Genomic DNA, 72,089 nt, shown 5'->3' on the forward strand with positions numbered 1-72,089 from the left:
ATTCCACCTAATAACATAACTTCTGAATATGTGAACATATGATTGACAGAATAAAGAAACGGATATTTAATCAAATATATGCTTGGAAATTTGAACTACCAGATTCAACAATTAAAACAGCAACTAAACAAGAAATCAGCAAAATATGCAGATCAGTGTAACATTACAAACCTAATGTACTTCTCATATGTTGGCAGAATACTGTACCAAAACGCTGTAGAATACAGATTCTATTAAAACATTTCCTAAAACACTTGACAGAAAAATTACAGACAGAGACGGGGAGACAGAGACAGAAAGGTTTTTAATCTTCTGATTCAAACCTCCAAATGGACATGATGACCAGAGCTGAGCTGGTCTGAAGCCAGGAGCCAGGAGCTTCTACTGTGACTCCCGCATTGGTGCAGGAGACCAAGGGTTTGGTCATGCTCCACTGCCTTCCTAGGTCATTAACAGGTAGACGGATCAGAAATAGAGAACCTTTGGCTGGGACCAATGGATGCCAGTGCCACAGGCGCAGGAACAGCCTGCTGTGCCTCTGCACCAGCTGCATAGAGTGCAGACTCTTGGCAAAGTCACGGTGTTCACTCACATAGGTAGATCAAATGCTGGCCAGGAGCCTGATGCTATGACTCAATAGCTAAACCCTCACCTTGTGAGCTCTGGGATCTCACATGGGTTCCGGTTTATGTCCAGGCCGTTCCCGTTCCCATCGAGCTCCTTGGTTGTGGCCTGGGAAAACAGGAGAAGATGGCCCAAAGCCTTGGGATCCTGTACCTGTGTGGGAGACCAGGAAGAAGCTCCTGGCTCCTGGCTTCAGATCGGCTCAGCTCTGGCCATCGAGCCAGCAGTTGAGGAGTGAACCAGCAGATGGAAGATCTTGCTCTCTCTCTCCTTCTCTCTGTAAATCTGCCTTCCCAATAAAAATAAATAAGTCTTTTTTAAAAATCCTTAAAAAGGCTTGTTGGCCTGAGAAACAATTCTCAATATATTCACAAGGACAGGCAACTTACGTATTAGCTTCTCTGAGTACACAGTGGAATTCTGTCAGAATCAAATGTGATGCTTCTTCCAGCTATTTAGAAATTTGGCATTGCATTTCATTAGCCCCGTGCATCGAAAAGTGGAACTTGCAAGGCATTTTGGACAGAATAACAAAGCAAAGTTTATTAAAATTTGTGGGAAGAAGTGATTCGAGGAAAATATTCTCCTCATCAAAGCCATATTCCTCCCTTAACCACTGCGCCATCGCGCCGGGCCCTCTAACAGAACTTCTAATGCCATGTTGCGTGAGGTGCCAGTACTATGTTTCAAGTGTGCCCTTTCACATCTTAAGGAAATGCTTCCAGCCCCCCGCCCCCCCCCCCCGGAGCATGATCTACATGGTGGGTTTGCCTTGTATGGCCTTAATTGTGTTGGGCCATGTCTTTTCCATATCTGATTAAATGAACCTTTTTAATCATGAAGAAATTTTGCATTTTGTCAAACGTGCTTCTGTTTCCATTAAAATGATCACATGGTGAATCTGATGCATCAGGTTTGTTGACACGTGATTACTGAAGCCATCCTTGTATCCCTAGGATACAAGTGGATTACAGTGACTAAGGATGAGTTATTACCTGTGCATTGAAAACATTGCTGAAACAAATGGACAAGGACACATCAGAAATTGGAATGGTAGTAAGGGATTAGAAAGATTGGTATTGGTAAGAGGCCACACTACCCAAAATGATGCCCAGACTGCGGTCCCTACGAAAATTCCAATGATACTCTTCACAGAAATAGAAAAGCAATCCTTAAAAGTGTGTGCTATGAAAGACTTGGCATGACCAGAGCAATCAGAGCAGAAAGAGCAAAGCTCGGTGACAGTCTGGGTAGGTACTGTTGGAGAGGACTGCCCCCACCCCCTCCTGGGCATCCACCTGCCTGGGATAGTGTAAGGACGGAGCTGGAAGGGTGCTCAGCAGAGTCTTGGGGTTGCAGAGGAGTACCAAGGTGTGTGGGGACGGAGCAGGGTAAGGCTGTGCAGGCAGGTGAGCAAGCCCTTGCCCACAGGGTTGGTGGGGCCTGAATTTGGCACAGCAATCCCTCTGAGCCTGTCTTCCTGGACCTGAAGCTCCATCCAGCCGAGGGTAGACATGGTCCCAGGAGTCAGACCCAGAGAAGTTCCTGAGTAGGTGGCAAAGGCACCACCCACAGATGCGTTGCAGACCCAGGAGGTCCTTGCCAAGCCGTGGGCATAGCCTCAGGCCTGCTACCTACCTGCCTCAGTAGATAGAGCCATAGGACTTGGAACTTGGAGTACCTGTTCCTCGGGCTGTCTTCCATGTTCCCAGGATGATGCTCCTTTGATGCATCGCCTACTGTTGGAGGCCCTCAACCTTGGCAGCTGATGGTGCCAGGATGAGCCAAGCCTGCACCCCTTGCACTGTGATTGCTCTGGGTCACCTGCTCCATGTCCTGGGACTCTAGCTGCATAGCTCTGAGCTGGACCCTATAGCCTTGGGCCATGGCCCCTGCTGCTCCAGACCTCCCACAGGACCTCACAGTCTGAGGAACTCTCCCCAAGCCTGAAACCCCAACATTGGCGTAGAGAGAGGAGACCTGCCACTTCTGAGTTAGTAAAGTGGTGAGAGGACACTGAATTCACATCACCTACCTAAGAGGGCCGCATTGTCCTGAGGCTGCCCAGCCACCCTGGCCTGGGCCCAGTCTTCCCCTGGATGCCCTTGATGCCACCACTGCCTTCCCCACCCCACCCCCAACAGTCCCCTTCTGTTGCAGGGGCCTGAGGGTTCCAAGATGCTGCACGGCTCCCACCGCTACCTTCCCTGAGTTCCCCAGCTGTCCCCTGCTCCTCTCTGCTTCATCAGCCCTTCAGAGCTCTGCTCCCTTCTGGTCCCTTGCTCTGCACAAAGGACTGCCCCCTTCCCCTCTTGGGCATCCTGGGCAACCCAGTGGTTCTCCGTGCACCAAGAGGATGCTCCCTCCCCCGTCTCTTCATGAATTATGGCACTTTCACATGCATGCAAGAGTCTCAAGGATGTGAAAGTTGGAATCTCATTGGCAGACCCCTTGACACCCACCAGGCTGGCTGCAGTAGCACGATGGACCATAGCCAGTGCTGGTGAGGCTAAAGAGAAATGAGAGCTCCCGATCCTGCCAGTTGAGGATGTGCAGGGCAATGTGCTGTGGCTGGTGTCACTCCATGCTGCTGCTGCTATGGCAGTGGCAGTGAGCATATGCACACACACGTACCTTTGTGTTCCTGTGTGCCCGAGTATGGCTCTCCAGGAGGTAGGGATGCAGAGACAGCCTGGCCATGGAGGAAGTGTGCATACCTCTCTTGTCCCCTCCTGTCCCCACCCCAGGGCTCCCTGTCCACCATCACAGGTCCCACTGCTCCAGCCTCACTGGAGCACAATAGGCAGTGAGAGGGTAGAGTGGCGGGGGGGCGGGGGGGCTGGGGGGCGGGGGGAGAGGGATCTGGAATTTTCCAGAAGGACAAGACTAGCAGCAGACAGGGCAACGGCTCACATCACATCAGATTGGCAACACAGCCCCTAGGGACCTGGGGACCAGGGTGTTGCTCTGCTGCTGGCGGCTGGACCAATGATGGCCAGCACTGGCCACTTGAGCCAATGTGCTGGCCCTAACCAGTGATGGTCAGGAAGTGCTCTCCATTGCAGGTCCCACAAGGGAGGGTACTAGCATGGGTTGGTGGAGCTGCAGAGGCTAAGGGCCTTGGGGAGAGAGGGAGGACCTGGAGGGAATGGGAATCAGGCACCATCAGTTCCTTCCTGGGAGTTGGCTCTAATATGACTCAGCCCAACATGTGTCTGGAGGAGATACCACATATCCCGTGGTTCTGCAGGCAGGATGAGTCTCAAGGACAGCTTGAGGGATGTTTTTTAATGTGTCACCCTGAAGAAACTTCCTAGGAAAAAGTAGAAATAAATAAGTGCAGGAACAATAGAGGCAAGAAAATCAATACTGGCTATTAAAGTTGGAGAGTGACTACAGAACAACAATAGCTGATGTGTTTTCTGTGTCCTCCAAACCAACAGAAGAGGGCACTCCTAATACATTTTATTAGAGAATCTGTCCCAGACTCTGCTTCCTTTCCCATTGGAGGAAAATCAATTTCCTGTGACATTGAGTTAACAGAAGAGATTCATAAATAAATCTCATGCAAATTTGCTAAAAGAAGGCAAGTTGAATCACATCCCTACAGACCATAAAAGCATTCTAGGAAGACATGTGCACCAACTATAGTCTTCTTTTTTAAAACAAGGTAGAATCACGGTCCCAACCTTGAGAGGATAAAATATATCTGAATCATAAGAATTTACAAATGAGGTTATATATTCATAAAAGATTTATAAAGAAAAGTTAAAAGTTTTAAAATATTTTCTAAAATTAAGTTTAAATTCAAAGGGCTAACATATATTTCCTTAAGAGAAATAGAAGGTAAAAGTAGGATTATTAAAACAATGGCATAGATTTGAAAGAATATGATAGATATAGAAGACAGACCAAAAGCAAATAAAAAAGAAATCTAAAGCAAAATTGTGTAATAAGACTCTTCAGTGATTTTTTAAAGCAAAGGTCAAGAACAAACAACTAAGATGAACAATCCAAGAACACTTGGAGAAAAGTTTAAAATTCAAAGCTCCCAATACAGGGCAAATACGGCAAAATAATAGGTTATTTCTCTGCCTTTCAGCACCAACATTCCTCATGGACACATTTCGTACCCCAGCTGCTCCTGTTCCTATCTAGCTCCCTGCTTGTGACCTTTAAAAGCAGTGGAGGACGGCCCAAAGCCTTGCGACCCTGCACCCAAGTGGGAGACCGGAAGTGGCTCCTGGCTCCTTGCTTAAGCCTGGCTGTTGCAGCCACGTCAGGAGTCAACTGGCGGATGGAAAACGTCTCTCTTTGTCTCTCCTCCACTTTCTGTAGTCTTCCTTTCAAATGAAAGTAGATAAATATATATATTTTTAAAAACCTGCAATGGGGACAGAGCATGGAGAAAAATGGCAACAGACGAAAACATTCCAGTGACCATTTCCTCACAGAGGCATCAGTATGAAAGTTGTTTCTGTAGGCTACCTTCACAGGAGCTACAGAAATCAGGAAAGAAACTACAGTCTCAGAGGAGGGGGTGGCTCAAGATGGCCAATAGTGGTAGTATGATGTGACCAGGGGTCCGGAAAGTTGGGGACAGGAGTTGACAGAAGTGAGGGCAAGAGGAAGAGAATCATGGGTAACACTTCAGGAAATCCCCGTGTGTTACCAGGACTGAGAAAGATGGCACACAGCAGTGAAATAGATGCGAAAGTCTGTGAACTACAACCTGAGAGGGTGAAGGAGGGTGCCCTGGGCTACGGAAACTAGAGCGAAATTTTGTGAGTGAAATTCAGGGAGAGAACCTCAGTCAGTCGTTAAAACACAGAAGTGCCCGCCTGTAGCAGGGGTAGAGGGGCAGGTGGATCTCGGGAACAAAACACAGCGAAGGGTGTCTGAACTGAGGGATATGTGGCAGACGTGGAGCTAGGTGGTCTGGCAAGAGGAGAGAGCACCATTGCGCAGAGAAACAAAGAGGCAAGGTGAACCTGGGAATTGGAATCCTCCTGTACTGGGCTGTGCCAATCTGAGGGCCATTAGAACTTCACGAAGGATAGACCTATTATCTACCATTAGTATCGATGGAACTGAGGTGCCCACAGGATCTCAGAATCATGAGAGTGAAGAAGAGGGAGGGGGAGCAAGTGCTCCCCGCATCAGAGTAAGCACCAGCAGGAGGGCAGAGGAGGGGGGGGATCAAAGTCAGCAATAATTTGGGTCACCCACAAGGTGGCAGCAGAGGTCAAGGGTTAGAAGTAAGCTCTGCCAGTGAGAATTCTCAAGTACCCCAGCAATGCAGCAGAGACAAATACCACAAGGCAACAAGACAACACATAGGTATGGGGTGAGGTCACACGAAAAGAAATGAGTCAGAGGAAGGAGCCAGTGCCACCCCAAAAAGTCACCAAAAGGCCTGGTTAATCACAGAGATGACACAAATGAAGAAATTGAGGAACTATCAGACAGAGAATTCAGAAAAATTATTATAAAACTTGTCAGAGACGATGAAAACGATAGGAGGAGCTTAAGGGGTTCAAAAATCACATCATCACAGAAAGTCAAAAATGAGATCCTTGACTTGCAGCACAAAGTTGAGAGCTTAACTAATAGAAGAACAGAGCAGAAGACAGAATCTCAAGATTGGAAGACACCCAGAACGAAAGCCTGCAGAACATCAAACAGCTGGAGAAAATCCTGAACAAAGTCAACAAGACCATACAGGAAATGAAAGACAACCTCAAAAATTGAATATCAGAACTATAGGCCTTCCCAAAGGAGTGGGAAGAGAGAGGTATGCAACAGGTGCTCAATGAAATTATACAGGAGAACTTCCAAAATACTGGGAACATAAATCCAACCCAAATCCAGGAAGTACAGAGAACCCTCAACAGATTCTACCGAAAGAGATCCTCACCCAGACATGTTGTGCTCAAGCTCCCCTCCAACAAATACAAGGAAAGAATTCTGAGACAAGTACGAGGAAAAGACAAGATTGCATTTCAAGGAAAATCAATCAGAATCACTGCTGACTTCTCAGAAGAAACCCTCCAAGTAAGGAAAGAATGGAGTAAAATCTTGCAAATCCTAAAACAAAACTGTCAACCAAGAATAATATACCCAGCGAAGATCTCATTTGGATTCAAAACTGAAATTAAATACTTTCATAGCAAAGAGAAACCAGAAAAATACACCAGCATGAAACCAGCTCTGGAAAATCTCCTTAGAAATGTGCTAAACCCAACAAGAAAGGATGCAAACCATAATCAAAGATGGCAAATGTGAAGATTTCCCCACTAAATTCCACACAAAAGACAATTAAACAGATACCAACATTTGCAAATGTACACATGCACACATACACACACGCATGGCAGGTCAAAATCACAACCTCTCAATATTAACTCAACACAAATGGCCTAAATTCATCAATCAAAAGACAGGGATTAACAGAATGGATCAAGAAACAGGACCCAATTATCTGTTGCCTACAAGAGTCACATCTAACCAAAAAAGATGCTAAGAAATTGAAAGTGAAGGAATGGAAAAAGACATTTCACGCCAATGGTCAAGAAAAAAAGGCTGGTGTTGCTGTCCTAATTTCAGATGATATAGATTTAAATGTGACAAATATCAAAAGGGACAGAGAAGGGCATTTTATATTATTGAAGGAAACCGTTCATCAGGAAGTGATTACCATTATAAACATCTATGTGCCAAACACAAGTGCACCCAGCTATGTGAAGCAACTGCTGACAGACTTAAGGGGAGACATAGAGGCAAATACAATCATCCTAGGAGACCTCACCACTCCATTAACACCAATAGACATATCAACAAGACAGAAACTCAAAAGAGAAACAATAGAACTCACACAGACAATAGAACAAATTGATTTAGTAGATATTTATAGAACCTTCCATCCTATGGACACACAGAATATGCATTTTTTCAGCAGTGTATGGCATCTTCTCCAGGATCGATCACATGATAGGGCACAAAGCAAATCTCACTAACTTCGAAACAATTGAAATCATACCATGCACCTTCTCAGACCACCAAGGAGTGAAATTGGAAATGTATAAATCACAATGACCCAGGAAATATGTAAACTCTTGGAGGTTGAACAATATGCTACTAAACCAACAATGGGTCAGAGAAGAAATTAAGGATGAGATAAAAAAGTGTATAGAAACCAATGAAAACTCAAATACAACATTCTGAAAATTGTGGGACACTGCCAAAGCAGTGTTACATGGTAAATTCATTGCAATTGGTGCTTATGGCAAGGCCCAAGAAAGGCACAAAATAAAGGAGTTAAGCACTCACCTCTGCAAATTGAAAAACAGCAGCAAATTAACCCCACAATCAATAAGAAACAAGAAATCATCAAAACAAGAAAGGAGATAAAGCAAATAAAAATTTAAGAAACTATACACAAAATCAACAAACCAAAAAGATGGTTTTTTCAAAAGATTAACGAAATAGAAACCCCACTGGCACAACTGACAAAGAAAAAAGCAAGAAATAGAGAATTAACAGCATCGAGGATAAAAAAGGCAACATAGCAACAGACACTGCAACCATTAAGAAAATAATTACAAAATCCTACAAACTGTACTCCCACAAATCAGATGACCACCAGGAAATGGAAATGTTCTTGGACTCCCACCACCTATCAAAAGTTACTCCAGAGGCAACAGAATACCTGAACAAACCTATAACCGAGGCAGAGGTTGATTCAGTGATTAAAGATTTCCCAATAAAGAAAAGCAAGCAAAGATGGTTTCACTACAGAATTCTACAAAACATTCCAAGCAGCGCTAACCCCAATCCTTCACAAACTTTCAGAACAATAGAAAAGGAAGCAACCCTTCCAAACTCATTCTATGAAGCCAACATCACCTTACTTCCAAAAACCAGCTAGAGAATTAACAGAGAAGGAAAACTACAGAGCGATCTCCCTGATGAACATTGATGCTAAGATCCTCAACAAAATCCTAGCCTATAGAATTCAAAAAAATCAGGCAGATCATTCATCTATATCAAGTAGGATTCATCCCGGGAATTCAGGGATGGTCAACATTCATAAATCCATAAATGTAATACACCACATCCAAAAACTGAAGAGCAAAAATCATGCAATAGTATCAATAGACACTTTTGAAAAAGCTTTACACAAAATCCAACATCACTTCATGCTAAAAACCCAAAACGAGGTAGGCATAGAAGGAACAATCCACAACATAAAGCAATATATGAAAAACCCAATGCCAGCATCATACTGAATGGAGAAAAATTGGAACCCATTCCACTGGGATCTGGAACAAGACAAGGATGTCTGTTATCACCAATACCATTCAACATAGTACTGGAAGTACTTGCAGAGGCTATAAGACAAGAAAAAGGAATCAAAGGAATTCAACTGGAAAATGAAGAAGTCAAGCTTTCACTATCTGCAGATGACATGATCCTATACATAGAAGAACCAAGAGACTCAATACAGAGACTGCTAGAACTTACATGAGAGTTTGATAGAGTGGCAGGGTACAAAATTAATGAACAAAAATCAACAGCCATAGTGTACAAAAACAACCCCAAGATGGAAAAAGATCTAACCAACATGGTACCATTCAAAATAACAGAGAAGAAAATAAAGTATCTAGGAATAAACCTACTTAAAATGTAGAAGAACTCTTTGAAGAAAACTACAGAAAACTCAAAAAAGAAACTGAACAAGACCTCAAAAAATGAAGAAACATATCATGTTTCAGGATAGGTAAAATCAATATCATCAAAATGTCCATACTACCAAAAGCAATATATACATTGAATGCAATCGCAATCAAATTGCCCAAAGCATTCCTCATAGAACTGGAAAAAATGATGCAAGGGTTCATCTGGAAACAAAAAAAAACCACGAATATCTAGAAGCATCCCGAGAATAGGAAATTAACACAGGGGATCACAATTCCACACCTCTAGACATACTATGTGGCAGTGGTTATTAAAACAGCCTGGTGCTGGCACAAAGATAGAGAGGAGGATCATTGGAGTAGAATAGAAGCAAAAAAAGGGAATCCACACAGATATAGCCAAATAATCTTCGAAAAAAAAAAAAAAGACAAGAATCCAAGGAAATTGAAAGGTCTCTTCAATAAATGCTATTGGGACAACTGGTTGATAGCCTGCAGAAACAAGACATTAGACCCACATCTTTCACCATACACTAAGATCAAATCTACATGGATAAAAGACCTAAACCTGCATCCAGAAACCTTCAAACTTTTGGAAGAAAAGGTTGGAAACACCCTTCAAGATTTAGGCATAGGCCCTGAATTTAAAAACAAACAAACAAATTAAAAAAAAAACCACCAAAAGCAATAGCAATCAAGACCAAAATAAACAAATGGGACTACATCAAACTAAGAAGCTTCTGTACAGCAAAGGAAACAATCAACAAAGTAAAAAAAGAAACCCACAGAATGGGAGAAGATCTTGGCAAACTACAAAGGTGATAGGGGGCTACTCTCCAAAATATACACAGCTCTCCAGAACAACCAAAACACCAAAACAAATGAACCACTCAAGAAATGGGCACTGGAAATGGGCAGACATTTTACAAAGGAACAAACTCAAATGGCAAACAAACATATGAAAAAATGCTCAAGCTCTCTGGCAATAAGGGAAATCCAAATCAAGACATCAATGAGGTACCACCTAACGCCAGTAAGAATGGCTCACATACAAAAAGAAAACAAAAACAAAAAACACCAACAACACTTGTTGGCGAGGATGTGGGGAAAGGGGAACCTTACGCCACTGCTGGTGGGACTGAAGGTTGGTACAGCCTCTATGGAAATCAGTATGGAGGACACTCAAACAACTCAAAATCTGCATACCATATGATCCAGCAATAGCACTTCTAGGAATATATCCAAAACACCTGTTACACCAGAAACCAACATGCACCCCCATGTTCATTGGAGCGCAATCAATAATTGCAAAAACTTGGAAGCAACCAAAATGCCCATCAACAGAAGACTGGATAAGAAAGCTATGGTTCATCTACTCCATGGAATACTACTCAGCTATTAAAAAAAACAAACAAAGAAACAAAAATGAAATGCATTTCTTCATGGCCAAATGGGCCCAACTGGAAACTATTATGCTAAGGGAAATGAGCCAATCCCAAAAGGTTAGATACCACATGTTTGCCTTAATTTAAGATGAAATGATGTCGTGTACAATGGGTATTCCCAGTGGTGCAAAGGTGTGATCCAATGTTCTATGCATTTGAAAATGTAATGAATGATGCCGAGACTGCCCTCTGCAGGAATTGTGGTAATTTCTTTTTGTTTGTATGTTTCTACTCAATATATTTTATTCTTCTACCAGAACATATGATAATATTAGATGATTTTCTCATTTTCTTTCATTGTCTCAGATTCCATGAAGCATTTTCTTTAATTTTACTTATTACTATTATTATAATTATTCTCTTCATCATCATTTTATGATACAGTTCCATAGCCCCTGGGATTTCCCTTACCCCCTCCCAAATTTCCTCTCTCCTCACTGGGTTCCCCTATATTATTACTATAGCATGGGCGCCGGTTCTAATCCTGGCAGCCCCACTTCCCTTACAGCTCCCTGCCTGTGGCCCGGGAAAGCAGTCAAGGACGGCCCAAAGCTTTGGGACCCTGCACCCGTGTGGGAGACCCGGAAGAGGCTCCTGGCTTTGGATCGGCATAGCATCGGCCATTGCGCTCACTTGGGGAGTGAATCATCGGACGGAAGACCTTCCTCTCTGTCTCTCCTCTCTGTATATCTGCCTTTCCAATAAAAATAAAATAAATCTTTAAAAAAAATTACTATAGCAAAATTCTTCATAAACAGTCATATGTCCATCATTGCGAGCATGGACAACAGCAGAGAGTCCAGCATCCTACTGTCAAGATATAGTAAACAGTTGCATTGGGAGACCATCTTTGGAAGTAGAGATGCATACTGAATTATATCCTCACAGCTGGATATGATAGTCTCCATTACACAGTTACTATGCATTCCCTTAAAGGAAAAGCCACAAAACAAAATCAACAGCAGGAAGAAAAATAGAAATTTGCAATGCCATGAAGTAAAATAACATGTAACTAGATATGATAGACTTCATTACACAGTTACTACACATCCCCTTAAATGAAAAGCCACAAAACAAAATAAACAACAGGAAGAAAAAAAAATTAACAACGCTGTGGAGTTAAATAACATGCTACTGAATGACTAATGTGTCGCAGAAGAAATGAAAAAGAAAATCAAGAACCTTCATGAAGAAAATGATGCTTCTGTATGATCTATGAGTCAGTGAAGAATTTAAACAGAAGAAAGTGATTTGAAGAGATGAAACTAACAAAAAATCAAAAACAATGACGGTTTTTGCTGATTTGGGGGTGGGGATGAGATATGTCTCCTGTAGTCAACTAATGGGTTTTGTTTTTAATCCAGTCTACTAATCTATAATGTTTGATTGATGAGTTTAAGCTGTTTATATTCAGGGTTAATACAAATAGGTGGTAATTTGGTCCTGTTATTTTGGCAGTGAGTTGTTCATTGATTTAGTCTTCTGTTGTTATTTCACTGGGATGTTCTTCACATTTGTCTTTGGTTTTCTTGGGTACTATATCCCTTTTCTCTGTCAAAAGAACATTTTTATTTTTTGTAGGGCAGGTTTGGAAGAGGCATATACTTTTAACTTTTCTTTACTATGGAAGAATTTTATTTCATTTTCAAAGACAAAGGAAAGCTTTGCTGGGTACATTATCCTGAGCTGACAATTTTTTGCTTTCACATTCTGGAATATGTCACTCCATTCTCTTCTGGCCTGTAGAGTTTCCTGCGAGAGATCTCCTGTGAATTTAATTGCCACTCCTCTATAAGTCAATTGATTTTTTTCACGTGCATATTTAAGGATCTTTTCCTTATATTCAACTGCAGAGAGCTTGATGACCATGTGTCGTGGTGAAGATTGCTTTTGGTCAACCCTGATGGGAGTTCTGTGTCCCTCCTGCATGTTGATTCCCAAAAGGCTTATATTTGGCCTTTTAATAATGTCTTTCAATTCTTGGAGACTTTTTTTTTAGCTTGACTCAGCTCTGCCTCCAGCTTTTTGCTTGTTTCCCTCTGATGACAGGAAATACCTTCCAATTCTGAGATTCTTTCTTCTGCCTCCTTCATTCTACTTTGGAGACTCTCCACTGTACTTTTCATTTGCTCCACTGTATTCTTCATTTCTAATATATCAGCTTTCATTTGATTCATTTCCTATATGACATATTCCTTGAATTCCTTGAATGCCTGCTTTACTTGCTTCTTGTTGATAAGAAGCTTTATAACCAGTGTTTTGAATTCTGTATCCCCCATTTCCTCGATGTCTTCCTCAGTGAACTCTGAGGTTGGCAAGGGCTTTTGCCCCTTTGCAGGGGAGTTTTCGGTAATGTTCATTGTGCCTTTGTCTCTTCTTTTGCTCTTGGTCATTGTACTTCTGGTTAGCAGAGTCTTCTCCTTGGGGCAGGTTTCTAAGCTGTGTCACCCACAGGTCTACAGTTTGATTTTACTTACTGTGGTTGGTCAGGGCTCTTTGTTTGCAGTCACTTGTGCCACTCTATCCAGTGAGTTCCAGGTCTGGGTTCTTCTGTTAGATTTCCACCATGGTTTCCGTAGCCCCAGCTCCTGGCTCACAAGTCTCCACCTCCTGTAATACTGTGCTAAGGCTGCACCGTTGTCTATACAACCTTTCTCCCACTTTCTGCTGAGTAGGACTCAGGATTAGGGAGATAGCAGGTATCCTATATAGCTAGGTTGCTGGTGGTGTTGATCTTGCAGGAACCTGTTGTCCATTAGGTCTGAGGGCCACATGTACCTCTTTTGACCAGTATGATGCCATAGTTGTTATTATTATCCTGTGGGACCAGTGCAATGCACTGAGCTTGGTGAAGTCTTGCCAGGCTCAGCACATGCAAAAGTCACTGTTGTTCCCTGCAGTCTTAAATTCTTTGCCACACTGAAAGAAATGTCACCTGGCATGCCACTTGTGCAGTTCTTGATCTGCTAGCCTTCAGGTTGAGGGCTACCCGGACCTGTCTTGGGTGGAATCTGTAGGATGCCATGTTCTTGCATTTTACTGAGCCAGAAATGAGTTCACTCCCAGCTCAGTGGATGCGTAGTACTATCCATAGCCTTCACCTCCTTAAACCAAATGGTGTCTGATTCAGCTGTAGTAGGCAGACTGGGTTGTGAAATCCACCCTGTTCCTGCACTGCCTCTCTGGAATCTGCTGCTCTTTCTCTGCTCCTGGCTAAAGCAAACAGAACAGCAAGACTAGCACTTCTTCGTCTGGATTCACTTCTGGAGCTCCCAGTGAAAGTCCCTTTTCACCTTGTTGCTGGTGGAGTTCCAGCTGCCTGTGTGATTCAGATCGCCACTTGCTGAATTTTGCTGGGGTGTCAGTCATTCAATACTACACTGTTGTGTCTGATGCTTTCCTGTGTCTGTCAGTCTCCAGGTACTGCTTTGCTGATGTTCTGTCTTCTATTTCTGGAATGTGCCCTCTCTTCTTCACACTTGCTATTGTTTCTCTATCTTTTGAAACGTGTCCTTTGCCTATTCTGCCATCTTGATTGTGGCAGTTTCTACTCCTACCGGCAATGAATGGCGTATCTACATCTCCTCAGACTCATTCACCAGTGCTGTATTATCTGACAACTAAAATTTTGCACACTGGATCCATAATATGTATATATGTTATTACACATATATAATAGATACAATATAGCAGTATATATATGTTATATAATTGTATGTGTTATTGCATATATTATATATAATGCTATACATATAAATGTAATTTCAAGTTGCTTTTCTGGAGAAATACCTGTGATAGCTAACTTTATAAAGAAAAGAAGTTAGCTCAGGGTTTGGAAAGTTTAAGGTCATAGTATATGTCTGATCGCTCTTATAAAGCCACAATGATTTTATCATGGGAATTCCAACCCAAAACTCAATCTAACCCTAATTACTCCCAAAGGCCTCAACTGTAAATGTCAGATAACTTTGGGCATTAAATTCCTGCGTGATTTTTGGGAGATGAGCACATTCAGATCATAGCACAGTCTAAAAGCTTTAAATAATTTTATGTAGAAGGCAGGGTAATAAAGAGAAGAAAATGCAGTGAAAATGAAAGAACAGAGATAAAGAGAGATTTCCTACCAGCTGGTTCATCCCCAAAATAACTGCAACTGCCAGGTCTTGACCAGGCCAAAGTCTGAAGCCAGGAGCCAGGAATTAACCAAGGTCTTTTCATGGATAGAGGGAACCAAAGTACTTGGGCTGTCTTTACAGCTTCCCAGGTGCATTATCAAGCAGCTCAGGGAGTTGAATAAGCCAAATGGTCAGGACCCAAATCAGCACTTTGTGCCACAAGTTCAGCTGTGGTGTGGCAGAACACCAGTTTCCTTTCCTTTCTGGTTAACTGTCTGTTCATACCCTTTATCTATTGTTCTTATTGATGATTTCTCTTTTACTTCTTAGGAGTTTGTTATGCAATATGATTTCATAGTTTCTCACCTGTCCTTTGAATTTGCTGATGTTTGATATTTTATCACTCAGAGATCTGGCTTGGTTTTTTATATTTCTGTCATAAAAGAGACTTTCTCAATCCCACTAAGCAACCTGGACTTGATCTTAAAGGCAATGGGGTGAAGGGAGGAGTAGGAAGCAGTAGGATGCTTTCAACAAGAGAAATGACACAAACTCATTTCACTTTGGCTTCAGGCTGGCAAGGAAATTTAAAACATATTCATATGAACCCAGAGAGTTGACCCGGGAACTCAGATCAGGGTACACAGTGCTAGGTTGGGGCCAGTGAGCATTGCTGAGTGGAATTACATGATGGGGGTCCAGGGGATGTTATGGGGGTCCAGTTTTCCAGGCTCTGGACTTGCCCAGTCACATCACTGTCTGGATGCCAATAATGAAAATGCAGAATAGAGAAGGAGGAGAAATGTCTTTCCCTTACTTCTTTTACTTAGGTGTGGCATAGATAATGAGTTCTGTCTCCTGGGGGAACTGTCCCTTTGAGACCCATATGAAGCAGAGTGCCACAGCTCTGTGCTTCCAAGCAATGGCCTAGGGAGCATCTGTTTCCTTCAATAGCCTCTTCTAAGGACACAGAAGATGTCTGGCACCCAATTATTAACTGGAGGAAGACAGCCAATCAAAGATGTGTCTAAGGACTTGACAACAGGCCAGAACCAGGAAAAGAGTTGTGGAGTTGGAAATATAGGCCACACACAGGGCTGACCTGAAGAACGAATGGACAAATTAATGAATAAGGCAACTGGAAGAGAAGAGCACTTTCTATTCTTCAGTCCCTATTGTTTTCTCTAGTTTTCCTTCCTTGGCCTTACTCTTCTCAACATGCTCCCTCAGCTCCTGATACCACGCACTCATTCTACATCCAATATCCAAGGTCAGCAATTTATGAAACAGGGTAGTAAGCCATGGGAATGGAGAAGAGGCAATAGTGCATTTGTTATGTGACATTATTGTATAGTGTAATGTGTGCTCTATCACAGCAGGAGCATGTGTGTGACTTAGACATTCACTAAGTATGCACATACTGAAGAGAAAAAATTTCCACAAGTCTTGCAAGGATATATAAGGAATGTTCAGCCCCTCCTAAGGAAAGGGAGGAGCTGAGTCTGCCTGCAGTGGAACACTGTGGATGAAGAAGGCAGAACCAGGAACAGTGATAGAATCTAAGATATATCAAGGCACGCTTGATATGTGTCACTTGCTGTGCCAAACTCATCAAATATCCATGAGTCTGCCTGCTGCAAAGCATGCTCCCCCACCTCCCAAGGAAGCCTTTGCCATCCTCACCACACACACCTGATTTCCCCCCACTGTGAATCCTATGCAGGAACTGAAGAGCTGAGTGGTCCTGGATGTCTTCCCATGTTACATCTCCTCCGTTGAGATTCTCAGATGTCCACTACTGCTGTTCCCTGGGGAAGCTCCTCTACATCCTCTGTCTTTGGCAACCTTCCAGTGCCAATTCCCAGAGATGCACTGCACCCTGCCCTGCCTAGTGCACTGGACAGCTTTTTTGTCCCAGAATTATCCCCATGGAATTTCTACTGCCATCTGTCAGCTTTCCCATATTCACGAGGATCACAGGGGTCTCTAATGCATGGCAAGGCCTGAGCTCTGTGCTCATTGCACTTACAATGATATCTCTGCCATCTTCTTTCTCCTGGGAAGTCTCCAAAACTAAAGTATTGCCCTTCCCACACCTTTGTGCCCCCACTGAAACCCGATGTCCCACAAGGAGCCAGTTGCAGGTCTGCCCACAGCCATGATCTTCGTGGAGCTGGGGTGCTACTAGTCCATCACATTGGATCAAGAAGACAGCCCACGTGGGAGCAAGAGAGTGCATGCAGATTTTTCTCTGAGCCCACCACAATTCCATTGCGTGATTCCCTGACTGAATTTGTCAGAGCCATGAAACCCATCTCCTGAGACCTGGGACCACTCTGGTTTCTGTTTACTGTGTCTCCTCTCTCTTCCACCAGTGGCATGATGCTTCAGAGGATTCCCCAAGCTCAGGATCCCAGAAGCAAACCTTGATATCCTGAAAAGGAATGTTCTTATATGTGTCTCCTTTGCAGGGGAAGCTAGGTTTTCATGCTCTGAATGGACATTAGAAATTTTATAAAAGGAAATAAAAATAGTATGTGTCTCCTTTGTGAAGAGAAAAAGAATTATATACCTGAACCAATCAAAAGGGACCAACATGTGCTGTGTAGTCTGTAACTTTGACGGTCTCAGAATCCTTTCCTAAAATAGAGAAACTGAAAATGGCTACAAAACATAAGATACTAAATATTACTTATTTCATTATTTATAAAAGCTGTTTTTAAAAGCTTATTCATTTATTTGAAAGGCAGAGTTACTAAGAGAGAGAGATCATTCATCTTCTGGTTCACTCTCCACCATAAAAGGGTTGGGCCAGGCTAAAGCCTCTTCATTTCCCGGCAGCCCACTTCCCATCCAGCTCCCTGCTTGTGGCCCTGGGAAAGCAATTGAGGATGGCCCAAAGCTTTGGGACCCTGCACCCACGTGGAAGACCCAGAAGAGGTTCCTGGCTTCAGCCTGGCCCAGTCCCAGCAACTAGGTGATCTCTCTCAAAGGGCTTGATCTTAAAGAGGCACACGTGAGTACAGAAACCAAGGGGAGTAGACAAAGGAACCCTGGTCCACTGATTGTGATTCTGGTGGCACTGAGAAGCAGAGAGACTTACAAGTATGTGAGAAGGGCTCTCCTCTCCCTGTTTGTGGGAGCCAGACCTCCAAGGTGGCCATGCTTGCCTTCATCCCCTGTGCTAGACACAGTAATGATCCCCAAGCTCTCCACCTCTTCCTCACTGGAAGCTGTAATTCCATTACCTCCCAGGAAAAAAGACCTGGAAAATGTGAGCAAACTGTGAACATTATCATTAGCTTACCCAGGTCCTTAAATGTAGTCACAAGGGTGGGTCCCTAAACGCGGAAGAGAAAGGCAGCAGAGTCAATATCCAAGTGATGCGGTGAAAGAGGTATTCAACCAGCTGTTGCTGGTTTTGAAGCTAGAAAGAGCCAGAAAGAGGATTGTTCCCCAGACTTCCCATTTTGTTCTAACCTCCAAAAAGGGAAGATGACATTTGTGTTTTGTTTTAATCCAACATTTTTGGGATGACTTACCACAGCAGCCTTAGGAAACTGATGCACTCTTCAATGTCACCATAAACTCTGCAGCATAGGTCCACCTTGCAAGCTTGCCTCAATCACCACCAGATGTTTCCAGAAATCCATGTACTTCTTGGACAGAATAGGGGCCATCAGCACTGCTGCAAATGCATGGAGACTGCCCACTCATTTCCCAAGAGACATCCACACTGTGAGGTGACTAACTGCTTGTCTTTCCATCTAGAGTATGGGCACCAAGAGATCAGAGATGGTGCATTATACTGTGTGTGTATGTGTGCTCACATGTGCAAAACCTTTCAGACACTGCCATATTGCTGCATGTTCTTTCAGGTTTTTTATTTCCTGTGGGAAACATTTGTAACAAAGTATATCATTTTAGAAGCAGCTGACACCATGGCGTAGTAGGTTAAGCCCTCATTTGCAGTGCTGGCATTCCACATGGATGTTGATTCTAGTCCCGGTCGCTGCATTTCCCACCCAGTTCCCTGCTTGTGGACTGGGAAAGCAGTACCGGATGGACCAAAGTCTTGGGATCCTGCACCCATGTGAGAGATGCATAAGAAGCTCCTGGCTTTGGATCAGCTCAACTCCAGCCATTGCGGCCACTTGGGGAATAAACTTGTGCATGAAAGATATTTCTGTGTATGTGTATCTTTCCATCTCTCTCTGTAAATCTGCGTTTCAAATAAAATAAATATTTTAAAAGAAAAGTTTACAACTTTAACCACTTTATACAGTTCAGTGGCAATAAGCACATTTTCTTTTCCCCCTCTGTTTTAATTTTATGATACAGTTCCATAGGCTCTGGGATTTTCCTTTTCCCCTCCCCAAATTCCCTCCCCCAACTGATTACAATAAGTACAGTTTAAATGTTATGCAACCATCACCTCTATAGTTCCAAAAGCAACACCATCATTCCTGAAGAGAATCCTTATGCCCTTTGGCAGTCACTCCCCATGGACCTTGGCCACATCCCCCAGAAACTACCAATGTAATTTATGTCACAATGAATTTCTAGGTATTTTATGTAAGTGATAGTGGTTTTCACAGTCCATTCGTTTCCTAGCATATGTCAAAATGTCATTCCTTGTTATAGCTGTGTGATATTCTATCGTGTGGCCAAATCACATTTTGTTTACTTACTCAGTCCTTTGTTGATGGAGGCAAGCAGTTTCCACAATCTGAGTATTGTGAATGCTACCTGGATTGTGAGCATACAAATATCTGTGTCCCAATTTTCAATCATTTGGGGCTATGCTTCTAGATGTGGAATTGTTGGACCAAATGGTGACTATGAGTTTGCTTTGGATTTTTTGTTTGTTTGTTTTTTGTTTTTGTTTTTGTTCCTGATTTGAGACACAGAAAGAGACCACTGTTGTGCAGGTTCATGCCCTGAGCGCCTACAACAGTCAGTGCTGGGTTTGAGCCAAAGCCAAAAACCCATAATTCAATTCAGGTCCCCTACATGGATGGCCCAATTATTTGAGTCATCACTGCTGCTCCCAACCTCAGGGTTTGAATTATCAGGAAGCTGAAATCTGGAACTTGAGCTGGAAATTGATCCAGGCACTCAGATGTCAGAGGTAGACATCGTAACCAGTGTTTTAACTACTAAGACAAATGCCCATCTTAGCAATTCTGTTTTTAAAACACATTCATCGCTCCCAAAGGAACCCTCATACCTCTTAGCAGTCCCTCCTTGCTCCCTCTCATCCCTGGTCCTGGGTGCTGGCAATCACTCAGCCAGTGACATCATATCATATGTCAGCTGTGAGGATTAACCTGAGTGGATTTTCAATCTAGCAGAATACATATAATATAAAACTTATCATTTTAGCTTTTTTTAAAAAAAGCATGAAATCTGCTGACATTAAGTATATTCATGGTGTCATACAACCATCCATCACCCAAAATTTTCATCTTGCAAAGCTGGAGTGTTGTACTCATTAAACAGATCCCCTTTCAGCAGCCCCGGGGGCTGGGACCAATATTCTTTCTGTCTGTAAATTTGGCAATTCTAGGGATCGTGTATAAGTGAAATCACAGAGCATTTGTCTTGCTCTTTCTGTGCCTGACACATTGCTTAGCACCATGTCTTTCTATTCCATCCTCATGGTGGCCTGTGTTACAATTGCTTTCCTCTCCATAGGTTAGTATCTCTTTGTATGCACAGACACAATTTGCTTATTCATTCATCTGTGGATGGATGGGATAGCTTTGGGTCTTTACACACCCCTAGTACCTGCATGTTGTACAACTTTAACACAAACTTACAGAGTAAGTAAAGTGTCTGCTCTGTATTTTTGCAAAAAAATGTAATCATATTACACAAATGTGTGGCTATACTTGTCATACTAAGCGTTCTCCTCCCGGCTTCTACTGAGAGTTCTAGGCTCTGAAATAAAGTGGCACTGGATGTGAACTAGCTCTCAAAGCAGATTTCACAAGCTTGGATGTCTTGATCCAACTTCACACTGGAAATGATTCTGGATGTACAAGAAAGGCTGGTGCGGAAGACACAGAACCTCCTAACTTCGACTGTGTTACATGTGAAATGCTCCTCAATCATTGCCAAACAGAAAACCAGCTCTGGCTATCAGAAACTAAACGATGTTTAATCTGGAGTCTTCCTATATTAGTTCTTCAGCTGACTAGTAAGCACAAGGCCTGGACTTGTGTGGAGATATTGATAGTTCAAAACACATTCCAAAAATAAACACACACAGTCACTAACTATGAATCCCAGTGCCACCATTTACTGTTTCCTGATATCTGAGACATTTTCAAATTCTACCTTAAGTCCCCACCCTCATGTTGCTTACCTACAAGGTAGATATTGTTGTCCTGGTTTTTAGAACTTATTTTTTCCAAGAAGAGACTTGCAGAGGCTAAGTGGCCCAAAGAGCCCATTACTGGGGTTTTGGCAGATTTTACTTCACTGCTTGGCTCCCCAAGCTTCCTGGAAGTGTGATCTGAGTTCAACTCTGTTTCTCAAGATTCTAAATGTGGACATAGGGCTCAAAAATGTTCCTTTCCACCATGCCCCCACTTGTTTCTTGGAGTGTGACCTGGAGGTCATTGACCTCATAAAATTGTGCAGTCTTCCGTTAGCTCAGTGCTTCACAGCCACCTGGCAGGTTTGAAGAGTCATAAAGACACAAGTCCAAGATTCCACTGCAGTGGCTTTGGAATGTCATCCAGGACTGGTACAAACTTAAAGCCCTGATCACAGGTTTCTGGACAGCCAGGGCTGAGAACCAACGCATCAAATTCTGTATTTCGCTTTCTGGGGATGTGGCGAGAGCAAGGTCCCAGCCATGAGCTTCAGATTTCTTTTGATCTCAACACGACTTCTGAGTTCCACCACCCCTTCAGACTCCTCAATAAACTGTTTGAACCTAAAAAGAAAATTGTGTATTTCTCCAGCTTCAATGTGTGCATCAGTCAACTGTGCACTTAATAAACTACCAATGCTGATGCTCACACAGTCAACTTGGGAAGAGGCCTTAGAGTTTGAATCCCAGCCAATTCCAGGTGATGCCTGGGCTGTTGGCCCTGTGCACAGAACTCAAAATAATCAATAATAAACGTCCAGAGCAGACATTTGTTGTAGCGGTTAAGACACACCTTTGAGATACCCACATCCTGCGATCAACTCCCTCCTCCATTCCAATCCAACTTTTTGCTAATGTGCACCCTTTGAGGAAGCAGGTGATGGTTCTAACATGTAGGTCTCTGCTGCCCACATAGGTGACCTGGATTGAGTTCCTGCTCCAGGTTTTTCCTAGCTTGTCCCCACTGTTGCAGGCATTTGGGGAGTGAAGCAGCAGGAAAAGCAATTTCTGTCTATTTGTCCTTTTGGAAATATTTGGCATTGATGCACCACCATGGTTAAGTAGGTTCACATAAAGGACTGCCATGATAATCATGGTAGCACAACCCCCAGGAAAGGGGTAAATGCTTTCTCAGTCCTGAGACAGACAATTTTTGGATTAGCAGTTCTTATATGTTTTACTGCAAACTCTTCTGCAAATTTAGGTATTATTCATGAGTGGGGCTACTTTCACAGGAAATCTATGCTAGTTTCTCTTCCAGGAAAATCATTGCCAACCTGGTTTAGCCAACTGTACTTTTCATGTCCTATTAAATATTTTGAGAGTCTGTGCATCACCTCATTATTTAAACCCATCCACCCAACTGATCTAAAGATGAGTGCTGTGTGGCAGGCCTAACTCATGAAGAAAGCAAAACATAGAGTCTATCTTTTGTGGGAAAGGTCAGACAGGCTTCTACAGGCCTACATAAGCATAAGGGTTTTTGTTTTTGTTTTTGTTTTTTATCATACCTGTTGATAAGAATCTCTGGTATTTTTTTCACAGGGTTAAATATCTAGGACAGTGGGATCTGTCTGCCTCTTATCAGAAGGCCCAGCAAATGTCGATATAATTTGTAAAAAAAAAAAAAAAAACAAAAAAAAACCAACTTGGCTGCTACTGAGAACGTGAACCTCAGATCAACTGAACACCAGCAGTGATAGGGTGTGAAGAGTGGCACAGCAGCGCAAGGAAGGAGTAATGCAGATGGCTCAAGGTAAGAGCACAAGATGGAGCACGAGGTGGCACCAACACCAGAGCACAGCATGTGCCTCTGGAACACAGCAGAGGTTTACCTTCTGTCTGCCTTGTGGATACACTGGCTGTCATTCAAAAGATGACAGAAGATGCAACTTAATCCCTTCGAAGTTGCCATCAGGAAGCCTAGAAGTCCACTGAGTGAAGAAGTATGCTTGAATCTCCCCAGTCTCACATCAAAAGTAGCCATGTGCAGGGAAAGGACTGACAAGCAAGGGCTCCCCCACGAGGAAGCCCCTGCTGACACTCTCTTCACTTCTCTGGGAGTTAGAGTGTTTCTTAGAGTCACAAGGCCACTTAAATGGCAGACCTGGGCTTAGCAGCCAGGCAGTCACACAAAACCTTGCACCCCCTAACCCAGTGTTCAACTATAATGGTTCTAGAACTTTCTGCTATATCAGAGCCATTGGGAGATTCTTTGTATTTCTGAAAGATAGAAGAAGATGCTGAGGCTGTTGGGTTTCACTGCATCTCTATCTCATCTCCTTCCATGCTCCCCGACACTAACCTAACATGGACACCATTTCTTTCCCACATGCTTTTGATAAAATCCTGTCTGCTCTAGAATCTACTGCCTGATCATCCTTGGGAAATGTTCCAAATATTCTCATGGGAGGTAGTTTTCTCTGTCCTACATTCTCAAGTAATGAAGAGCTCTGTTCATGGTGCAACTTTGTTTTATCTTTATCTGACCACTCCCTCATGCTAAGTTTTTACTTTTTCCAAGGGAAACGACCTTGTCCTATTTCCCTCTTGATGCAAGAAGCAAAAGCAAATTCCATAAATGCTTGTTAAGGAATGTGTGACTCCATATAATCAGGCTTCTCAGTGCTGCCATAGCCCTGACTCGTCCCAGTCCTATCGTGATCTTTGGGCATTCAGCTGACTCACCCATGCTGCTCCTCAGGGTTTTCCAGGTAGCAGTGGTATCAGACAGGACAAGTGGAACAAAGAGACCCACAAAGCATATCAGATGTGTGATTAATGCCAACAGCTACCAGGATCTGTACAGGACACGAGTCACAGAATCCAGGAAGTTTGGAACAACAATTCTCAAAGGCCTTTAGGGAGCCCCCAGGGCCTTTGAGACTATGTCAAGCAGACCTCTCAGAGAAATCTCTCCTCAGGCTGATGCTGTTTTTGCTTTCTACTGAAGTCAGAAACAAATATGAGAATCCAGTTGTCTTCTCCAACATTAAGCAGAGCTGCAAAACTGTAAAACAATTTTGTTTCATAAAATATATTAACATGTAAAGTCTTATTGCTATCATCTCTAGATAAAGGAATGCACATTTTAAATCTCTCCATTTTAAGAATTTTAATATGGGCAACAAGCATTTGTTCCAGCAGTTGAGATGCCACTTGGGATGCCCATATCCAACATCAGCGTTTGACTGTTCATTCCACTTCTGCTTCTTGTTCCCTGGTACTGCACTAACAGCTTTGGCTGTTAGGAGTGTTTCTGGAGTAAAGCAGTGAATGAAAGATAATGAGATCTCTCTCTCTCTCTCTCTCTCTCTCTGTCTCTCTCATTCTTTCTGTCTTTATGTCTTTCAAATAAATATAAATTTTAAAAACATGCCAGTTCAGTAATAAGTGTACTATATTCAACATGAAAATCAACATATACAGGGACTGATGCAGTGACATACAGGCTAATCCTCCACCTGCTACAGCTGGCTTGCCATATGGGCACCAGTTTGTGTCACAACTACTTCATTTCTGATCCAGCTCCCTGCTTGTGGCCTGGGAAAGCAGCAGAAGATGGCTCAAGTCCTTGGGACCCTGCACCCGTGTGGGGGACCTGGAAGAATTTCCTGGCTCCCAGTTTTTGTCATTGTGAGTGACTATTTAGAAAAGTGAATCAGTGGGTGGAAGGTCTTTGTCTCTCATCTCTAAATCTGCATTTCCAATAAAAATAAATAAATCTTTAATATATATAAAACACACATGTATATACAGGACACAGTATCCCCACAGGGGCTCTTTAGGATCCTCAAGAAACTTCAAGAATTTGGTCCTAGGAACAAAAAGTTTGAGAGCTGATATTAAAGAACTGGCAAGTTAGTGTTGCTTAGTTGGATGCTTGCAGGCGGAATGAAGAGAAAATTTTTCACAGCATGTTAGATAGATAGGGTGTTTACCTTTTTGAAACAGACTCTTGTGTTTTGGCTGTGTGTGTGTGTGTGTGTGTGTGTGATGTTAGTAGCAGAGAAGGCACATTTAGGATGGCAAATGTGAAAGACTTTTGTAATCCTTACAAAGGCATCAGCTCTTTGCACTGACAATTCTACACCTGAATTTATAAAATCACTTTTCTCACAAGTCTCATAAAATTATCTTTCCCACAATGTTTATATGGGAAGAATACATCAGTGAACGACTACTAAAGAATTGTGCATTCGGCTTGAAACTCCCTGGCGCCAACGTCAATGGGTTGGGTGAGTTGTCCAGGGTTTAAAGCTCCCAGTTAGTTGAGTTTTGCTATGGCAGCTGTTGTGTGTGTGTATGTGTGTTTAGAATATACATGCACATGTGTTTCTAGATTTGCTCTACTTATAAGGACATCAGCCATGGGAACACAGGCTGTAATGACCTCATTTTAACCTGATCACCTCTGTAAAGACACCATCTCCAAGTAAGGCCACATGCTGAGGGCACCAGTGGTTAGGACTGAGGGGAGACAATTCACCCATAGGAAGGGGAAGTGACAGAATTTAGAGGTGGAATTATAAAGGAAAAATATGGGGTAATATTATGGACCAAATCAAGGAAGCCAATTTCACATTTTGGTCCATTATAATAAAGAACTGGAGGCTATTTTCAGTGAGAGAGGAGCCCTTACAATTACACGTTGTGCTGTTTTTTATTGTCACGAGCACTAAAATATTTTCGGATGAGCTGGCTATTATGCTGAGGAGCTCCATGATAGATGCCATGGAAGGCAGGGAGGGCAGCGTGCTTCCTAGGGGCAGGGGGCAGGGGTGCTGATACCATTCTGATCTGGACTGCAATTTCTACAATTAGTTCCAAGACCCACCAGAAGTGCAGAGGAGGGGCAAGTGTATGGAGGAGCAGGAACAAAAAGAAGACAGGGTCTTTCAGGACTTCAAAACCTGCAAGTGGGGACCTCGCAGTCATTTGAAACTATAATTTGCTATGATGAGAAGTATTGCTAGGAATAAGATAAGCATGATAGTAAATGTAGGCAATGAGGCTTTGTGAAGACACAAATAAGGAAGAAAACCCTGCTGTATTTTACACTGTTGCCACCAGAATAGGGAGTCGAGCTAGAAATCTAACTGGAAAGTTGCCCAAAGAAAGCCGGGGACCTTGAGGCCAGTAGCTGCCATTCTTCTTGGCCTGACAGTGTTAAGACCACACTGGGGGTGGGGTGGGAGGGAAGAGGAGCCACACTTAAACAGGCAACAGCTTGGGCCTGACATGATAGCTCAGTGGCTAAATCCATGCCTCACAAATTCTGGGATCCTATATGGGTGCCAATTCATGTCCGGACTGCTCCACTTCTCACCCAGCTCCCTGCTTGTGGCCTGGGAAAACAGTGGGAGATGGTCCAAAACCTTGGGATTCTGAACCCATGTGGGAGACCCAAAAGAGGCTCCTGGCTTTGGATTGGCTCAGCTCCAGCTATTGCAGCCACTTGGGGAGTGAACTAGTAGATGTAAGATCTTTCTCTCTGTATTTCCTTCTTTCTGTAAATCTGCCTTTCCAATAAAAAAAAAAAAAAGATTTTTTTTAAAGAGGAAGCAGCTTACCTTCTGTCTCATCCAGTTGTGTAGAGCCAATTACCGCAGATTTGAAATGTAAAGGAGCACCCATTTTTATCGTACAATTGCCTGGAAGCCAGGCCCAGCTTAATCTGGTTCTCCTCTCACAAGGCTGCTTATCTATGTCTCTGGCTGTAGTCCCCACTCATTTCCTTTGTTGGTTGTCTCCTGTGAGTTGCTGTCAGCTCCTTGAGGCCTCACTGTGATCCTTCTGTGTGCCTCTGCCTACATGTAAAGCAGGCAATGGCACATTGAGCCATTTTCAGCAAAAGGCAAGTTCCACTGGTGAAGGCGCATATGATTACCCCAGAGGTATCGGGAATCCAATGTAATATGCCTATCTGAAGGAGAATCAGTAAAGGACAAACAAACCCTCTTAGCCATGTAGCCTTCTGTCTTCCTGACTGTGGCACCAGTGAGGCCAAACCCCTGCCCAGCACAGTGCAGGCACCTGATTCTGTGGGCAGGCTGCCTTGGAGACCAGTCTCCACTCAGCAGCAGACTGCCACTCTGTTCTCAAAGCCTCTCACTGCTCCCAAATCACGTTCTCAACACTCTTGACTTGAGATTGCAGCAGTTCCCCTAGCAACACCAGGTGCCCACGACCTCTTTGCTGTCACAGATTACTCTTAAGTAGTTTTCCACAGACTGCTGCCACCACACAGTAGAGACAAGGCCAAGCCCATAGTGCACACTCATCCCTGCTGGGAGCCATTGGCTTCTCCAGACTCAAACTTCACTTCTGCCTTGTCTCTATTCTTGGCACTCAAAGCTCCCCAGCTGCATGCAGCTGCTGGTAGCAATGGATGACACATTCTCCCCTTGTCCTCACTCCTTCCATGATGCTTGGGCCATTAGTAGCCACACGATTCTGCAAGTTAAGTCATGTGTCTTCCACTTGCTGGAAGATTCTTGCAGTCAGATATAGCACACACATCTGCCCTATGTGCAGGACAAGCAGAAAGCATTGTATATGTAGACTTAAGAAAAATGCCCTGCAAGCAGCCAGTTCTCATTCACAAAAATGAAAATTATTGCCACAGTATACTATGATGCGGCGCTGGGGAGCCCGCAAGGGTGCATCATATGGAGCCTATGAGATTTTGAACAATGAGACATTAGCCCCTTTCTGTGCCAAGGGGCCAGTAACACTCAATAACCACACAAGTATAAGAGAAGAGGCAGTAGAGGAAGAAACTCACTCACACCATCTAGAGAAAATGATTTTGATACCTCAAAGAAACATCCCTCAAGCTGTCCTTGAGACTCATCCTGCCTGCAGAACCACGGGATATGTGGTATCTCCTCCAGACACATGTTGGGCTGAGTCATATTAGAGCCAACTCCCAGGAAGGAACTGATGGTGCCTGATTCCCATTCCCTCCAGGTCCTCCCTCTCTCCCCAAGGCCCTTAGCCTCTGCAGCTCCACCAACCCATGCTAGTACCCTCCCTTGTGGGACCTGCAATGGAGAGCACTTCCTGACCATCACTGGTTAGGGCCAGCACATTGGCTCAAGTGGCCAGTGCTGGCCATCATTGGTCCAGCCGCCAGCAGCAGAGCAACACCCTGGTCCCCAGGTCCCTAGGGGCTGTGTTGCCAATCTGATGTGATGTGAGCCGTTGCCCTGTCTGCTGCTAGTCTTGTCCTTCTGGAAAATTCCAGATCCCTCTCCCCCCGCCCCCCAGCCCCCCCGCCCCCCCGCCACTCTACCCTCTCACTGCCTATTGTGCTCCAGTGAGGCTGGAGCAGTGGGACCTGTGATGGTGGACAGGGAGCCCTGGGGTGGGGACAGGAGGGGACAAGAGAGGTATGCACACTTCCTCCATGGCCAGGCTGTCTCTGCATCCCTACCTCCTGGAGAGCCATACTCGGGCACACAGGAACACAAAGGTACGTGTGTGTGCATATGCTCACTGCCACTGCCATAGCAGCAGCAGCATGGAGTGACACCAGCCACAGCACATTGCCCTGCACATCCTCAACTGGCAGGATCGGGAGCTCTCATTTCTCTTTAGCCTCACCAGCACTGGCTATGGTCCATCGTGCTACTGCAGCCAGCCTGGTGGGTGTCAAGGGGTCTGCCAATGAGATTCCAACTTTCACGTCCTTGAGACTCTTGCATGCATGTGAAAGTGCCATAATTCATGAAGAGACGGGGGAGGGAGCATCCTCTTGGTGCACGGAGAACCACTGGGTTGCCCAGGATGCCCAAGAGGGGAAGGGGGCAGTCCTTTGTGCAGAGCAAGGGACCAGAAGGGAGCAGAGCTCTGAAGGGCTGATGAAGCAGAGAGGAGCAGGGGACAGCTGGGGAACTCAGGGAAGGTAGCGGTGGGAGCCGTGCAGCATCTTGGAACCCTCAGGCCCCTGCAACAGAAGGGGACTGTTGGGGGTGGGGTGGGGAAGGCAGTGGTGGCATCAAGGGCATCCAGGGGAAGACTGGGCCCAGGCCAGGGTGGCTGGGCAGCCTCAGGACAATGCGGCCCTCTTAGGTAGGTGATGTGAATTCAGTGTCCTCTCACCACTTTACTAACTCAGAAGTGGCAGGTCTCCTCTCTCTACGCCAATGTTGGGGTTTCAGGCTTGGGGAGAGTTCCTCAGACTGTGAGGTCCTGTGGGAGGTCTGGAGCAGCAGGGGCCATGGCCCAAGGCTATAGGGTCCAGCTCAGAGCTATGCAGCTAGAGTCCCAGGACATGGAGCAGGTGACCCAGAGCAATCACAGTGCAAGGGGTGCAGGCTTGGCTCATCCTGGCACCATCAGCTGCCAAGGTTGAGGGCCTCCAACAGTAGGCGATGCATCAAAGGAGCATCATCCTGGGAACATGGAAGACAGCCCGAGGAACAGGTACTCCAAGTTCCAAGTCCTATGGCTCTATCTACTGAGGCAGGTAGGTAGCAGGCCTGAGGCTATGCCCACGGCTTGGCAAGGACCTCCTGGGTCTGCAACGCATCTGTGGGTGGTGCCTTTGCCACCTACTCAGGAACTTCTCTGGGTCTGACTCCTGGGACCATGTCTACCCTCGGCTGGATGGAGCTTCAGGTCCAGGAAGACAGGCTCAGAGGGATTGCTGTGCCAAATTCAGGCCCCACCAACCCTGTGGGCAAGGGCTTGCTCACCTGCCTGCACAGCCTTACCCTGCTCCGTCCCCACACACCTTGGTACTCCTCTGCAACCCCAAGACTCTGCTGAGCACCCTTCCAGCTCCGTCCTTACACTATCCCAGGCAGGTGGATGCCCAGGAGGGGGTGGGGGCAGTCCTCTCCAACAGTACCTACCCAGACTGTCACCGAGCTTTGCTCTTTCTGCTCTGATTGCTCTGGTCATGCCAAGTCTTTCATAGCACACACTTTTAAGGATTGCTTTTCTATTTCTGTGAAGAGTATCATTGGAATTTTCGTAGGGACCGCAGTCTGGGCATCATTTTGGGTAGTGTGGCCTCTTACCAATACCAATCTTTCTAATCCCTTACTACCATTCCAATTTCTGATGTGTCCTTGTCCATTTGTTTCAGCAATGTTTTCAATGCACAGGTAATAACTCATCCTTAGTCACTGTAATCCACTTGTATCCTAGGGATACAAGGATGGCTTCAGTAATCACGTGTCAACAAACCTGATGCATCAGATTCACCATGTGATCATTTTAATGGAAACAGAAGCACGTTTGACAAAATGCAAAATTTCTTCATGATTAAAAAGGTTCATTTAATCAGATATGGAAAAGACATGGCCCAACACAATTAAGGCCATACAAGGCAAACCCACCATGTAGATCATGCTCCGGGGGGGGGGGGGGGGGGGGCTGGAAGCATTTCCTTAAGATGTGAAAGGGCACACTTGAAACATAGTACTGGCACCTCACGCAACATGGCATTAGAAGTTCTGTTAGAGGGCCCGGCGCGATGGCGCAGTGGTTAAGGGAGGAATATGGCTTTGATGAGGAGAATATTTTCCTCGAATCACTTCTTCCCACAAATTTTAATAAACTTTGCTTTGTTATTCTGTCCAAAATGCCTTGCAAGTTCCACTTTTCGATGCACGGGGCTAATGAAATGCAATGCCAAATTTCTAAATAGCTGGAAGAAGCATCACATTTGATTCTGACAGAATTCCACTGTGTACTCAGAGAAGCTAATACGTAAGTTGCCTGTCCTTGTGAATATATTGAGAATTGTTTCTCAGGCCAACAAGCCTTTTTAAGGATTTTTAAAAAAGACTTATTTATTTTTATTGGGAAGGCAGATTTACAGAGAGAAGGAGAGAGAGAGCAAGATCTTCCATCTGCTGGTTCACTCCTCAACTGCTGGCTCGATGGCCAGAGCTGAGCCGATCTGAAGCCAGGAGCCAGGAGCTTCTTCCTGGTCTCCCACACAGGTACAGGATCCCAAGGCTTTGGGCCATCTTCTCCTGTTTTCCCAGGCCACAACCAAGGAGCTCGATGGGAACGGGAACGGCCTGGACATAAACCGGAACCCATGTGAGATCCCAGAGCTCACAAGGTGAGGGTTTAGCTATTGAGTCATAGCATCAGGCTCCTGGCCAGCATTTGATCTACCTATGTGAGTGAACACCGTGACTTTGCCAAGAGTCTGCACTCTATGCAGCTGGTGCAGAGGCACAGCAGGCTGTTCCTGCGCCTGTGGCACTGACATCCATTGGTCCCAGCCAAAGGTTCTCTATTTCTGATCCGTCAACCTGTTAATGACCTAGGAAGGCAGTGGAGCATGACCAAACCCTTGGTCTCCTGTACCAATGCGGGAGTCACAGTAGAAGCTCCTGGCTCCTGGCTTCAGACCAGCTCAGCACTTGCTGTTGCAGCCATTCGGAGAGTGAACCAACAGAGAGGGCATCTGTCTGTCTCCTCTTTTCTCTCCGTAAATCTACCATTAAAGTGAAAGTAAATCTTACGTTATTTTAAGTTTCAGCATTCAGTCTGTATTTGCGATAGAGAATTCACATTATTTCTGCTGTGCAGTAGTATAATTTGCTTGATGTGTTGATCAATTAAGCATAATTAGCATTTTCAGCTGCTCATGCTTTAGGAGCCTTTTGATACTTCTCATTTTGAATGCATCTTAAATTGCTGTATATTGTGTTAAGGAACATCGGATGTGCTTCTTCTTGTCTATTTTCAATACCACTGCCTTGCTCCAAACGTGAGTTCTCAGTTTGTGAAACAATTTGTTGGGAACAGAACAAACCACAGGAGAAAACCCATGTCAGTTTCCTTTTTCTTCCTGGAAATGACAGCAGGTGAGCTGCAACCTAACAGGTCCTTTGTGGTGAATCTGAGAGGTGGCAAAAGGAAATGCAGCCTCGTGTATTCTGAATCATAGCAGTAGTGTCAGGAGAAAAGATACCCACATTTCAGGCACAGAGACAGTGACTACATCAGTGGAGCAGGGCTTGCCTCTCTGGAAGCAACATGGAAACACTCAGTGACTCCCGAGTTCAGAATCTTGTTTCTGATGTGAATAACAAACATCTGAAGGCCAAAGAACGTGTTCTTCCTGTGATAAGAAGACTTGTATGCGTCGCAGTTACTCTTGGCCTCCCAGGGTTGGCGTGGCTCTGAACCAGAGGCCAGATAGCCAAGGTATACTGCACTCACTCTCTTTGCTAAAGAGAGAGAGGAGAAACACTGGAGAGAGAGGCAAGGATGAGAGAGAGACATAATCCTGGGTCAAAAGACTGTGAATTGGTAATGTTCATTTCTCACCAAAGTGATCTGCAGTATCTCTTCAGTCCTAATCAACTCCTGCAAAACTACTTTTAGAAGCCACTGAGATTATTCTGAAACGCATATAGAAATGCAAAAAAGAACCACACTCTTCAGAACATCACTGAAAATAAAAACCAATTGGTGTATTGGTATTCTCTGATTTCAAATATTTCTTCTAAAAGTATAACAACAAACACAGCTGCTATTGGTGTTAACATATGAATCACATTGATTGAACTGTGTAGAGTCGCAAAACAAATGCAAAGATTTGTGGAGGAGTGATCTTTGACACCGTTGTAAAGCAGTACAGATGAAAATGTTGCTGGAATAACAGATACTCACTTGAACCTATGTGAACGTAGCCACATATCTCATGTTACATACAAAATTGCCTGAAAATGATCATAAACCTAACTATACAACTAAAACCTTGAAACCTCTGGATGAGACCAAGATTTTTAGATGACACCAATGCAAACTGTGTAAAAGGGAAAATTATTAAGTTTAACTTCATCAAAATTCAGGATTGTGTCCTTCAACAGACACTTCTAGGAACATGAAAAGGCTAAGTTGCCACTCTAAGAAAATATTTGTAATAGACTATTCCGAGGGAAATATCCCTCTACTATGTTGTCCAGTTATACAGCTTCTCTGTATTTCCCTGATATACAAGTGACCACATGTCTTTGTGAAGACTCATACATGAAACTTCATAGCATAGATAACTGTAGTGGCCTCAATTGGTATCTGCCCAAATATTTATCATCAGATGACTGGATAAATGCATTATGGCCCATACACATAGTAGAATATCATTCAGCAATAGAAAAGAACACACTTGATAGGCACTTCAACATGGATTAGTGTCTGCTAGGGTCTCCCGGTGTGTCTCCAAATTTTGTAGGCTGAATCTTGAACCTGAAGGTGATGGCATGAGGAGACAGAGCCTGGTGGAAATGATGAAGTCATATGGCATTAATGACCTGGCGGAAAGAGGCCTGAAAGCTGCCTGATACTGACTTGCCCTAACATCACTTCTGCCACATGAGGATCAGTAAGAAGGCAATAGCTTAGGCGTGGAGCGTTGCCCTAACAAGCCACGGATCTGCTGGCAGATTGCCCATTGGACTTTCTGGTTCTGTAAATGATAAAAGGCACAAATCTGTAATGCTTGTCAATTGCCTAGTGTCTGAGTGCAGGCTGGGATTCTTCAGTCAGGAAGTCTAGGATCGAGGTACCGGCATTTGGTGTCTGATAGGAGCCTTCTCCCTGGGTCCTCCTCGGAAGAGGAGCTCTGTGCCCACATGTACAGTGCATTGCAGGGGTGGGGGTTGCTCAAAGCCCATGGCCGCCTCTTTTATAAGGGCCTTCGATTCTCACAGCAGGCAGGAATCGTCAAGGCCTAATCCTCTCTTCAAGGTCCCACCTCCTAATGCAATCCCACCAATAGCACTAGCATTTTGGAGGGGCGATATCCAAATCACAGCACTAAGTCAAACAGTTTGTTACAGTAACATCAAGAGATTAAAGACAGTTGTTAAGTAATATTCTTGAGTAAAAGGAACCAACCAGAAAAGAATATTTATTGTTTCAGGACATAGATTTCAAATCTAGAACATGCAAACTCCAGTAGTATGACAGAAATCAAGTCAGTGGCTGCCTGAAAATACACAGGCGACTAATCGCATGAAGAAACCTGCAGAGTGATGGATATATTTGTTTCCTTGATGGCTTCATAGTTGTGTGTATTTGTATTAAGCCTTATTAAATCAGTTGAAATAAGTAAAGTTACTATATGTCAAACATGCCTCAATGGTCCTGAGATTTTTTTTTAAGATTTATTTCATTTTTATTTGAAAGTCAGATATGCAGAGAGGAAGATCTTCCGTCCGATGATTCACTCCCCAAGCAGCCGCAACGGCCGGAGCTGCACCAATCTGAAGCCAGGAGCAGGTGTAGGGTCCCAAGTATTTGGGCCGTCCTCGACTGCCTTTCCCAGGCCACAGGCAGGGGGCCGAATGGGAAGCAGGGCTTCCAGGATACAAAGTGGCACCCATATGGGATCCCAGAGCATGCAAGGCAAGGACTTCAGCCACCAGGCTACCACACTGGGCCCCTTGAGATTTTTTTTTTTTAAACAAAAACCATACCCACTAGTAAATGATAAAATGGTAAACAAGTGCACCAAAATTGGGCCTACTTCTTAATCACACAAATGGAAAGGCAAAAATGACCAGTTCTTCACATAAAAGCTAACTCAATGTGATTAGTCATCAGGGACATCATAACTGAAATCCTAATGAGATGTCACTCTACACCCACTGGGATGGCTAAAAATAAAGCATGACAACCTCAAACATTGATGAGCATGGGAAAGAAAAGGAACTCATACATATTTTTGATGGGAACACAAATGGCACAACCACCTGACAAATATCCCAGCAGATCACGACATGGCGACACTTCTCCTCTCGGCATTTACCCAAGAAAAATGAAAGTATATATTCACACAAAACGTGTACAAAATATTCATGTAATTTCATCTATATTAGTCCAAACTCGAAACTGCCCAAATGATAAAACTAGTAAATGAATAAACCAACTCTATCCCCACTAATCAAATGAAAGAAACAGAAACTCATCCAACAAAATAAATCCCCAAACAGCACACTAAATGAAAGACTGTGCACACAAAATGGTATACACTTTATGACTCTATTCATAAGAAATACCAATTGCTCAAAATGAGGGGAAATTAGAAAGGTGGCTCTCTGGACTTCAGGGGGGTTTGGAAAAGGGCACAATGGAGGTTTCTGGGCACGGATAAGGTTTCACACCATTGTTTAAAGTTTTCTTTATTTGAAAGACAGAGAGGGAGAGGCAGACAAAGTTTGGAGAGTGATATATTCTATCTTCTGGTTCACTCTCCAAATGATCAAAACATCTAGGGCCCGGCGCGGTGGCGCAAGTGGTTAAAGGTCCTCGCCTTGCACGCCCGGGATCCCATATGGGCGCCGGTTCTAATCCCGGCAGCCCCGCTTCCCTTCCAGCTCCCTGCCTGTGGCCTGGGAAAGCAGTCGAGGACAGCCCAAAGCTTTGGGAACCTGCACCCGCGTGGGAGACCCGGAAGAGGCTCCTGGCTTCAGACCGGCATAGTATCGGCCCGTTGCGCTCACTTGGGGAGTGAATCATCGGACGGAAGATCTTCCTCTCTGTCTCTCCTCTCTGTATATCTGCCTTTCCAATGAAAAAATAATAAAAATAAATCTTTAAAAAAAAAAAAAAGCCAAAAAAAAAAAAAAAAAACATCTAGAGCTGGCCCAGGGCCAGGCTAAAAGCCAAACACTCCATCTGGGTTGTCCATGTGGCCAGCAGCGACCCCAAGTACTTGGGCCATCATCTGTTAACTTTTCAGGTGCATTAAGGGGGAAGCTGTGTTGGAAGCAGAGCAGCCAGGACTTCAACATACATTTTAATATGGGATGCCAGCACCACAAGTGGTAGCTTAATCCATTTTGCTGCAACAGTGGCCGCAGTGTTGAGAATGCCTATAGGGTTTGGCATTTGTCCAAACTCACCACACCTGATACTGAAGACTTACACGTTGCCCTCAATGTAAATTTTACTCTCCTCCCCGCCCTCCGCAAAAGGTAGTAAGTACGGATCACCCGTTAACATCACACATGCCAAAGGGGTTGTGCATAGTGCAACTTACCTGAAAAGGCATCAGTAAAAGAAGGAAAACTAAGCCCATGGAGCACCACGCAAACTGTGCAATATTAATCACTGCTACGGGGACACCCTTCTTTGTGGTTTTCAGTATGTTGCTACCCTTTCTTGATAACACGAGAAAGATGTCATCCAATGAACACGATTGTTACAGGAAAATTGAAAAAAGTTCATTTTAATCTCTCTTGCTTATTTGTTAGGTGTTACTTGTTGATTGTGCCCTTGCTCCCCATAAACAAACATGTAACTGTCACATGAGCCCTAAGGCGTCAAATGTGTGGTCTCATAGGTCAGGCAAGCTCGGCCCCCGGTTATGTTTCCTGCCTGCCTACCGAGGGTTTACATATTTGTTGACTGGGTGAGGAACTTCTATCCCTCCACGAGGGTCTGAATTGTATTTGGCCTTGCCCTCCCTTCTGATCCTCACATCCACTTCATGTTAAAGGTATCCAAGGAGAAGCGGGCCTTTCCATTCCTCTGTTCAGTTTCCTTCTTCGTCTGCTTGTCAGTTTGTCCACTGGGTCCCTCTTTGATTCCTTGGTGTATTCATCCCAATCTTCAGCCGCACCCCCAAGGTCTCACCGGACCCGTCTCCCTGGTCCGCTCTGCCCAGCCCCACCCCAACCACACCCCTTCCCTGTCCCGCCCCCTCCCTGGGCCAATCGGAGTCGACTAACCGGGAGGGGCGGGGAACGGGGTGGGGCCTGACTCCTTCTGTACCCCAGGCGGCGCCCGCGGCTCCGGAAACGTGCGCTGCCGGGCTGCTGGGTTCATCCCCGCTCAGTCGGCTCCGTGGCGCTTCCTGCCACGCCGGGCCTGGCCGGGCCGCGTTAGCGCAGCTCCGCCGAGGATCGAGCGTGGGCTGTCCGTAAGTCTGGATGAGCTACCGAGCCGCGGGAGGATGTGCCAGTGACGCGAACGAGTGTGCCGGACGGAGGTGATAGTGCCAGCACAAGGATGTGCGGGCCCGAGTGTGCAGGGCCGCGGGAGGATGTGCTGGGGGACGCGCGAGAATGTGCTGTGGTGCGGGGCGTCTCGGCCGGTGGGGAACTGCTTGGTCTTGAGGCTGGCTGGAGAGGCATTCCGGTGCGGATGGCTGGTACGGCGAGGCCCTTGAAGGCCTTCCTGCGGCGGGCAGGGATCGGCAGCCAAGCGCGGGAATCGCGGTTGTTCCAGGGCCTAAGTTTCTCTTTCGGGGATGCTAAGGGATGGGAACTGGTGTGGATCCCAAAGAGAGTACACCCGGCCAAGTGCAATGAAGGCCAACGGGAAAGGGAGTTCTGGGGGAGGGGGTGGTGATTAACGGACTTTTCCCGCAGTTCAAGGGGGTGGGGACGTCTCATGTCGAAGATGCCCCTCCTTTCCATTTGGATGGGGGTCCAGCCTGAGCTTGATGGATTGGTGTGATGGGAGGCATGGGAACCTAGAGCCAGAGACTTGGGGGATGGGCTCGAGGGGAGGGACAACCCTCGCTAGGGCTTAACAGCACTTTCCTCTGGCCCTCTTGGGGGCCACCTTCTCCCTTTATAGCAACCCCCTCCCCCAACTATGTTGCTGGCTTCTGTAGTCTATATTTGGGTAATTAATTACATGCCTTTTTACACACACACACACACACCCCCACTCGCCTAGTGCCCAAAGCCCATGGTCCCTTTCAAACGCCACCACCACCCCGCCCCAGCCACTGCTGGCTCTCTTCCTGGAGGTCCCACCCTGTTCCAAGTGCACCCTCCAGCCAGCCTTGGCCTAGCCAGGCAAGTGTCTGCCCTTTGGCCAGTGAAACCTTTTCTTCCCAGCCTCAGCCTGGACATTTTCCTCTGCAAGAGGATTTGGGATGAGGTTGCAGGCTCCCCCTCCCCCATCCCCATGGGCCTCAACTTAGAAACAACTTGCACAGTGTCTGGCAGAGTTCAGGCCGTTCCATGAAACTGTTCCTGGCTCTATATTTAGAATCCTGGTGGCCAGTGATTCCTAGCCTCCCCTCAGTGAGGGACCCCTTCCCAGAGCTGCTAGAAAGCCTGAGTTCTCATCCAGAGACTCGGAGAAGTTGGGTTCCCATGATGGGAGGCCCAGGGCAGGTGGGCAGGGGTTGCGCACACGGAGTTGTGCTTGCTGAGGAGTGCAGATTCCTTTGAGCAGACAGACCTGTTCACTGTGCCATTTTTGTGCCAAGCGAACTCCAAAAGAAATCATTAGCCCAGTGGTACAGCCCTTTTCTATAACCTGCCTGGGCTCCTGGGGGCCTGGGTAGCATCCCACCACCATATCTCCCAGTTTAGAAGCATTACTATCTAAGCAGCATAACATAAGCAAAGCTATACTTACATTGTATTTTGATTTTTAGTAGGATGCCATGTGTCTTCTTGGGGAAATGTGAACATAAACCTTTATGCAGTCAACTACAACAAACACTACAAAATCCCCTTCTGGTCTACCTTCTGGCTTTTTATAGAAGGGAAAGGAGATGGGAACCTAAACACAGAGAGACAGGTGCCCGGGCAAACAGATGCCTTCCCACCCACGCATGCAAAAAAAGACACACACAGACACAAGTATCCCCAGAGAGACACTTTCCTGGTAAGACATCCTGCTTTTGGCCCTTTAGGATTCTGCTACTTGGAGTGATAGCCTGCTTGTGCAATACAGCGTGAGCCCTGTTGGGACCTGCACTCCTGCCCCCTGGCAACACAGAGACCAGCATCCACTGAGGCCCAGGGGCGCAGTTCATGCTCAGTCTTCTGCAGTTGAACACCGATCCTGCAGCACAACAGGCTCTGTGAAAATGCACGTGAGTCTGCTTCTGTTCACTCAGATCATTTCCATCCAACAGGTGGGACCTTCCCTGCCGGACAGAGTGCTTGGATCTGTTATAAAGCACAATGAGTCATCCATCAGTGTCTCTGTTGGGTAAGTCTGGGTATTCACAGCCCACATCTGCTGGTCTGAAGGCATGCACATTAGTGTTGCTAAGTTGTCCTGGCCAGAGGCAGTTCTCTCACACAGAACAGGCCAGATAAGAGATCCACTAAGGAGACTTGGGATTCCAGGGGATCCTTGGCATGGGAGAGGAAACCTCTAAGGACACTTAGAATTATTTACTCTGGGCCACAATTCACCTGTTGCCTTCTGGATAAGCTCAGGCTTCGAGGCTATGCCATTCTGCTAAAGGAGTAGACTCCGGATGTTTCTGGCACCCCTTAGAAGCTTCAGGAACTTACAGATGAAGGTTTGCGTGGCCCTGCTGCCTCTCTTGCTCCCACTGCCCAGGGAAGGAAGGCACACATCAGGGGAAGTAGCTCTCTGCACAGTGAATGGATTAGGTGGTGGCTGATCTTTTCGGCTCAGGAACACTTGTGCTAGAGCCCAGACATTGTGAGCGGCCCAAATGCCACCAGAAGACACCTAATTACTCACCGGGCTGCTTTTTGTCTGTTGACTTCAGCTCTTGATTTCCATCTTTTTAAGATCAAACTCAAGTGGGTCTCTTATCATTTCTGATTCATTCCATGCAGAATATTTGATTTCAGTAAGCTGATTAAACCTTACAAGGTGATCTAAAGCACATAGCAGAAAGCTGCATCCCTTCACATGAGCTCTAGTGCTTTAGAAAGCATAATTTTTCAGTGTCAGTCAGGTTAATGTTGACATCATTGTTTTCCATGTTTGTTCAATAGCTATAGCATCTGTGGTGCTAAGCTAAGTCCAAGTGTGGAAACCACAGTTGACCTTGACAAGGCCTGTATTCTCTGGGACTTGATATCCTTTGTAGAGTTGTCCCCAGGTTCCATTTAAAGTAGGGCGGTAACACTTTTAACACTGGGACTTGGAGATTTGTTTTCCCATAGTATTTCTGCAGCTTCTATTGCCCAATTGTAAGCCAGAGTGCACCTTACAAGCTCTGGAGTGTGCTTTTTTGCCATGAGTAACAGTGTCTGCTGCCCAAGGTCAGCATTCCCCTCGGTGTGCACTGGGTTCACTACATTTCTTTTCATGTTCTGTTTGGAATTGCTTTGACCTTGGTGCTCCAAGATTCTCTTTGGGAAAGCTGTGGACAGCTCCATTTGTCTCTTTGGTCTCAGCATCCAGCTTCTTTTCCAGATCACCTTCACCACTTTAAAGGAGAACAGTGGAGCAATGTGGATTCTAAGCACTCTGCTTAGCTCCAGGATTGAGGAGAATTTTAGTAGTAACCACAGTAGAGCTTAGCTTGCATTCTGTTTGTTATGATCCCCTTTGCTTCTCCTGACACTCTTACCCAATGCATGTGGTTAGTTCTGCACAGTTTAGCTTCATTTTGAGAAAACAGGCCCTGCTTTCTCCTAACCGTTTTCATGAGCCCTTTCTAAATTATCCCTGTGTGTCCAGAGGACCCATTATTGTGGGTGCTGATCACATAGCTGCTGAGAGCAAAAGTGCTCTCAAGCTTCAGTGCCCCAGGTGAGCCGGTGCAGGAAAAGCCTCTCACACTACTACCTAGCAAAGCGTGAGAACAATTCCTTTTCGCTCAGTTGCACAGAACACTTCAGGAAGATCTTCTTGATGAAATCTGGTGACTCCTAAGAACTCTGTGTGTGTGTGTGAGAGAGAGAGAGAGAGAGAGAGAGAGGAGAGGAAAGGCAGCCTATGTTGCATCAGGAGTATCTGTGATAGAGTGTTCACACAAGGATTCAAACGCAGTTCCCAAATTCACCCTGCCAGGCTGTCTCCTGATTCGGGCCTGCTGTGAGGGGAAACCTGATTAGTTTTCTTCTTGCTTGGGTACTTTGAAAAGGCACCAGTCTTGGGAACCGGACCTCAAGCAAGTTCCTTGGCTTCTTGGATGCTTGGTTTCTTCCGCGGGCAGTTGAGCAGTAACAAGCATAGGTGGCAATAATTCAATTATGTCAAGGGAGATGCCCAGCACTCAGTGCATGCGCTCAGTGCTCCCTACATGGAAGTGTGCTCCATTGAAGGCATTCCTCCCAGTTGCCCTAGAATGTCTCACATGCATACTGGATTCCAGAGCTGTGGGGTTCTAGGACGACCAGGAAAGGGGAGGCCCCTGTCATGGGGGAACTAATCTTTCTCCTGGAGAGAGTCAAGTAAGAACAGAAGTTTTTAGTTAGTGCCAATGCAGTGAACAAATCGCCACAGACTAGGAGAGTGGAGATGTTTTGAAGTGGTGACATTTGACATGAGGCCTAAATTCTTACAAGGCAATGCCTGTGACAAGCTATAGGTGTGGTGTTCTTGGCATGTGCACAGGCCTCAAGGGCCACAGTCTCTGCACATCTAGGACTGAGTGACAGCTGTTGTTTCTGCATGAAGGGACAAAGAGGAGAGGTACAGAATGTACAACTGGCAGGCTGGGCCAGGGCCTCAGGGGTGGGAGTTGTAAAGGTCTTAGGCTGCTGGCCTGAGGACAGCCAAGAAAAAGCCTGTAATAGGTCATCTTCTCAGAGACCACATGCACAGTGACCCTCTCTCTGTTCCACTGGGCAGCCCAGATCACTGTCAATTGGAGGGGAACTACCTAAATGATTTCCAACCATTTCGTTTGGTATTGGAGGTGAAAGTCAAACTAGATAGCACATGTATACCCTAGCCCGTGACAGTGGCAGTCACAGAGAGCTTGCTGCTGAGCCTCTGGAGATTAACCCACACACTGCGGGCCTTCTGTGTCAGCCAGCAAAGTGGGAACAGGGCTTGTGTAGACTTTGCACACCTGCCCTGGGAATAGCCCAGAAATGCGATGCCTCAACCCTTCCTCCAGCTTCTGGGTCCTCTCCCGTCGTTCACTGCCCACAGACTCCCAACAGCTCCTCTCCCCTTGAGTTTAAGTTTGCCATCTCGTTACCTTCTTCCATTTCTTCCATCTGTTCCTGTTCCCTTTGTTCTTTCTCTTGGGTTATTTTTTAGTATTGCATTCTGTCTTCACTTTTGGCTTATTAGTCTACATCTGAGTCTTTTTTAAAAATATGGAACACATTCTTTAAAGGTGGATTTTATTACTTAAAAGGCAAGGTAACTGATGGAAAGATCTCCCATCTGCTGGTTCGCTGCCCTGTATCTGAGTCTCGAAGGCCTTGCTGAAACACATAATCACGTTTTACCCCTACGTACATTTGAGTCAAGCCAGAGTCATTTGTGAGGAGCTCCACTTGGGTCTTCCATGTGGGTGCAGGTTGCCCATGAACCTGGGTCATCTGCTGCTGCTTTTCTAAGCATATTAACAGGGGGCTGCATTGCAAGTGCAGCAGCTGGGACTCGAAGCAGCATTTTGCTGTGGGATGTCACTGTCGTGGGCCACAGCACTGGCCCTGCATCTGAGTCTCAACGCATAGTCATGTCTTACATCTACATGTATTTCACACTCCACGCTATCTTGTAATGATTTTCATTTTAAATGCTCAATTCCTCCTTGAACATTTAATAATGAAGAGGGTACAAGTGTTTTGTTTTCCCACATCTCGCCAGTGCTGGCATTCCTCACACTTTCGTGCAGATCCAGGTTCCCCTCTCATATCATTTTCCTCCTCCTGAACAACCTGCTTTAGTAGTTATAATAGTACACAGCTGCTACTGAGGAAGTCTCTCGTCTTCAAAATAGTTTTATTTTGCCTTCATTTTTGAAAACTATACCTTCTCTGAATATAGTATTCTAGATTGATCTCTTTTTGTTTTAACACTTTGAAAATGTGATTTGGGCCAGGCAGTGTGACACAGTGAATGTAAGGTGCTATTTGGGACACCTTCACCCCGTGTTAGGGTGCCTGATTCGAGTCCTGCCTTCTCCCCTTCTGATCCGGTTTCATGCTGATGCCATGTTGTAGGAGGTAGTAGCTTAATGACTCGAGTACTTGAGTATCTGCCACCCTTGAGGGAAACCCAGGTGGACTTCCCGGCTCCTGACTTTAGTCTGGCCCAGCCCTGGTTGCTGCAGGGATTTGGAGAGTGATCCAGCAATTTCTCAGTCTGTCTAGTTCTCCCACTCTTTCTCTTTTTTAAAGATTTATTTCTTTGAAAGGCAGAGTTACAGAGACAGAGATCCTCCATCTACTGGTCCACTCCCTAGATGGCCACAATATTGGGAGCTGGCTAAGTCCACAGCCAGGAGCCAGGAGTTCCCGCTGGGTTTCCCATATGGATGCAGGGGCGCACGGGCTTGAGCCATCCTCTGCTGATTTCACAGATACGTTAACAGAGAGTTGGATCAGAAACGGAGCAACCGAGACATGAAACGGCGACTATATGAGATCCTGGTGCTTACAGGCAGTGGCTTAACCCACTACTCTGCAATGCCAGCTACGTGCATTCTTGTTACCCTTCAAATTCATGATAATAGTAAAATATGATCATACTTAATAAATAATAAATAGTAATAAGCAGCTGTTCTTACGTTTGCTCCTCTATATGCAGCAGCATTTCTTTCTCGGGCCACTTTTAAACAACTTTTTCTTTATCATTGGTGTTCAGCAACCAGATTATGACACATCTTTTGAAATCTTGCACAGGGGTGGTTGGCTTCTTGGAGCTGTGAGTTGATAGCATCAGAGATGGGATTTTTTCGGTCATTATGTCTCACCATGCTTTTGAGCCTTGCTACCTTCTCCTCATATTCTCGGAGTTCATCCACGTTGACATCGAACCACTTCATTTTCTCTCTAGGCCACTGCATGTGCGGATGCTTACATCTCCCAGGAGATCCTAGAGCACCTGGGCTGCCTTTCACCCCTTCACGTACCCTAGGACTTGTTCACCTTGTAGCTACCTGGTCATTCCTTTTCTTTTTTAAAGATTTCTTTATTTCTTATATTTGTAAATCATAATGACAAGAGTCAGGAGGACAAAAGCAAGTGATGAGAAAGAGAGATTGCTCCTCTGGTGACTGACTCCCCACATGGCTGCAGTAGCTACACCGGAGCTAGGCTGGAACCGGGAGCTGGACCTCCAGCCGCGTCTCCTACATTAGGCATCTGAGCTTCAAGTCTAGAGCTGTTTTCTGCATTAGCAGGGAATTGGATTGGAAGTGGAGCAGTCAGGACTCGAAAGGTCACTTCAGTGTGGGATGTCAACATTGCAGACGGCAACTTAACGTACTGTATCACGATGCTAGTCCGTCCTGGTCCTTCTTTGCTCAGCCTTTTGGAGTTTCCACGGTCTGCATGCAAGGCTTAACTGTCAGGAGGGAGCAAGGGGGCCAATATGCAGGTTCGTTTCCCTTCTCTGGAACTTTGCTACTCCAGTTACCTGCGTCAGCCTGAGTGCTGCTCTATGTCTCTCCAGCTTGGTGAAGCCACTGAGCTCCATTTGGCAGCTGGAGATTATCTGTATCCTCTCGGGGACCATCGTGTTGTGCTTTCTCTCCTCCTGTGTCTGAGAACTAGTGTCACATATATTTCCTATGGCTTTCCATTGGTTCATGCAGGATATTGAGTCTGCTTCTGCCCATCCCGTTCACCATGACATCTTTAATTTTATATAAAGGCTTTCTGGAAGAGCTGCGTTTTAGAGCCTTGAGCAGAAGTGCTTCCCTTTCATTCAGTTCTGACTTGTGTGCAGTGGAAGGCTTGTGAGGCTCCAACAACTCCAGTGGGACCAGAGACCCTTTTGCACATTTGACAGTTTGGAAGGCGAAGGGAATTTGCACATGTTATTCATAACTTGCATTTAGTATCGTGGTGTTTGCAGAACTTTTCTTCGATCCTTGTTTTTCCAGCTGCTGTGTTCAGCTCTTCATCTTGCTCGGTATATGAGAACTGGCTTGCATTCACTTGCTGAATTCTTCAGTGGGTGTAACTTTTGAGACTCTCGGTGCTGGCCAGGAAACCCTGCTTCTTGCTCTCCCCTGCCTCTTTTTCCTCCAGTGGCCAGCCTGGGTTTTTGATGCCTCGTAAACCTTCCAGGTTTACTGTACAAGACCTCTGCCCAACCTCTCTCTGAGTGCTGGTCTCTGTGCCAGTTATCCTGCCAATGTCTTCACCCAGCTGGCCTAGGCCACCATAAATTTGCCTTCTCTAGACTCCTCTGACTTGCTGTTCCATCAGCCCAGGGCAAAGGAAATCCCGAGTATCATCCCAGGGAACTAGGACACAGAGCTATTGTCACTCTTGGCTTTTTTCACTTTCCTTAGCGCCACCTGCTCCCCAAGGTCTTGCCCTCCCCCAGGATGGAGCCCCAAGAACCCAGGTCCTGGCAGTCCCTCTTGAGATGCCGGAGGCCCAGGTGAGCTGTGTTTCCCTTTGCCTTGCTTGGAATTCTGCCACTGCTCTCTGATGCCAGCCTTGCCCTCTGCTCCTGCTCCAGCATGACACTCAGCAGGCTGCGAACCCCAACTGTTGCCTGCCTGCCTGCCCATCCTTTACTGCTACCCTGGAGGCCACGCAGCAGCAGCACCTACTTGCCTTGTAATTCCCGTTGCATAGGTGGGAAGCTAGGTTTCTATCCAGGGAAGTGAATGAAGTGCTGCCCTGAGCCACTGTGGGCGGGCAGGGTCCCAGGCCTGGGTCTCCTAGCTCTTGGTCAATTTCTTTTTCCAGAACTTCGTGTGGCTGTGCTCGGATCTGCAAACTAGCAGTGCACTCTCATTCCAGGCCCTCCTCCCCTCTGGCCTCGATCTTCCTAGCACCTCCGCTGTCTCACTGTGTACTCGACAGAAAGGCTGACTATCCCTGGGGCTTCTTTCAGGGCTTGGTGACAGTTGATGAAGTGGCATGGTGCCTCACAAAAAGAGAGTTGTTGAGGCTTGATCCAGAGCAGAGGACACTGGCATATTACAGGAATGTGGCCTCCGTGGGTAAGGATGCCCCACCCCTCCCCCAGATGGGCATGTACTCACACACATGAAAACTGCCTTGGCCCCTCATTTGTGGGGAGACGCAGAGTATCTGCCACACTCAGCATCTCAAAGCGACAGGAAGTTCCCCAACTCCTCACACATGAGGAGGAGCCCTGTGGTCTTCTATTAGCAAAGAACTTACGACAGGCCTCCCACCGTAACTTAGACTGTGGGTCACACAGATTTCTTGGCCATTTGTTCTGGGCTTACTGAGGGCATGATCAACCCTTGCTCATGCTTCAGGGAGCCTGCGTGAGGTGAGGAGAGAGTAGTGGGCTCAGACCTGGGAGTTGAGGGAGAGCCCATTATCCAGTCTGTGGCCCCTAAGGGCATGAGCAAGAAGCACGTAGGGTGGATAACCCCCGACATGTCCAGGTGGACCCAGTGCCTCCCTTCCTGTAGTTCCCACAAGGAGCCTGTCCTTAGGAAAGAGTTGGATGGCATGAATGCCCGTCCTGGGCTTCCAGTCAGCCCAGTGGCTGAGCACTGAGATGGCATCTCCGGATGCCCCTATAGTCTCCACCCTTTTCTGCCTACAGGAGGTCCTGTTGTGAACCCTGCCTTGGTCCCTCAGCTTGCACAAGGGCAAATACTTTTGGCACCAGACCCAGCTCTCAACACAGATCGTGCTACACAGTTTGGTGAGTGAAAAAGAGACCTGAACAGGTTGGCCTAGTGGTGTAACAAGCTAAGCCTCCATCTGTGGTGCCAGCATCCCAAATGGGCACCAGTTCAAGTCTTGGCTTTGCCACCTCCCATCCAGGTCTCCCAGATGGTGTGCCTGGGAAGCCAGTGGAGGATGGCCCAAGTCCCTGGGCACCTGTACCCACATGGGAGACCTGGATGAAGTTCCTGGTTCCTGACTTTAGCCTGGCTCTGTTCTAGCCATGGCAGCCATTTGGGGAGTGAGCCAACAGACAGATCTGTTTCTCTGTCTCTCCCTCTTTCTCTCCTACTCTACCTTTCCAAAGAATAAATGTTTACTTTAAAAAATAGGGGGAAAAAAAACTCTGAAGAAATTACAGGGAGGCCCAGCTTAGCTTGTGGGGGTGAACATTCGGTTGGAGGGATCAGGTGAGCTCCTGGATGGAGCTGGTCCCTGTTGAGAGCCTGTGTAGGCCTTTAAGAAGCAGCCATAGGTGCTAGTCCAGGGTGGGGGATGGCCCCCTGGGGAGCCTGTCACTAGGGAGTGAGCAGGTAACAGGCCCCTGTGCCATCCTCACTCCGAGCAGCTTCCAGCGGGGCAGGGGAGTGGGGCCTGCGGCAGAAGGTGGACCTCTACCTCCTCCGCCCACTGTAACCCTGTGTGCTTGTCATTTCAGGCCGCAGCTCTGTGATCCAGCACCACACGATGGGTGAGGAAGCTCAGCCCCAGGAAATGGCGCCCACCAGCTCCCTGAGGGCCAGTGATCCCAGCACTGAGGTCAAAGTGAATGGGGACTTGGAGGGCAGGGGAGGGAGCCCCCAGGACGGGCCCATAGAGCATCACTTTGCATGTAAGGAGTGTGGGGACACTTTCCGACTGAAAGTGCTCCTCGTCCAACATCAGAGAGTTCACAGAGAGGCCAGGAGCTGGGAGTGTGGTGATTGTGGGCAGCTCTTCCGCGGGCTGGCCGAGCTTAACGAGCACAAGAAGGCCCACGTGGCCGCCGAGCCGCGGCCCGGGCCCAGCTGGGCCCTAGAGGATGCGGTGGCCAAGCGGGAGCAGCTGGAGAGGGAGGCCAAGCCCTTCGAGTGCACAGAGTGCGGGAAGCGCTTTAAGAAGAACGCAGGTTTGAGCCAGCACCTGCGGGTGCACAGCCGCGAGAAGCCCTTTGACTGCGAGGAGTGTGGCCGCTCCTTCAAGGCCGATGCGCACCTCGTCCGTCATCAGAAGCTGCACAACTCCGACAAGCCGTTCCCCTGCCGGTCATGCAGCCGGGATTTCCTGGATCGCCAAGAGCTGCTCAAGCACCAGCGGGCGCACACTGGTCATCTGCCGTTCGACTGCGACGACTGCGGCAAGTCCTTCCGCGGTGTCAGCGGCCTGGCTGAGCACCAGCGCATCCACAGTGGTGCCAAGCCCTATGGCTGCCCGCACTGCGGCAAGCTCTTCCGCCGCAGCTCGGAGCTCACCAAGCACCGGCGCATCCACACAGGCGAGAAGCCCTACGCATGTGGCCAGTGTGGCAAGGCATTCCGCCAGAGCTCCAGCCTGCTGGAGCACGCGCGCATCCACAGCGGAGAGCGGCCCTACGCATGTGGCGAGTGCGGCAAGGCCTTCCGTGGGCCCTCTGACCTCATCAAGCACCGACGCATCCACAGTGGACTGAAGCCCTACGAGTGCGACAAGTGCGGCAAGGCTTTCCGCAGGAGCTCTGGCCTCAGCCGCCACCGGCGCATCCACAGCGGGTCACGGCGCTGCGAGTGCAGCGAGTGTGGCCGCGTGTTCAAGCGGCGCTCGGCACTGCAGAAGCACCAACCCAGCCACCGCGAGTAGGCGGGAAGGATGTTCCCCCGGGCTCCGGGGCCTGGTCAAAGGAGATGAAGTTGCATCGCGCTTGTGTATCTTAGCGTCTGGAAAAGGGTGAAACCAATCTCTACTGCCACCAGCAATTTCTGCGTGTCCACGTTGTCCATTATGCCCATCGAGAATAGCTTTTGCATTGTGAGTTCCAGTGGTGAGGGGTTCGTGACAGCAAGCACCAGCGATAGTCGTGCAGGCAAGGGAGGGGACTGGGCGGGGCGGCAGCTGCAGGCTCCCCTCCCTCCCTCAGGGAAACAAACCCGGCTGTGCAGCCTTGAAGTTACTCGCTAGCGTGAGACCCCGACTACCCCCCCCCCCCCCCCCCCCGCCTCAGCAGGTTGCCGCAGAGGTTTTTGGCCTACTTGAATTTTTAAATTTGTAGGGGTGTAAATATGATGCTCAGATATCTTCTAATATTTAATTTATTAATGCAGTGATACATACATACATATTGTAAATCGCTTATTATATAGAATAATATATTGATTGAGAAGAAACCCTTTTTTGCCCGCTCCTTTTCAGAAACTTCTATGCTGACTCCTGCCATGAGTTCTGATGTCACCATCCTTGCCTACAAGGGGCCGCCTTTGAGCAGTCAGTTTCAAAACGTGACGGCACTGGGACAGTCACTGCAGGGAGCTTGCCTGGGAGGTCTCTTCCCAAGGCAGCTGAGCAGCGGCATACGCCCTTCTGGTCTATGTCACGTGCCACACGCCCTGTAACTGTACAGCATAGCCCCCAAAGGCAGTTGCGCCAGATGACCTAGAAAAGGCCTTCGAAAAAGTATCTAAAAGCTCTGATTGTGAGGTCACACTCCTAGTGCAAATTGCTGAATTTTATGTCCTTGTCTAAAGCACTTCAAACTATTTCAATCCGGAGACCCCTGCACGGGTCCAAAGCTTAGAAAGCCATCTGCTGTGGCTGGCCCAGTCTCATGAGGCTTGTCCTCAAGCAGCTGCTTCCATTCAAAATGAGAAACATCTCAAGGACTCCAAGTGCAAGGTGATGTTGACCTTTGGGGATCAAGAGTCTGTCCTCGTGCAAGGCCTGTGTGCTACATTCCCAGCCCGCCGTCTCCACATGGCGTGGAGGTGATCACTGTGCCTACCTCCAAAGGGGACTGTGAGGACTGCCAGCGGGCCTGCACTCAGCTCGGCGAAGGTCACCGCCTTCATCCTGCAGCTCGCTAGGACCAGGACAGGATGCAGATCCCAGAGCCCCAGACCAATCAGCTTTTGCTCACATGATGACTTAAAGCACTATTACCATTTTCTTGCATGCAAATCATGTGTTCATCTCCTTTGACTAGTTATCAGGTTACCTTTGAATATATTGACTTTCTACAGCAGTTCTTTCTAGATCACTTGTGATGCTCTCTTTTCTACTTTTATTACTTCATACTTTTTTAGCACTTTTATTACATTTTGGTTGTGTAAGCTTTTGATTTTTTATGTATCCAAGTATTCATTTTTTTTCCCATTAAGTTGTGACTTTCATTGCTGCAGTAGTTACATACGGTGACATTTTCTTGTTCAATTTTAATTATAATTGAGAAGTTGAAAGCCTTGCCCACTCAAAGGGCAGGCTGGATGGGAATGGGCCAGAAAAGTGGGCCCATTAGCATCTGAGATGAACACTCCATGGTTATCTTTGGGCACCACTTGGCTATCCAGCCTGGCCGTGGAGGCACAGACTAACCAGAACCCTTTGGGACTGGTCAACAGTACAGCCCCTGCAGCAGGTGGGGTGGTCCAAACTTGGTCTGGTAGGAGCCAGGCCAGCCTTCAGCCTGGGAGCTTTGGCAGTTCCTGGCATGGATCGAGTGACTAAGCAGCAGATCCACCCAAGGGACATCTCCTGGGACACAGGACAACACCTGACTGATGTCACAGAGACCATATCCTCCCTGCAAGTGACTGGTGGCTTTTGCTTTGGGCAGCTAAGGCAAGATTGAGCCGCGCACTCCTGGCACCACTTCTTGCATTCCCTCCTAGGAGGGTTGACAGAGCAGAAGCTTGGTGAAGGTTCAGGCTCCTCTGATGCTGCTCTGCTGACAGCAGCTGGCTGCTGCAGCCATGGCCAGCCAGAAGGGGCCACCCAGCAGAGGTTTGGAAGGGAACAGGACCCTGCTGACAACCTGTGCAGCACAGCAACAGAAGCCAGCACCCTGCAGCTGGGCTCCTACTTCTGGCAGACCTCCCCAGGAGGCACAAAAGCACGGGCTGGCAAGGAGCCTGGTCCTTCAAGTGGCCTGCAGAGGTCACACAAATAAGTTGGCCCAGTACCTGTGCCCAGGGGGTGGGCACTTGAGAGCCTAATGGGGAAGTGTGCCCTTCTGGCAGGCTCCCGGAGGTAGAACTCCCCAAGCAGACACGACTGAGAAGGGCTTCCCAGGCTCCCATCCTGGGAAGTGAGGTCTGGTAGTGACCCCTGTGACCTTGACCAGAAGGTCCTCTTGAATGGCCCCAGGCCACTACAGTGGCCCTATGGGAAATCTCCATCCTGACCCTGAGGCTGGAGAGAAGCCAACAGCACTTGTTAAATAGCCATTCCTTTTGTTCTGTGGGCCTTAGTTCTTGCAGCACTTATGAACCAATCTGTGTCTGAAATAACTGCTTTCTTCTCTGATCAGTTCTCTCTTTTCAAGCTGTTCCAATTTGTTTCAGACAGCTGTCATTGGGTAAGGAATGTTGACATCTGCCAGGGGCAAGTCTGGCACCTTGACCTGCCATTGCTCACCTGTTCATTCATCCTTTGTCATGTTTCTTGAAGGGTCCTGCCACAGCCTAGATTAACATCCACCCAGAATGCAGCACACTCCATTACTGCTTCAAGCCAAGACTTGACACCTCGGCATCCCTTCCTGCCCACCTTGACTTTTTTTCTATTTTTGATTGCATAACATATTTCTCAAACGAATCCTCTTGTACAGATAACACTAAGAGATGACGCCCTGTCCATCACTGTTGGCAGGATGGCATTGCCTGTAATTTGCAGTGAGGTCCATACGCTCTCTCCAAGCACTGTCAGTCTGTGGCTTTACTGCGTGTCCCAGTCCTTCGATAGGTGTGTCTTTCCTGCTGTTGACTTGGGGGCCAATCTCCTTGCATTCTCTAGCTGTACTTTTTGCTATGTCAGATGCAAAGTATGACCAAGCTTCCTGTTGTGTGCTTGTCCATGCATTCATGTATCTACCTCATTTCAGTTTTCTTTCTAATCTCGCATCTCCCTCTTCCAAGGGAAATAGTGGGCAGTTGACTTCATCAAATGCTGGCTCTAGTTTGAAATACATCCTTTTCTTACTAGAGTATGAAGGAAAGCTTCCATTACTTTTTATCAGAGTTTTCAAAAGTTGCTGAGATTGTCAAAAAAAAGAAAAAAAAAGTAGTTGTTTACCGCATTTGCTGCCTATTCTGATTAACTTTGTGGATGGGTTCTGTCTTATCTACTCTTGCATTTCTAGAATAATGACACCTGATAACAGATGGTAATGTGTTCCATATCCTTGATTCCATGCTAGAAATAACATGGTACCTGCTCTGCCCACAACCCTGGGCGACTGCTCTATTGTGTACCATGTGACCTCCCCCTTGTCCCCACCATGACTCTTCACACCCCCCTCCAAGCCACATTCATTAAGCCAGAACCACCCCCCCCAAAAAAAAGAAAATAAATAATTAACCTGATTCCAAGGCAGCAGCTGGTTATCAGAGCTGGCTGGAGATGATGCACCAGGCCTTTCAGGTCTGTGCAATTGCAAATGAGAAATCTGAAATCTCTCATTGGTACTGGAAGATAGAAGGAGCCAATCAGGAGTTAGAGAAGTTGCACCCAAGGCAGAATCGGCCCCAGCATTCCTGAATGCTGCCCTCACATCATGTTCTGGGATTGGGGCTACTGCCCTCAAAGGTCCACACAACCTCCACTGAAGTCTCCCTTGGCTTGAGCCTGATTGAGTTGGTCACTGCCTTTTGCAAGCTGTCCAAGGCCAATGGCATATGAGCACTTGGCTGCTTCCTGAGGGGAATTGTGTTGCTGGCATTCTTTACATTCTATGCAGCTGGCATTCCTGGCCCAAGTCCTTCCTGACTGTTGTGAAAACCTGTTTAAATGTGGCACTGTGTTCTTCTGTTCATACATCGGTGAAAATCTGCCTTCTAGTGTTGGTGAGTATAATCAAGGATGTTCGGCCTATTTTTCTTTCACTGAGCTGGGTATAGTCCATAAAATAAAGTGAATTAAGTCACAGCCCACCCTGCTGTCTATTTTGGAAGTGTTTCACTAATTCCAACAAGTCTATCAGGTTACAGAATTGATTATGTCTTTATTTCAGGTCTACTTTCCACCCTATAGCTCTCCTTGTGGCAGTTTTTGAGTGTTTACTTTTGAAATCACAAATGTGGTTCCTGATGTTATCTGCCTATATCTGAAAATTGTAGCTATGTCCAGCCCCTTTGTGTATATCAGTTGTCTGCCTTGTTGTTCCTCCCTGATCTCATTACCATGTCTCTCTTATGGCACTCACTATATAATCAGCCTTGCACTAGAGCTATTTGTGTACTTGGCTTCTCCTCTCCCCTCCCTCCCTTCTTCAGCCATACCCCCACCTATTAGATTGTGAGCTCTTAGAAGACAGGGGTGGCCCTCCATGTCTGATCCCCTACCCAATCTAGCACAGTGCCTTGCATCAAGTAGATTTCAATAAATATACATCAAGCAGCATTGGCCTGGAATTCATTTCTCAAAGCCTTGTTTTTCAGTGCTTACCTTTCTCCCTTCTGCACACCATAGACTTCTGCACTTGCAGAGCCAGCCCTTCCTGGGTCTAGGTGGTATCTTGATTATCATAACACTGGCCAGACACACCTGGAGAAACAGGAAGTGCCCTTCCAGAGGAGAGTGGTTTTCCACCAACATGGAGCTGCCAGTTGGCTGGGGGAAGCCTCCCTTTCTGGAAGGAACTTCCCCCCCCCCCACATTGCCTGGGGCTGCTCTGAGTCTGGATTCAAGGCTCTAGTGGAAATCCAGGCTCTGAGCTCTTCCCATAAGGAATGACACTAGGATGATAGATGACTTCTGGGGTTCAGCGGGGATGGGAACAGGAGGAAATCCTCTTGCTGAGCCCTGGCTGACCTTTGCCTCAGAAAAGATTGGAGTGGAAGCAGGCCCTAGTGTTCTGGTCCTTCTAGATGGAAATAGCATCCAGCTGTGGAGCCAGTGGCTCAAATGTGCAAGGATGAGCTTACAGTGAGCTCTAGGAAGTGAATCCCAACAGAGGAACATGCGTTTCTCCAGTGACCCAGCCTCCCTAACTTCTGACATGAGTCTAGATTGTACCTACAGCATGTCTCTTCCAGTGTCCCTCAATCACCCCAGTTACAGTATAGCAAGTGATACTGCTCTCTCGGGAGCTGCTTCCACATGACAGGACCCCTGCCTCCCTGTGCACCTGTTCCTAAGTCTCATGCCTGCCCCACTTGGCTCAACCATCTCCTCTTGCTTTTCTGATTTCAGAAAAACTTGTTACTGAGAATCCCACCTATTTTTCCTTTAAAACATGCACAAGCCTTGTTCTGGCAACCTTCTGATGTGTATGGATCAAAGTTAATGGTTCATTTGGACAACCAACACTGACCCAGGGTGGAGGGGACAGCCTGGAGCTTCTGGGTGTTCTAGGGGACTGAGACTACCTTGTCATCCCTGTCCTAGCACCCCTACTGCAGACCTGAGTCCTGGAGCTTTTCCAGTGGCATCCCCTGTAGAACAAGCAAGAAGGCAAGTGATTTGGTTCTCTCCCTTGGTGGAACACTCCAAAATACAAAATTATTGGAAAGATTTCCTGAGGACTCCTGGAAGTCTTTGGTTTGACTCAGAATTCCTAGGCCTCAGATCTGATCTCCTCTCAGGTCAGCTTGTGCACGTCTGTTATACCTCTGGGCCTGGCCACCATACCACTCTTCCTTAGCCCGTGTCTAGTTCTAGGCCCTCCTGAGAGGGACAAGTGGCATATAGATAGGAGTAGTAGCTTCTGCTCTGAAACTCATTGAATTTGACCTTCCCCTCCCCAACAACCCCTTAAATTGCTTTCCTGCAGCTTCCAGACCTGTGTTCTGCTCCCTCGCTAGTTCCTCCAACAGCCACAGAGCATGAGACTACAGAATTCAAATACAATTCCTGCAAAAGCATAATGAAACAAGTCCCCAGATTGTCCAAGCATTATGACTCAGAAATACCCTCTGCTCCCTCGCCCGTTGTATGAGCAATATCCAGTAAGTATTTGTCAAGCACCTGCTATGTGTTGTGCCCCAGAGATGTCAAAGTCAAAGATGAGGTCCATGACATCAGGAACTCATGATGGGATCAACACAAGCCAAGATATGCTCCAAGAACGTGTATACATAGTGATGCTAACAGGGCCCAACACACAGCGTCAGGAATTGAACCCTCTCCCCTGCACAACAGTGTTTTCTAGCTCTTCTCCACCCTGCCCTGACCCTGCCTCTGTCAACCTCAGGCCACCCCAGTTCAGTCCTGCCCCAGCCAAGCACTGTCAGGCAACCCCACTGTGCTATTACAAAGTTGACGTATCAGTTCTATTCTTGAAAGGATGGGTCCTGGCTCAGGGACTATGCTTTTAGTTCTCATACCCTCCACCCCATCCCATTAGATGAGCCAGTTTCCCCTGAAGGTTCAAGTTTACTCTTCCAATGGATTCCCAGGGCCCTGGGGGCTTCTGGCAATACCCCTCCATCATACCTTTCTTTGCCAAATGTCTATGTGCACCCCCACCCGTGCACAGCAGCTGTGGGCAGCAGCCCCTCCATGCCCTGCCCCTCCTCCTTGTGCTGTCAGAGCCCAACCTCACTGTCCGGGGGCTGCCTGCACCTCCAACCAGTGGAGCCAGGCCCAGAGCCGGCCCCTGCATCAAGGAGTCCTTGGAGCACAGCACAGGGCACCCCGGACCGAGCCCTTGGGAACCCACCCTCAGCCAGGACACCCCTCGCCCTCCCCTGCCCCCTGCAGAGTGAGGCTGTGCAGATGATGGATCAGATTGTCCACTGGGTGCGGGAGGACCCATCCGGGCCGGCCGGCCCCAGCTCCCAGGGACGCCAGTGGCGGAGTCCATGGCAGTGCCCATGATGGTGCTCAGCCTGGTGGAGCAGCTCGGGGAGGCGGATGAGGAGATGGCAGGGAGATATGCAGAGGTGGGGGACTGGTGCGCCCACAGGATCCTGCAGCACATCCAGGTGAGTGCGAGAGCGGGTGTTCACTCTCCAAGGGTGCCCTGCTATCAGGCAGGCATGGGCAGAGGCTGGCCCCCTAGGGAAGCTGCAGGGCCCCAGGCAGCACAAGCAGGGTACAGGCAGGCCCAGAGAGCTGGCAGTGCTGGGGCCCTGGGCTGCAGTGAGGGAAGCTGCCAGAACCCCAAGGCGAATCCTGGGAGCTGGAAAGTCTTGCCAGTCTCACCTGCTGTCAAAGACCTGTGAGCAGCCCCTGGGGCAGAGATTACCAGCTTCCTCATGCCTCCAGAAGTGTGGGGATAGTGAGGCCTCACCCCTGGTTCACAAGGTTCCCAAGACTGCAAGCTGCCTGCAGGCTTGACAAATGAAACGAGTCAAGAGGTGCAGGCTGACTTGATCCTGAAACTCTGGAAAATCATGGCAAGTGTATTTGTCCAAAGCCAAATGGCCAAGGCCAAAATCCAAATCCCATCCTTGAGGAGTGACCTGCCAAGAGTCAGTAATAACTGTGAAATTTATCTCAAAATGTGCCTATAATTATAATTTTAGTCTCTATTTTTTTTCTCTAACTTCCAGAGTTTGCTGCCTTGTGCAGAAACGAGGCCAAACCAACGTTATGATGGCAGCTGGCTCCCCAGGGTCCCTGAGTGACATTCTAGCCTGCTGCACACCTGCTGTGGCAGGATGTCTGACAATTTTCCAGAAGGATTCCATGACATGTCCTTCAAGAGAAACACTGCATTTTGATTGCACTTTAGGCCCATCTCAAAAACCCCTGCACTTGAACTGCTAGGAAGAGTATCTCTAGCAGTAGCTCTAATGAGATCCCTTTAAAATGTTCAGCAATTGCTTTTTCCTAAGATGTTTTGTGAAGTTTGGTTCGCAGCTTGGTTAATTGAGATGCAAACAGGTTTGCAAGCGCCCCTTTTTTTCTAGCACAGTATTCCATTCACATTTTCCCATTTCTTATTTGGGGACAGAGATAGTTTAGAAGAGACACCATGGGGGTGGAGCCGGCGGTGAACGGTGAACAGCAAGGGCATCGCGGTGGTCATGAAGCACAGATTCGATCGGCAGAAGCCGGCCACCTTGTACATGCAGACCACCATCAACAAGAATGCACGGGCCAAGCACAGTAGCATCCCACATACGATTTGCAAGAATAAGTACCACCCCAACAGAGCCAGCGCCATCCTGCACAGCCAGAAGCCAGTTTTGGTGAAGAAGAAACGGACGTGTGCCACCAAGAGTGCCTGAACCACCTGCTAGCCAGAGGTATAATGACCAAGAGCAAAGGAAGAGACAGAGGCATAATGAATATTACTGAAAACTCCCCTGCAAAGGAGCAAAGCCCTATGCCAACCTCAGAGTTAACAGAGGAAGACATCGAGAAAATGGGGGATACAGAATTCAGAAAACTCAAAGTTTCTGATCAACAGCGAGAAGCACATAATACAGGAGTTCAAGGAATTTAAGAAGTATGTCACACAGGAAATAGCAGTGAAACAAAATCAAGTCGAATTATTGGAGATGAAGGACACAACAGAGCAAATAAAAAATTCAGTGGAAAGCCTTAATAATAGAATGACAAAGGCAGAAGAAAGAATCTCAGAATTGGAAGATATTTCCTGTCATCAGAGGAAAACAAACAAAAAGCTAGAAGCAGAGCTAGGTCCAGCTAAAAAATGTATTCAAGAATTAAAAGACACTATTAACAAGCCAAATATAAGAGTTATGGGAATCCCAGAAGCTGCAGAAAGAGAAACTGGGGTTAAAAGTATATTCAATGATATAATAAAAGAAAATTTCCTTGCTCTAGAGAAAGAATTGGAAAACAACATCCAGAAGAGGCACAGAATTCCCAACAGGGTTGACCAAAAGCAGTCTTCACCATGACACATGGTCATCAAGCTCTCTTCAACTGAACATAAGGAAAAAAATCCTTAAATATGCACGTGAAAAAAAAATCAATTGACTTATAGAGGAGTGGCAATTAAAATCACACCTGATTTCTCACAGGAAACTCTACAGGCCAGAAGAAAATGGAACGACACATTCCAGACTCTAAAAGTAAAAAATTGTCAGCTCAGGATAACATACCCAGCAAAGCTTTCCTTTGTCTTTGAAAATGAAATAAAATTCTTCCATAGTAAAGAAAAGTTCAAAGAATATGCCCCTTCCAGACCTGCCTTACAAATGAAAAGGATGTTCTTTTGACAGAGAAAAGGGATATAGTACCCAAGAAAACCAAAGACAAATGTGAAGAACATCCCAGTGAAATAACAGAAGGTTAAATGAAACAATGAACAAGCCATTGCTAAAATCACAGGACCAAGTTACCACCTATTCATATTAATTCGGAATGTAAATGGATTAAACTCATCAATCAAACGTCATGAATTAGGAGACTGGATTAAAACCACAAAACCCATCTATTTGTTGACCACAGGAGACACATTTCACCAACAAAGATCAGCAGAAACAGCCTCTCATGGATTTTTATTTTTTTGTTAGTTTCATTGCCTCAAAACACTTTCTTCTGTTTAAATTCTTCACTGACTCATAGATCATACAGAAGCATCATTTTCTTCATGAAGGTTCTTGATTTTCTTTTTCATTTCTTCTGCGACACATTAGTCATTCAGTAGCATGTTATTTAACTCCACAGCGTTGTTAATTTCTTTTTTTTTTCTTCCTGTTGTTTATTTTGTTTTGTGGCTTTTCATTTAAGGGGATGTGTAGTAACTGCAACGGAGACTATCATATCCAGATGTGAGGATCCAATGCAGTATACATCTCTACTTTCAGACAAAGATGGACTCCCAATGAAACTGATAAATTTATCTTGACAGTAGGATGCTGGACTCTCTGCCATTGCCTGGGCCCACAATGATGGACTTACGGCTATTTATGAATAACTATACTGATGTAATAATATAGGGGAAATCAGTGTGTGGGAGGAGGGGTTAGTAGGGGGTTAGGGAAATTCCAGAGCCCATGGGAACTATATCATAAAGTAATAATAATGGTAATAAATGGGGAAAATGATTTCTTTTTTATTGGAAAGTCCAATTTACAGAGAAAGGAGAAACAGAGTGAAAAATCTTCCATCCACTGATTCCCCAAGTGGCCACAGCAGCCAGAACTGAGCCAATTTGAAGCCAGGATCCAGAAGATTCTTCTGGGTCTCCCACATGGTACAGGGTTTCAAGGCTTTGGGTCTTCCTCCACTGATTTCCCAGGCCACAAGCAGGGAGCTGGATGGGAAGTGGAGCTGCCGGGATTAGAACCGGTGGCTATATGGGATCCCGGGGTGTTCAAGGCGAGGACTTAAACCATTAGACTACTGCACCAGACTCAACTCTCTGGATTATTTTTAAAAAAGGAAAAAAAAAAGCCATGTGTGGGAACTCACTATTTAATAAAAGTAAGACTCTGGAAAAGAATTGGCAAAAATGCCATGAATACATGTGAATTTTATCAACTCCTTTTCATTAATGAATTGGGTAGTAGATTTGTGTGTTCCCCTATAACCAGTGATTAAGTAAATGACAGTAATTGTTCAAAGTGTTAAGTTGCTGTTGCATTCTTGGAGGAAACTATATTTGGGCATGTTAAAGAATTTTAAAAAAAATTTCTCAGAGGTATGATTTAGTATCCTTGTGCTTTTATCCACGAGAAAGATTGGTCTACCCACTGTTTTTGCTGGGCTCTCTTATCCCAATTTTGTCTCAGGTTTGTAAGAACCTCATAAAGTAGGTTTGGCTGTTTACCATCTTTCCCGGTGCTAAAATATTAGAACTACCTTTTTTTTTTTTTTCAGGGCTAGTAGAAGTTAATCATTACACCATCCAGACTTGATACAATATTCTACAAACATTGGCTTACTCTGATTTTCTACTTCTTGGCCAACTATTACCATTCATATTTTCCTAAAAATGGGAGTGCAACCTTGGGGTCCTGGTGGCTGCTGGGAGTATCTAACCCAGGTTGGACTCAATGATTGGGGCCCTTCCTACAGCCACTGCTGCCACATGGTGAGCGAGTCCTGGGCCTGCCTGGGCTCAAGAGGCTTCTCCCTTCCTGGTGAGTACACTGGGAGGGGATCTCTTGGGAAAAAGGCTGGCCTAGGCTCCATCCACCACTAACACAGTGCGGTGGGAGGGACCAGGGGAGTGAAACCTTGGGGATTGGATAGAAAGAACTTCCAGCAGCCTGGTGGCTGCTGGGAGCACCCAAGCCAGGTTGGATCCAATGCTTGGAGCCTTGCCTACAGCCACTGCTGTCACACGGTGAGTGAGTCCTGGGCCTGCCTGGGCTCACATTTTCCTAAAAATGTAACTATTTTGCCTAGATTTTCAAATTCATTTGTATAAAGGTTTACATAGTAGTCTCTCACAATTTTTAAAATCAGTTTCGTGTCTGCCTTTTTCTTAGGATACTTACTTCCTTGCACACATTTTTCAGAACACTTATATTATTATTGTTTTGTCTTTGGTCTGTAATTCTTTGGAGAGGTACAATAAGTCTCTTCAGAGAGTTACACTAGCCTTTATTATGAACATACTATCTTTCCTTTAGCTCCCAGCAGTTTTTGTATGTTTGCTTCATGTATTATGAAGCTATCTATCTATATTGGGTATTGGCACAGAGCTTTGCACCTATCATATCTACTCTGAGCTGTTATCTTTTACATATTGGTGCATTAATCTGTCTCTTGAGAATCTTGGATTCTGTTTTACGTGAGAGTGGTATTATCATGCCTTTTATCATTCTGTTAGTATTTTCCTGGTATTTTTATTTTTTCTAATCTCAGGATTCATTCTATATCAAGACTCTAAGTTTATTGGAGGTATTGGCATCACAAGTTTCCAAAATTCATTTCCTATGTCAAGAAACTAAAAAGGCACCAAACAAGTTAACTGTACAGCTGAAGGAGTGAGAAAAACAATAGCAAAACAATACCAAGATTAACAGGAAAAAAGAAACAATCAAAATAAAGGATGAAATAAATCAAATAGAGACCAAAAGAACAATACATGAAACCAATAAATCAAAAAACTGGTTCTTTGAGAAAATAAACAAAATGAATACATCAGTAGCCCAAATGAGCAAAAAAAAAAGGAGGGGGGGGGGTTGAGAAGACATGAATCAATAGAAATCCAGATGAAAAGGAAACACAAAAATGGATAACTTGGACAGACACAGAATGATCAGGAGTTACTATGCAACTATATACCAACAACTCAAAAGACCTGCAAGAAGTGGATAGATTCCTGAACACAGGTGAATTACCAAAACTGCATCCTGAGGTAATAGAAAATCTAACCAGAATAGAGAATTATAACCAGAGTGGAGATTAAAAGAGTAATTAAATCCTTCCCAACAAAGAAAAGCTCAGGACCAGATGCCTTCACTGCTGAATTCTACCAAACATTCCAAGAAGAACTGACCTCAATTTTCCAAAATTTGTTCAAAACAATAGAAAAGGAGGCAATCCTTCCAAATTCCTTCTGTGAAGCCAATGTCACCTTAATACCAAAAATAGAGAAACAACAGAGAAAAAGAACTGCAAACCGATATCGCTGATGAACATACACATAAAAATCCTCAACAAAATAGTAGCCTGCAGGATCCAACAATACATCTGATGCATCATTTACCTGGACCAGGCGGGGTTTATCCAAGGCATGTAGGGATGGTTTACCATACACAAATTAATAAACATGATACACCACATAAAATGAAGAATTAACAGCCATATGATCATCTCAATAGATGCAGAGAAAGCATTTGATAAAATCCAACATCACTTCATACTGAAAACCCTAAGCAAACAGGCATAGAAGGAACATTCTACAACACAATCAAAGCAATATATGAAAACCCCAATGCCAGCATCATACTAAATGGGGAAAGACTGGAAGCTTTTCTACTAAGATCTGAAACTAAACAAGGATGTCTACTCTCATCACTACCCTTCAATATTTTATTGGAAGTCCTTGCCAAAGCTATTAGACAAGAAAAAGGAATGAAAGGAATCCAAATTGGAAATGAGGAACTGGAATTATATGTATTCACAGATGACATTATTCTCTACATAGGAGAACCAAAAAACTCAGTCAAAGACTATTGGAACTCATAAAAGACTTTGGCAAGGTAGCAGAATACAAAAATTAATGAACATAAATCAACGACCCTAGCATATACAAACAACTCCTTGGTTGAGCAAAGGCATGGAAACAACCCAGATACCCATCGAAAGAAGAAAGAAACTTTAGTACTATGGAATACTATTCAGCCATTTAAAATATTTAAATTCTACCATTTGCAACAAAATAGTCTCAGCTAGAGACCATTGTGCTCAGTGAAATAAGCCAGTCTCAAAAGGACAAATACCATATGTTCTTTCTGGTATAAGGCAACATTCATGCAAAAAACAAAACAAAAAACATATAGATAAACAAGTATACACATATATTCTCATAAATTAATGGTATAATGGAGAAAAAGAACTTCAGTATATATATATGTGTGTGTGTATACTTATATATATATACACGTATACACTTTTATATATATATTTCCAACTGAAAAAGGACCTACGTTAAAAGGACCTACTAGATTCTATACCATTGCCTATACCTACAGTGTCATAACATGTATAAATAACAGAATGTTGGAATTGTGACTACAGCTGAAAGACTACACTATGGAAAAATAAACGGATGGGGTGAAGCTTACAAAACTGTATAATAAAATAAAAATAAAGCAAAATGCTTTCTCCTTAAAAAAAGTAAAATCATTTCCTGGCCTCCTTTACAAATGGAATAGTCAATACATTGAAAGTGGAAGTTATTGGATAGAAATTTGTGGAAATGTCCTTCCAGTGGGCTGAACTAGTAAAAACGTCCCCCCTTTTGGTCCCTTCCCGCTATTTTCTGTTTCTCTTAACCTGGAACACATATTCGATGACCAGAGCATCAACAGCCACGTTGGTACAGCTAGAAAAATTCTAAGAGAGCCAAAAGGAGCTTTCTGTTGACATGCTTGCACAACTAACCAAAGATGTCAACGGTCCACTTTTCAAACATCTCAGTTCATAAGAAAAATTACTTCCTTGTGTTTAAATAGCTATTGTTGAGAATGACTACTACTCCACTAGACATAGGTCAAATACAACAAATATTACCAGTTCCTTGTGTATCCTTCTAGAAATTTTCTTTCTACTGTGATTGTTCTAACATGTTATTATGAAAATGTTTAGATATATACATACACACTGACACAAATAGTAAATGGTATAAGGAACATCCATGTGCCTGACACCCACTTTGCACAATTAGCCATCACAGCCATAATCTATATACCCACAATCCTGTTTTTGCATAAACACTAGTCTATTATTTACAGTGTACTGTGCCTTCTTACTAAATGACCAGTGTATGGTAGAGATGGTTCTCAATCAGCACATGGGTTCTTCATTGTCTTTAACACCTCTTTCTTTACACACAGATGTAAATGCTTCTGTAGAATAAATTCCTAGAAGTGGAGTTACTGATCAAAAAGTACATGCAAGTTTTATCAGTGTCACCAAAGACAGTGCCTGTTTGCCAACACTTTTGCCATAATTTTTACTTGGATTTCGCTTATTTAAAAATTATTTGCATTTCTCTCCTGTGAGCACTTCATGGCTTTTGACCATTTTTCTGTTGTTGGTATTATGTTGTTACTATTTTGTAAGGATCATTTATATAATCAGAAGATCAACTCTCCATGGCTCTGATACAAGTTGCAAGCAATTTTCCCAGTTTTTCACTGATCTTGAACTTTTCTAACAGAAACTTTTGCAATAAACAAACTTCTCAGGTTTATGTTTTGAATTTTCTGTGTGGATTTTGAGGTCTGTGTTGTATCTCCAACACTATATTTTAAATATTTCTTCTGATATTTTTATGACTTCATCTTTCAAAACCTTTAAATCTAATCTGTCCAAAATTTGGTTCATTGTATTTTGTTTTTCTTTTTTAATTATCATAAATCTTTATATCTTAATATCTGGAAGAACTGGTGCCTTTTTCACTAGCCTTCCTTTCAGAATGTTTCTGGCTATTTTTACTCCTTTAGTTTTCTGTGGCAATGTTAGAAACATCTTGACAATTTCCCAACAATTCTGTCATCATATTTAGGGGTCATATTTTGTTTATAGGGTTGATGGAAGGAGATTTTGCATCTTTATTCAGTTAAATTTCCCTGAGAGTCTTGCGATTCATTCATACCTTTGCTACGCCCCTGAGGAGCTTTGTCTTTCACAGCTCCTCTTAAATCTATTTCTAGATATTTTATCTCTGTTGTTAACTGGAACATTTCCTTTCAGCATGTTTCCCAAATTGGTTAAATGATTTTGTGCCCAGCCAATTCGTGAATTCTGCTTACTCTTTGTAACACTTTTTAGGAGAGTCTCTAGGGTTTGCCAGCTACAGAAGCATATCAGCTGTAAACAGTCATTGTTTTAATTTTGCTTGCTAATGTTTTACCTGAATTCTGCAGCATAGCCCAGATGCTGAAAGAGTACTGGTTCATGCAAGTTTTGTATATGTTTTCTTCTTTTTGTAAGTTTGTAATTGTGTGGTAGACACACTTACATCATCACCCCTCAATCAAGGGCTAGAGCCCTGCCCTCTGACCAGGGTCATGTCCTTCACAGTTGCCTTTCAGTCCCTCCTTAATCTCCATGGTGGCCATTCCTTGCTTCACATCATATTTTTGCCACTTAAACACACATCCACCCATAGACAGCATGGTTAAATTTTGCCTATTTTTGAACTTTATATGAATGCAATTGTAATGTATGTATTATTTTAAGCCTTGATTCTTCCATTCAATACTATGTCTTTAAAATTAATCCACAGTACAGCATACATCATTTATTCTTTTTCATTTTGGTACAACAGCACATTTATGTACTTTGATATCCTTGTTGGACAATTATTTTGTTTTCAGCCACCAGGTGCGATGAACCATTATATTGGCTTCTTGTTATTGCCTTTATAAAGTCCCACAAACTTAGTGGCTTACAAACATCCAAATTGATTCTTTTATGGTTCTGGCATCCAAAAGTCTAAATCTGAGGTATGGGCAGAGACACTTTCCTTCTGAAGGACCCAAGGTCATGGGGGAAACTCCCAATATCGAGTGGCTCCAGGTAGTCCTTCGTTTTGTGATCATGCCATTCCACTCCTTATCTACATATGCACTATCACCACCTCCTTTTGTATCTGCCTCAAATTCCCATTTTTATCTTATAAGGATGTTTGTCCTTGAGCTAAGGTTCTAGCTGAATAACCCAGGAAGATTTCTCACAAACCTTGACATTTATGAGGTTTAAGAGTCAAGACAAAGACATAGCTTTTAAGGAATCCTCACGGTAGAAATTGTGCACACTTATTTCTGATGCCCACACACTAGAGTTTGATCAGAGTTTCTGTAGTGACATTTCTAGACCATTAGAGAAGTGTGTTTTCAACACGCCAACCTTTTTTCCAATCCATGCTTCCATCAGCAGTGTGTGAAGGTTTCCATTGCTGGAGCCTGGCTGGGGTTAAATGGTTAGCCTTCGGTGCTCCCGCCATGCTGGTGAGTATGCAATGGCATCCCACAGGAGTGTGGAAACAACAAATGAAGTCAAGCACCTTTCATGCATTTATGGGCCATCTTGATTTCTTCTATGTAAGCGCTTGCCTATTTAAGAGTCTGGCCCATTGTCATGTGGTACTATTTGTTTCCATCCTGTTATGGTGTTGCTGCTATGTTGCAGCTATGAGAACATTGTCAGTTATCTGTGTTTCCCTTGTCTTCTCAAAGCGTCTCATCACAATCTCTCATGTGGGACAACTAAATGAAAACCATATGAAAGATAATTCAGGAAAATGTAGTTTGGGCTAGCCAAGTTGTCACCTTCTAAATCCATCAATCGCTTTAAAATTATTCCATTTTCATGTGCCATCTGTTTACCAGCAGACCACCGACTGATAAAGATGTGTAGCACTTTTTTTTTTTTTTTTTGCCATTCAGAAAAACCTTTTCTCATTTATGCCATAGTCTCTTTGCACCACAGGCTTTCTCAATCTGTTCTTCCTCCTCAGGGATTTCTCTAGTTGCCTTTCTGTATTCTCAATATCCTTCTGCCAGAGACTCCTAGAGCACACCTGTTGGTGATGCTGGCTTACTCCTCTTTGAGAACCCATGCTTCAGAGAGCTGTGAGGCAGCCCAAAAGAGTTGTTGGATTTGGGCTTTGTGGGGTAAATTTGGGAGTTGGCGGAATGTCCATGGAAGCCTCATTCTCGGAGCTATTAGAAAGCAAGAATAGCTCTGCAAGTGGATATCTCCTTACATCCTCTCTCCGGGAACAGAAGGCTGGATCAGAACTGAAGCTTGGGCTGATAAAGAAGCAGCCATCATTGTACCAGGCAAGAGAGGGAGTGTTTGCAATTTGTGGGTTGCACGTTGGTCTTTTTTTTTTTATCTGTTCTTGGAAAAAAATATAAAGTAACCTTGCTTTAGATCATTTTCTCATGATCTCAGAGAAAACCTTGTCTGACATTGGCATTCAGCAAGGTTTTTTTTTTTTTTATGCTCAATTGGAGAACAAAACAACCTCACCGTGGGTACAAGCCAGCCTTCAAATATCAGGACTTGCTCTATGCGATTTCTCTTATCATGGAACTCTAAGTTCCATGTCTACTTGATGTAACAATCATGCAAAGATGTATTCCAAAATCTGCCAATACTGCATATGAAAGAACCTTACTTAAACGAAGGAAGCTTAAAGATGTCCATCAAAACATGGAGTAGTGATACTACAGGTTGAGAAGAATGGGAAGAGAGGCTGGATAATGGGTGCCAAAGCACAATTAGATGGAAGGCATGTGTGTTGGTGATCCATGGCACAGTGGGACGACTGTAAGCCAAGATAACCTACCACATACTTCATGGAGAACTAGAAAAGTTAGAAGGCCCCAACTATAAAAAAAATGAATTTAAAATGTTAAGAACCCTGATTTGATTAGTTAATACCATATAGATCTTGAAATATCAGCAATATGCTAAGACTAATCTACCAACTAGCTAAGACTTCCACTAGTTGTTAATCAGGACCAATGTATAAAACATTTGTGGGATATTAAAAAATCAAACTAAAAAATGAACCCAAATCTGAGTGCGAATCACCAAGCAGCCAAAAGCAGAACAGAAAGAAGCACTGGGGGACCCCAAAATAGTCATCAGATATTCACTGAGGGGAAAAGGCAGACCAATCTTGAAACAGCTCAGCCTCAGCCTGGAGTTCTGCCTAAGTCCCTGGCAGATGAGCAAAAGAGATCCCTAGTAACCTTGGGCCCAGGAAGTGAACAAAAGTAGCCACATGGGGTTTTCTTCTAAGATAGGTCACCACACAAAGGAGACACTGCTGGAGGAAAATGAAATTTGAATGAGACACAAACCACAGTCTAGGAAAAACTATCTCACTTGAAAAATATCAAAGTAGCATCTCATATTTTCTTAGAAAAAAAAATTGAAAAAAAGAAAAAGTGAGGTCACCTTTGTTGTAAGTCAGTCCTCTGCCTGCCATGCCAGGATCCAATATAGCCATCAGTTGAAGACCTGGTTGCCTCACTTCTAATGTGCCTGGGAAAGCAGCAGAGGATGGCCTAAGTCCGTGGGCCCCTGCACCCATGTGAAAGTCCCGTTAAGAAACTCCAGACTCTTGACTTCAGCCTGGCCCAGCTTCTGCCATTGTGCCATTGTGGTCATCTGGGAAGTGAACTAACCAATGGAAGATTCTCTCTCTCTCTCTCCTTATATCTCTGTAAATCTTGCTTTCGAATAAATAATTTTTAAAAATTAACAACAGAAATATGATTGTAAATACAGTGAAGACACATCAGCTTTTTACAAGGATATTTTAATGCCTAAGGAAATCTGAGTTTCAGATCCCCAAGTGTATGAGTTTGCTAGGACTGTTGTCACCAAGCACTACTGGCTGCTGCCCTAAGCAGCAATGATGGCTTGCCCCTGGTTCTGGAGGCCATATCGCCCTGCCTCCTTTCTCTGGTTTGACTGCCTCTTAGACAGCTGTAGCTTTAAAGGATGCAGCATCAAATAGGCCACAATCTGTAGGAATACATTCGAATATTCAAAAGAATATATTCGATGACTTTTCATTCACTGTGATTATTCACACCAAAATCAAAATCTCAATTCTCCCACCTCTTTATTTGCCTCCTGACTCATCTGCATATGGCACTGTTGGTCTTTGATGGTTCCCTTACTTTCTACTATGGTAAGATGTCTGAAAATTAATTTTGCTGGATCAACAATATCTTGGGTTCCTAATTTCTTTTCTTGGTGTTGTGGATGTGATTTTCTGTCCCCTTTGTCTTAGATCCCTTATTTAAAAATCAATTGAGGGCCCGGCGCGGTGGCGCAAGTGGTTAAGGTCCTCGCCTTGCACGCCCGGGATCCCATATGGGCGCCGGTTCTATCCCGGCAGCCCCACTTCCCTTCCAGCTCCCTGCCTGTGGCCCGGGAAGGCAGTGGAGAACAGCCCAAAGCTTTGGGAACCTGCACCCGCGTGGGAGACCTGGAAGAGGCTCCTGGCTTCGGATCGGCATAGTATCCGGCCCGTTGCGCTCACTTGGGGAGTGAATCATCGGACGGAAGATCTTCCTCTCTGTCTCTCCTCTCTGTATATCCGCCTTTACAATAAAAAATAATAAAAATAAATCTTTAAAAAAAGAGAGAAAAAAAATCAATTGAATGTGTATGTGGTTCAATGTGTTTCTGGTCTCTGCTGTATTCCACCAAGGCATTTACTTTTCCCTGTGCCAGTGTCATAATATTTTGATTGCTATTGCTCTGTAGTGGGCTGTCCAACTGTGTTCTTTTTTAGCAGATTTATTTCTTTTTATTTATTTGAAATGCAAAGTAATAGAGATAGAGGGAAAAGGAGAAAAAGAAGTCTTTCATCTACAAATTCACCCTCCTAAACGGCTGCCACAGCCAGGGCTTGGCCAGCCTGAAGCTAGAAGCCAAGAACTCTGAGTCTTCCACATGGGTGACAGTGATGCAACGACTTAGACCATCTTCTGCTACTTTCCCAGAGTCATCAGCAAGGAATTGGATCAGAAGAGAAGAAGCTGGGTGTCAAACCAGATCTCCAATATGGAAAACTAAATCTGCTGGGCCACAAAGCTTTCCTCTCAACTTTATTCTTTTAAAGGAAATTTCTTTTTGCTTTGCTATGTCCTTTGTTAGGTATAATTTTTAAAATTAATTTACCTATTCCTGGGCCCAGCGTGGTGGCCTAGCTGCTAAAGTCCTCGCCTTGAACACCCCAAGATCCCATATAGCCACCGGTTCTAATCCTGGCAGCCCCACTTCCCATCCAGCTCCCTGCTTATGGCCTGGGAAAGCAGTCGAGGACAAACCAAGACCTTGGACCCTGCACCCATGTGGGAGACCTGGAGGAGGTTCCTGGCTCCTGGCTCCAGATCAGCACAGCACCGGCCATTGCGCTCACTTGGGGATTGAATCAGTGGACGGGAGATCTTCCTTTCTGTCTCTCCTTCTCTCTGTATATTGGACTTTGTAACAGAAATAAATAAATATTTCTAAAAAATTGATTTATGTATTCTTATTGGATTTATATGATTTATTACTTAAATCATATTGGAATTCTTGTTGGTATTACAATGAATTAGTTCATTAATTTGACAAAAACTGCCATCTTAATAATACTGAATTTTCTGATCTATGATCTCCCCATTTACTGAAGTTTTCATTAATTTCTTTCATCATTGTTTATATGGACTTTGCATGTATTTTGTTAAATCTATTTAAGATATTTTATAAACTCTTATGCTGCTGAAAAATACATGTGTTATTTTTTATTTGGAAATATTTTCAAATTTACAGAAATGTGGAAAGAATGGTCCAAAGGACACCAATATCACTTTACCTGCATTTGTCAATTATTACCATTCTGCCCTTTGCTTTTAATCTCTCTCTCCTTCCCAGTGTATATCTACAGAGACATGACCAAGAGATGAGGAATAAATATACACAGGCATAAGCAGATGATAAATGATTATTATGATACATAGGTCAATATCAGTTGCCATAGCTTTTTAGTCTAGAATATTTTTTCAGCCTTTCTTGTCTTCTACAACATTAACATATTTAAGAAGTACAGTCTCTTTTCCTTACAGTAAATACAGTGTTTCTCTCTTTTTGGTCAATCTGCTGCTTCCTCAGGATCTAACTCCACCTGTACGTTCCTGGCTAGGAATCAGGTATCCCACAGTCGATATCCATGTGTAGAAAGATCGAGAAATGGCCAGGGCTGGATCAGGCTGAAGCTAGGAGCCAGGAATTTCATCTGGATCTCCCATGTAGGTTCAGAGGCCCAAACACTTGGGACATTTTCCACTGTTTTTCCCAGGCCATTAAAAAGGAACTGGATCAGAAGTGGAGCAGCTGGAACATGTGAGATGATGGCATCACAGGTAATGCTTTATCTGATTTGCCACAACTCAGGTCCTGCGAAGACATTCTAAGACCATGATAACATCCTACTTTTTCTCAAACCCTCTGCCAAGTTTAGCATGCACTGATGTATGTGTTCCATGAAAGAGACTCATACATTCTACCCTCTTAACTCTTTTAGTGCCTTTCATATGCAGAACTGCAAACTTTGAAAATTACACACAAATTCTCATCCTGCGATGGGTTTGATTGAAGTACAAGTTGAATTCCCAGCCTGGCCATGTGTCTACTATTTGAGGACACATGTTGGGAAAGAATGAAATCCTGTACATTCACGTGGGGACATGAGGAAAGACACTAAGCCCCCACATTTCGATGAGCTTTCATTGGCAGTGTAATATTACTTTCTGGCCCCGCAATGTGCATCCGACACCTCCAGTACCACTGCGCCCAGCAGTATGGGCCTTTCCACCCTGCATTGTCCCCTCAAAAGAATCGTCATGCCAACTATACTGACTGCATTTATGTCATTGTTGTTTGCATGTAGACCTCAAGTATGCTGTTGAGTCCCACAGATGAGACTACACTTAAAGGTCGGTTATCATGTGGTACACTGGGACTCCCTTACTTCCTGGCACAGCAGACTATTTGAGGGAATCTTCAAAAAGTCACTGGAAATGCATATGAAGAAAAGCAACAGATGGGTTTCAAAGCATTTTTGCAGCAAAAAGAAAAAATCTCTTAATTGCATTTTCCACAAACTCCTAAGATAATCTCATGTAAGGGTCCTCAGGCATGTTTGTGTCCACAGGCCTTGTGGTCAGCCATTTTCCAAGGAGCTCTAATTTCTTTCTTTTGGAAACAGAACTAAGGATCAAGAACTATGTATCTGAGCTTTGTCAATGGAAGGAACTCTATGTGCATGTCTCTGTTTACATACATGCCTGCAAACATGTATACACATGTGGATACTTATGTGCATATATTACAAATCATGCATCCACATCTAACCCTTTGCTCCTAAACTGTCTTCCCAGGGCTCCTTGTGGTCTTCCTCCAGTCTGCATTTGTACCTCCCTTCTTCCACAGGGACAGTCCAAGCTGTCATCAGCAACACCTTGACACATTTGTTCACTGATGAACTACCACCAACAGTATTTCAAAACTGCATTACACTTCTCACTACAAACCTACTAAACAAATTTACTAAAAGGTAATTGACTATCTCTTGTCAGTCTCCCTGACCCTGGCACCTTTGCCCAAGAGTGAGAGCACACATGTAGGATATGGCAGCCCATTGGGGCCTGCAGGGGACATCTGCACCATCCCAGAGGAAGGAGGACAGAACAAATCGGACAACTACTGCAGCCAAAAGATGACAGCAAATATCTGCGTGAATGGAGACTCTAAAGGCAATTATTTCAGCCAATGGACATTGGAAGGGATTTCTCATCTTTGGTTAGGCACTGGGGCAGTTGGGAGGCTGGGTATGGCTTATTCCCTTATCTTCCCCCTCCCCTCAGAAACAGGAAGAAGAAATAGAAAACTTGGAAACAACGAATACATTCAGTTTCCCCTAACCCTTGGCCCTTCGCATCCTGATCAGCTATGTAAACATCATCTAAAATTTTTTTAAAAAAATAAAAAATAGAAATGCTACTAATTTTTGTGTACAGGCTTAG

At 45.1% G+C, this 72,089-nt stretch overlaps 1 protein-coding gene across 2 annotated transcripts; it reads left to right on the forward strand.

Moving 5' to 3' along the window:
• Positions 1–37,082: 37,082 nt before the first annotated feature.
• On the forward strand, positions 37,083–48,594 carry ZNF275 (zinc finger protein 275). 2 transcript variants are annotated; one of them, XM_040974687.1, is made up of 6 exons: positions 37,083–37,235; positions 39,129–39,205; positions 45,411–45,502; positions 45,965–46,073; positions 46,655–46,756; positions 47,438–48,594. In XM_040974687.1, the coding sequence occupies exons 2-6, from the start codon at positions 39,178–39,180 to the stop codon at positions 48,592–48,594; spliced, it is 1,488 nt and encodes a 495-aa protein (XP_040830621.1). In that variant the 5' UTR covers positions 37,083–37,235; positions 39,129–39,177. The 2 variants fall into 2 exon arrangements, 1 of the variants encoding a protein (XP_040830621.1); XR_005883277.1 differs by lacking the exons at positions 37,083–37,235; positions 45,411–45,502; positions 45,965–46,073; positions 47,438–48,594 and having other exon boundaries at positions 39,130–39,205; positions 46,655–46,770.
• The last annotated feature ends 23,495 nt before the right edge of the window (positions 48,595–72,089 follow it).

The sequence above is a fragment of the Ochotona curzoniae genome, unplaced genomic scaffold (genome assembly GCF_017591425.1).
Source record: "Ochotona curzoniae isolate NIBS_2020 unplaced genomic scaffold, NIBS_Ocur_1.0 contig_2469, whole genome shotgun sequence".
In the NCBI taxonomy this organism is placed as follows: Eukaryota; Metazoa; Chordata; class Mammalia; order Lagomorpha; family Ochotonidae; genus Ochotona; species Ochotona curzoniae.

Bases quoted from the DNA above. Each gene is read 5' to 3' on its own strand.
- ZNF275 (XM_040974687.1), top strand. From the start codon at position 39,178: ATGAGTCATCCATCAGTGTCTCTGTTGG. The intron at 39,206-45,410 runs GTAAGTCTGGGT...CACTTTCCTTAG, and splicing joins TCCATCAGTGTCTCTGTTGG to CGCCACCTGCTCCCCAAGGT. The intron at 46,757-47,437 runs GTGAGTGAAAAA...TTGTCATTTCAG, and splicing joins AGATCGTGCTACACAGTTTG to GCCGCAGCTCTGTGATCCAG.